Source organism: Ornithodoros turicata, chromosome 2, assembly GCF_037126465.1.
Source record: "Ornithodoros turicata isolate Travis chromosome 2, ASM3712646v1, whole genome shotgun sequence".
In the NCBI taxonomy this organism is placed as follows: Eukaryota; Metazoa; Arthropoda; class Arachnida; order Ixodida; family Argasidae; genus Ornithodoros; species Ornithodoros turicata.
The window spans coordinates 36,019,435-36,084,237 of NC_088202.1; the positions used below are offsets into that span (position 1 = coordinate 36,019,435).

Consider the following 64,803-nt stretch of genomic DNA (forward strand, 5'->3'; position numbering starts at 1 on the left):
CCGGTATTCTTGCATTGCTTTTCTCAGTGCGCTGTGGTACGCAAGAATCCTTAGGCAAATAGGCGCATCCCAAACTAACAAAATCATAACAGACATCAGACCAGCGTCCTCACGGTCCAGTACGTACATCAAGTGCACTACAGGAACTCACGGCAACAGATATAAAGACAAACACTTATATCTTATAACTTCGATTTATTGCAGAAAACGTCGGAGGGAGTTATAAAGTTTGAGATAGGATGTGCTCAGAAAGAAAACTAGGCACGTGCTATACTTGAGCATACAATGGAACCAAGAATTCGTTCTCCTCTTTCCTCTTAAGCCGTTCTGACCTCCTTTCTTTGCACAACGAACTTTTTGTCACTGAACTTTGTGTTGTGACGTCCGTCTTTGGGTCGCTCAGTGAATGCGGAATATTCTCGAACAAGGAGAAAAGAGGGGTCAAAACGCCGAAAATAATGGGCGGTTTACGCGGAATCGTCGCTTTCTTTGTTTTAGTATCTCTTCATCTTCTAGCCCTTGACAGCGTAGCTAAGTGTAGTCCATTGTTTGCGGTCTGAACTGGTGACTTGCAATGGCTACATGCCCGGAATGTTGTTTAACATTCCGTCCCACACAGTCGAAAGAAAGGAATATCAGGCCATTGCGCTGGCCCTGCAATGGAAGGTCTTAAAATGGGTGCCTGTACCTAAAACAAGTGGACTCGTCTCGAGAGGTCGACGACTCTTGGGTTAGACTGTCATAAAAACCGCTGCTGAACTTGTGTTCAACACTCTTGGAAGAGTTCTCTTCCATCAAAGAGTATCGCTGTTGTCCGGTTTGAGTGCCCAGTCGATTGACAGCGGTACGGTGTCACCAAAAGTTTAATGATAGAAACCACCAAAAAAGTAATATTCTTTCGTCACTAGCCAGCATCACCAAACATACACACAAAAACGGCCCGGGCATCTCGTCAAAGTCCTTCTGTAACAACATGTGTCGCATGACGCAGTGAAGACAAAAAGGGGATATGAAGCAGATGAAAAAAAAAACGCAGAGGGAAACAGTCCATAATGACACATTGTCCCGCGAAACGACAAAGAAACAAAAACGGGGTACACCTCTCACCGCCCGTGTCCCGGTCCACAGCGCATCGCACACGAATCGCATGACATGCTCAATAAAAGGGAAGGCACACACACACGCCAAAGGACGCCCTACTATCACCCAAATACGGGCGCAACGATTCCGCGGACGTCTTATCAGTAGTATATGATCAGCTCGACTTGCCCACAACACACACAGTGGCCTGGACGCCATTAATGAGCAATTAGAGGAATTTGGGACCCCCCACAGTAATTAGGATCATTCAGTGAGTCATTACACTAATTGGGGAGCATCTAAGACTAGTTCAGACCACTGTGTGAGTTGTGGGCTAGTTGAGCTGATAAAAAATAGGTAGAAAATAAAATAAAAAGATAGAGATCGAGTGGAGAGAAGAAGTTTAATTGAAGATCAACGACGCCATCTTGAAGAAAGTGGTCCGGAACGGCCGGTGACCATCGCCGGGCGACGGAGCACAGAGGCAGGTTGCAAAGCATCGCAGCTATGACCACAAGTTCCGGACATCCTGTGACGTCAGCTGTGACGCCATCATGACATGTCTGGGCAGGATAGGACAGCTCTGGACATGGAAGGAGAAAAAGACTCATAATACAGAGGCTGGGAAAGCAAGAGTAAATACGCAAACCATCAATAGCTAACAAGAAAATAGAACTAGTTACACAACAAATGATCCCACCACAACAGGAGCGCAGAACGATGCGACTGCTCTATCCGACAGCCAGGCAGAGAACTGACTCGTAATGGTTTTTTTTCTCCTGTATAAAGCCCCACAGCTGCACTCTCTAGCGGTTACTTTCTCAACTAATCTCACAACAAAATTATTAAGAATCACGCCAGCGCTACTCCCCCTCCCAAGACAGAAGAAGACAGAAAATGGCGGGGATGCCCGGACAACAGCAACCAGCACCAGACGTGCACTGGCACGAAAATCGCAAACAAAGCGGGAACGTTGGCGAAAGCATTAGTTACACAACAAATCCGCTCACCAATGCAGGAGCGCAGACCGATGCAACTGCTCTCCGCGACAGCTAGCGAGAAACTGACTGGGACGCCGCTCTGCGGCCGCTACGCATGCGCGCTCCTAGCGCCCTCTGGGGCGACCACCTCCGAGAGGCTAAGAGAGAAGAGCATTCCTGCGCCTCTGCTGGCCGTTCTCATTGGTCGCGACGTCATCCTATTGTTTGTCTCAGGGCTACACTGTTTTTTTTTTCACTAATGCTCCTTTGGACAAGGTCAAGGACGCGTGCGCTCTAGACAAGGTACCTATTATTTATTGAATCACTATCCCAAGATTATTTCCTTTATTCTTCTATAACGATTGAATAGGAAACTATTGCAGAAGAGCACCATGCATGAAAGCTGATCGTAGGAATTCCAAAGTCTTACTAAATGAGACTTGCAAAAGAACAAAATATCCTAACACGTAACTCCATCAATGGCTAATAAGAGGACTAGGCACTCAACAAATCAACACAGAGTACGGGTAACAAGGAGCGCAGAACGATGCGTCTACTCCGTCCGGCAGCCAGGCACGGAACTGAGTCGTAATGCTTTTTCTACTCTATAAAGTCATGCATCTATCCCTCTTGCGGTTGATTTCTGAACTAATTTAATCGCGAAATTATTAAGAATAGCACTATTCCCATTCAGGGCAGCACTATCGTCAAGACAACAATGTTCCTTGTCAAAAAAGAAAAAATACAAAGCGTCAACAAAGGAAAGCATGCATATCGGGGCATGTCAGAACACGTCAGGACAAATCGCACGACTGCTGGGCAACAGAGGAAAACAAAGAGACACTTGAACAGAGTGAAAAAGACACTCACTATCATTTTTCACGTTCACAGCATTCCCTCATTGTAAATCCGCTCATCACAAAATCCACCTGCATGGTCGAACACCACTCACCAGTGACGAACCACACATCCGCACCCCATCAGGGGCAGCCAGAACCCCAGCTAATTTAAGCTCTTCCACTGACGGCCAACGCAATTGCCAGGAGCAGAATTAGCGTGCCCACACCCGTCAGTGTCCAAGAGAGAAGTGAATCCTTGCGCCCCCTGCAGGCCGTTGTCATTGGTCGTGACGTCATCCTATTGTCTCAGGGCTACACTGTTTTTTCCAGTGACGCTCGCCATGGCATGACGTCATCATGCACCTGCGTGGCTCAAGGACGCGTGCGGGCTAGACAGGGGACCTGTTATTTATTGAATCACTATCCCTAGATTATTTCCTTTATTCTACTATAATGATTGCATAGGGAACTATTGCAGAAAAACACCATAGACAAGAGGAGATTGTAGTATTCTCAAAGTCTCACTGTACAGGAAAAAAAAAATGGTTCAGCAAGACATGTCCATCCCAGCCAAGAGCCATGCACCTAACTGAATAATGACGCTTTGTTCCTACTGAATAAAGTCACACACCTGTCCCCCTCACGGTTACTCTCTGAAGTAAATGCATCGCAAAATTATTAAGAATAGCTCTACTCCCATTCAAGGCAGCACTATCGTCATCGTCAAGAGTATTCCTTGTACGAAAAGAAAAAAAGAAAAAATTACATGTAGAAGGAAAGCATGTCAGAACAGGCCCAGGCATGTCAGCGCATGTTTGTCAGACAACAAGGGGGAAAAAGCGAAAAGAAACAAAGAAGAAAACCAGTATAAAACTATTTCTAAGCACACGCACTCCTCTTGTTCAAAAACAGTGCTCATCATAAATCCGTCCAGGGCAATACACACCATTTTTCTATTGCTACACTTTTTTCCAGTAACGGTCAATGCATTGCTACAGACTGCGTGACATCATCACATCCTGTCTGAAGAAGAAGACAGCGGCAAAGACTCCCATTATTTATTGAATCGCAAGATTATTTCCTTTGTCCTACTCTTAATGACATTCATTCTCTCATTAAAATTCAACAAAAAAGCACCCTGCATATTAACGATTTTCACCCCAAAGGCTCATCATGGTCATTAGAATTACAGTAAACTACCACTGCTCTTTTAAAATAATAAGTGAGACCACTCAACATCACCTCCAGGCTTATGTAATACATGACCTTTTCTATGCTCATACATTCGTTGTCTGATGCTACACCCGCGAGCAAAAAGGCGCGAAAGCCGGGTGGGCAAAGTTCCATTCGCGCATTGCGTGCAAAAAGGCGCGAAAGCCGGGAGAAAAGTTCCAGTCGCGCACGCCAAAGCACAAGACACAGAACGGCTTTACGGGAACATGATGGCATTCCCACCAATGATTTTCTACCTTGCATTGCAGTTTAGAAAAACTACTACAAAACTATAATTTTAGGAGCTCATTAAAATTCTACTTTCTATGGAAACTATAATTGCCCTATTACTTGGATCGCTATTAATGAAACGCTCCAATTTTTTCTCTCTTCCCATTTCAGCCTTGTCATGCAGTGAAGCAGACTCACATCCAAAATAATTAATTTACACTGAGGGTGCCGTGCTTCAGGAATTCCTATCCTGCGCTCAGATGCAAGCATTTCTTCACGGATGCCTTTAACAGCTGACTTCCTCAACATACCGATCTCCTAACAACATCTAACAAACAATCAGAGAAACCCTCTTCTCAGCTGTACCATGCGACTTTCTTCTGCGTAAAATCGGTGATTTGAGGAAGAGAGCAGCGAAAAATTGCGCGCACTTGTGCTTGACTTAAAAAACCTGAAGCATATGCTAATAAACTAAGAAAAAGACACTCATGTCTGGTATCTGATAGTACCACATACACAGACGCATTGCCCTTGCGTAAAGAAAGCACAGGACAGGGATACACAAGTTTCCTTAGGTGAGCAGGGAAAAGGCTTAAGATCAGATGTCACCACACATCGCCACGCGGCTAGCACAACATGGCACCAACGAGATACTAGCAGCGGGAAGAACTGCAACACTGCTAAACAAGTCCAGACATGCCATGATAACGTCACAAATCAGGAAAAAAGCACACGCATGCACGAACAGAGGACAACGCATTAAACACACGGAGCGCTCAGGAATAATCGTAGCGTTACCGCACATCGCTACGAAGCTCAACGTCTAACACAAGACGACAGCAACAAGATATTAGCGAAGGGTAAAAATTGCAACACCACTGAACAAGTCCAGACATGCGACATCGCATACAAAACACTGCTCATCGGGGAAAAGGTCTAAGCCTGCGGCGGATCATCATAGAGCATACACAACTTCATTTTTCTATTTCGCGTAAAGTAAACGCGGTCTGCTTGGAAAACGACGTACAAATTTTCTTAGGGATCGGAGAAATATAGAAATTCCTACTCCGTGCTCAGATACCAGCATTTCTGCTCAAAACCCTGCAAAATTAAGCACTTCTTACTTCGTCAAGATATCGAACACCCAACAAAAGCAAACAAACAACCCCACTTCCACTGATAGAACACTATTCAGCTTTTACGCAGGAGGCTTTTTTCTACATAAAAGTAGAGAGAATAAGAAAAGAGCAGCGCAAAAAATTACACGCACTTTTGCTCGCATAGCTATAAGAGAAAAAAATAAATAAATAAAATAACGACGCACACGCTAATAAACTGTGACAAAGACACCCATTTCTGCTATCAGATAATTATTGCATAATGCTAAATACTCTTTGCGTTGTCCCTGCGTGAAGAATGCACAGGACAGGGATACACAATTTATCTTGAGCGAGCAGGGAAAGTTACTTCTACTCGAACAGCTTAATACCATAAAGTCTGAATTTTTGCAAAGCAAATAAAGCTTGAACAGCGCTACGAACGTGACAGACACATACTAACAAACAAACGAACACTTCTATTCATTTCTATTGATAAAGGCGTAAACCACACTACAAGAACAAAGCACACTGCTTCAGGTAAGCGTATCAAATGCAACGCAACAGGACGGGCTCTCATAAAATAGCCTGCCCAAAACAAAGACTTCACCAGGTTCGCGAGGCAATTCCATTAAAAACGCTCTCGGTCTATCCTACAGATAGCAATGCAAGCGCTGCTGCCCTTATTTTTTTAAACCCCTATTCCACGCAATAGTACATAAATGTATCACTCGTGTCACATGAAAAGGCACACACAAAGAACTTACTTATCAAGTGGGATCCCTGGTCAGAAACGCACGCGCGCGTCCGCGCGCACACACAGACACACACTCACATTTTCACATTCACAAACACAGTCTATTCTGACAACCACATAAATCCATATTATTCCTCAGGTCAATAATTATCCTACCATCGTCAAAAGATGGCTCACTCTTGTATGCGATCGCAAAGCGATAGGTCCTCGTTCCGGATGTAATAGGATATCGCCACTCGACCGACGCGAACCAAAAAAAGAAAGAAAGGAATGCACGTTCGCTATACCTCCACGACGAAAACGGTGCCGTGCTTCTACGCATCTACGCAGCGATCGTCATACAGGAGTGAATTGTCTTCTTCGTTTTCCTTTTATTTTCTTGCACCCATATGTTTTGCAAGAATACTATAGAGACCCAACAGAGCAGAGCGCTCCCATCAACACACCCGAAGCCTTTTCTGAATACATTCTGCTGGCGCTGGAATAAAAATATTTATCGCCAGGGTACGACAATGTCAGCTCTGCTTCCGTTTAAGTGATAAAACAGTGCGCCCGAACCGCGCCCCACGCGAGCCGCACGCGGGCCCGTTCTCGCGACGCGACGCGCGCGATTTCCTGTGCGAGCGGAACGCGGGCCTCGCGGTTTGGACGCGCGCGATCCGTTTCCCCGAGCAGGCGCACTGTTTTATCACTTAAACGGAAGCAGAGCTGACATTGTCGTACCCTGGCGATAAATCTTTTTATTCCAGCGCCAGCAGAATGTATTCAGAAAAGGCTTCGGGTGTGTAAGGTCAGCCCAAGGTGTGTTGATGGGAGCGCACTGCTCTGTTGGGTCTCTATAGTATTCTTGCAAAATATATGGGTGCAAGAAAATAAAAGGAAAACGAAGAAGACAATTCACTCCTGTATGACGATCGCTGCGTAGAAGGACGGCACCGTTTTCTTCGTGGAGGTATAGCGAACGTGCATTCCTTTCTTTCTTTTTTTGGTTCGCGTCGGTCGAGTGGCGATATCCTATTACATCCGGAACGAGGACCTATCGCTTTGCGATCGCATACAAGAGTGAGCCATCTTTTGACGATCGTAGGATAATTACTGACCTGAGGAATAATATGGATTTATGTGGTTGTGAGTGTGAAAATGTGAGTGTGTGTCTGTGTGTGCGCGCGGACGCGCGCGCGCATTTCTGAACCAGGGATCCCACTTGACAAGTAAGTTCTTTGTGTGTGCCTTTTCATGTGACACGAGTGATACATTTATGTACTATTGCGTGGAATAGGGGTTTAAAAAATAAGGGCAGCAGCGCTTGCATTGCTATCTGTAGGATAGACCGAGAGCGTTTTTAATGGAATTGCCTCGCGAACCTGGTGAAGTCTTTGTTTTGGGCAGGCTATTTTATGAGGGCCGTCCTGTTGCGTTGCATTTGATACGCTTTCCTGAAGCAGTGTGCTTTGTTCTTGTAGTGTGGTTTACGCCTTTATCAATAGAAATGAATAGAAGTGTTTGTTTGTTAGTATGTGTCTGTCACGTTCGTAGCGCTGTTCAAGCTTTATTTGCTTTGCAAAAATTCAGACTTTATGGTATTAAGCTGCTGGAGTAGAAGTGACTTTCCCTGCTCGCTCAAGATAAATTGTGTATCCCTGTCCTGTGCTTTCTTCACGCAGGGACAATGAAAATGAGTATTTAGCATTATGCAATAATTATCTGATAGCAGAAATGGGTGTCTTTGTCACAGTTTATTAGCGTGTGCGTCGTTGTTTTATTTTTTTTTTTCTCTTATAGCTATGCGAGCAAAAGTGCGTGTAATTTTTCGCTGCTCTTTTCTTATTCTCTCTACTTTTATGTAGAAGAAAGCCTCCTGCGTAAAAGCTGAATAGTGTTCTATCAGTGCAAGTGGGGTTGTTTGTTTGATTTTGTTGGGTGTTCGATATCTTGACGAAGTAAGAAGTGCTTAATTTTGCAGGTTTTTGAGCAGAAATGCTGGCATCTGAGCACGGAGTAGGAATTTCTATATTTCTCCGATCCCTAAGAAAATTTGTACGTCGTTTTCCAAGCAGACCGCGTTTAGTTTGCGCGAAATAGAAAACTGAAGTTGTGTATGCTCTATGATGATCCGCCGCAGGCTTAAACCTTTTCCCCGATGAGCAGTGTTTTGTATGCGATGTCGCATGTCTGGACTTGTTCAGTAGTGTTGCAATTTTTACCCTTCGCTAATAGCTCGTTGCTGTCGTCTTGTGTTAGACGTTGAGCTTCGTAGCGATGTGCGGTAACGCTACGATTATTCCTGAGCGCTCCGTGTGTTTAATGCGTTGTCCTCTGTGTGTGCATGCGTGTGCTTTTTTCCTGATTTGTGACGTCATCATGGCATGTCTGGACTTGTTTAGCAGTGTTGCAGTTCTTCCCGCTGCTAGTATCTCGTTGGTGCCATGTTGTGCTAGCCGCGTGGCGATGTGTGGTGAACTGAGGTCTTAAGCCTTTTCCCTGCTCACCTAAGGAAATTTGTGTATCCCTGTCCTGTGCTTTCTTTACGCAAGGGCAATGCGTCTGTGTATGTGGCACTATCAGATACCAGACATGAGTGTCTTTTTCTTAGTTTATTAGCACATGCTTCAGGTTTTTTAAGTCAAGCACAAGTGCGCGCAACTTTTCGCTGTTCTCTTTCTCAAATCACCGATTTTACGCAGAAGAAAGTCGCATGGTACAGCTGAGAAGAGGGTTTCTCTGATTGTTTGTTAGATGTTGTTAGGAGATCGGTATGTTGAGGAAGTCAGCTGTTAAAGGTATCCGTGAAGAAATGCTTGCATCTGAGCGCAGGATAGGAATTCCTGAAGCACGGCACCCTCAGTGTAAATTAATTATTTTGGATGTGAGTCTGCTTCACTGCATGACAAGGCTGAAATGGGAAGAGAGAAAAAATTGGAGCGCTTCATTAATAGCGATCCAAGTAATAGGGCAATTATATAGTTTCCATAGAAAGTAGAATTTTAATGGGCTCCTAAAATTATAGTTTTGTAGTAGTTTTTCTAAACTGCAAGGTAGAAAATCATTAATATGGTGGAATGCCATCATGTTCCCGTAAAGGCGTTCTGTCTTGTCCTCCGTCGAGCGCGAATGGAACTTTGCCCACCCGGCTTTCGCGCCTTTTTGCTCGCAGGTGTAGCCTCAGACAACGAATGTGTGATCATAGAAAGGGTCATGTATTACATAAGCCTGGAGGTGATGTTGAGTGGTTTCACTTATTATTTTAAAGAGCAGTGGTAGTTTACTGTAATTCTAATGACCATGATGAGCCTTTGGGGTGAAAATCGTTAATATGCAGGGTGCTTTTTTGTTGAATGTTAATGAGAGAATGAATGTTATTAAGAGTAGGACAAAGGAAATAATCTTGCGATTCAATAAATAATAGGAGTCTTTGCCGCTGTCTTCTTCTACAGACAGGATGTGATGACGTCACGCAGTCTGTAGCAATACATTGACCGTTACTGGAAAAAAGTGTAGCAATAGAAAAATGGTGTGTATTGCCCTGGACGGATTTATGATGAGCACTGTTTTTGAATAAGAGGAGTGCGTGTGCTTAGAAATAGTTTGATGTTGGTTTTCTGCTTTGTTCAAGTGTTTCTCTTTGCTTTTTCCCCCTTGTTGTCTGCCAAGCATGCGTTGACATGCCCTGGCCTGTTCTGTCATGTTTTCCTTCTACATGTAGTTTTTTTTTTGTTTTTGACAAGGAACATTCTTGACGATAGTGCTGCCTTGAATGGGAGTAGTGCTATTCTTAATAATTTTGTGATTCATTTAGTTCAGAGAGTAACCGCAAGGGGGACAGGTGCATGGCATTATCCAGTCGAGGAACAAAGCGGCATTATTCAGTTAGCTGCCAGGCTCTCGGAAGGAATGGACATGTCTCGATTAGCTCGTTGTATGTAGGCATTGAAGGTGTTAGGATATTTTGTTCTTTTGAAAGTCTAATTTAGTAAGACTTTGGGAATGAAATGCTTAATTCCTACAATCTCATCTCATGTATGGTGCTCTTCTGCAATAGTTCCCTATGCAATCATTATAGTAGAATAAAGGAAATAATCTTGGGATAGTGATTCAATAAGTAACAGGTCCCCTGTCTAGAGCGTAAGCGTCCTTGAGCCACGCACCTGCATGATGACGTCATACCGCGATACTATTGTTTCAGGTTGACCTTGTCTAGAGGAGCATTAGTGAAAAAAAAACAGTGTAGCCCTGAGACAATAGGATGACGTCACGACCAATGAGAATGGCCTGCAGGGGGCGCAAGGATTCTCTTCTCTCTTGGACATTAGCGGGTGTACACACGGTAATTATGATCCTAGCAATTGCGTTGATCGTCAGTGGAAGAGCGTAGCTTAGGTGGGGTTCTGTCTGCCTCTGATGGGGTGCGGATGTGTGGTCCGTCACTGGTGAATGGTGTTCGACGATGCAGGTGGATTTTGTGACGAGCGGATTTACAATGAGGGAATGTAGTGTACGTGTCCGATGATAGTGAGTGTCTTTTCACTCTGTTCAAGTGTTTGTTTTCCTCTGTTGCCCAACAGTCGTGCGATTTGTCCTGACGTGTCCTGACATGCCCCGATATGCATGCTTTCCTTTGTTAACGCTTTGTATTTTCTCTTTTTTGACAAGGAACATTATTGTCTTGACGATGTCGATAGTGCTGCCCTGAATGGGAATTGTGCTATTCTTAATAATTTCGCGATTAAATTAGTTCAGAAATCAACCGCAAGAGGGACAGATACATGACTTTATAGAGGGGAAAAAGCATTACGACTCAGTCCCATGCCTGCCTGTCGGAGAGAGTAGACGCATCATTCTGCGCTCCTTGTTACCCGTACTCTGTGTTGATTTGTTGAGTGCCTAGTCCTCTTATTAGCCATTGATGGAGTTACGTGTTAGGATATTTTGTTCTTTTGCAAGTCTCATTTAGTAAGACTTTAGAATTCCTACGATCAGCTTTCATGCATGGTGCTCTTCTGCAATAGTTTCCTATTCAATCGTTATAGAAGAATAAAGGAAATAATCTTGGGATAGTGATTCAATAAATAATAGGTACCTTGTCTAGAGCGAACGCGTCCTTGAGCCACGCAGGTGCATGATGACGTGATACCGCGGTACTATTGTTTCAGGTGGACTTTGTCCAAAGGAGCATTAGTGGAAAAAAACAGGGTAGCCCTGAGACAATACGATGACGTCACGACCAATGAGAACGGCCTGCAGGGGGCGCAGGAATGCTCTTCTCTCTTAGCCTCTCGCAGGTGGCGGCAGGAGCGCGCGCGCATGCGTAGCACCCGTAGAGTGGCCCTTACGTCAGTCCAGCTCTGGCTCTCGTGGGGAGAAGACGTGCGGTCGTTCGCTCCGTCGTCACTTGATCCCTGGCTGTCGACGAGAGCGGACGCTCCGTCGCAGCGGGGAAAAAGGTGATAACCGGGAGCACAACTGCAATCTTCTTTCTCTTCCGCGCAAGCAAATAGAATGCGTACATCGTCAACTCATTGTTACTGTCGGAATCCAGCTGCTCCATTTCTGCTTACAGGTACAGACCATAACAAACACCTATACCAATGACTAGTAAAGCGAATGAGACACAACTCACACAAACAGTATACATGAAAGGAAAGACAAGCGTAAAGAACACGACAGTGACCGCGGTGCTGGCAGCAGTCCACTAGGTTGCACCTGCACTCGCTTGTTCGTTTTGGAGGCGCACTACGCTTGCACTGTTGCATCCGTCTCACGATGTGGTGCACTCTCTTGGCACCATATCGGCACACCCCTGAACTAGTGCCGGTAGTGCAGGCCAAATCGAAGATACCTAATGCATTCCGTACAGGTCCTGGCCTGATGTTAGTGCAAACGTCGTCATGCACGTGACCATCAAAATGGCTGCACCCGTTACCAGCGACCGTAACGTTGGTAAACCAAGCGGCTGCCGTTTCTGTGTGTCGTTTTATAGCGTCTTCCGATCTGTTCCATAATTATTGTCTAATATGATGGCAATTAAGCGGGTCTTCTTGCGCACATGACCTCGTAAGGCTGGCCATTTACAACGATGTGAAAATGACGTTGGTGCTAGGGCTCGCCCAGCCGATGTGACGCACTCAGAAATCACGGAAGTAAACTAGTATGTGGAGTAAGAAGGCACCGTGCAACTTACTCCAGGAAAATACGTTCATCTGATCATTTTATGCTGGCAACGAAATGTGGGCCAACGTGAAGACCGAACATAAACAAGGTCACGTGACATCAAGATGACGTTTCCCGTGACGTGGGGCCAGGACAAGATGGCAATTTTGCCACACGCGACTGCTTGACGTCGGCTACAAAATCGGAACCTTCCCAAGCAGCACACAATATTGGGCCAATGTTGGCTGGTCATTGGCGATACGGATCCAATATGGGGCCCGTTTCGCCAAGATTTCCCCCATATTGGCTGAAACTGGGCAGTATGGGCCCCATGTTGCCCGTGTACACCCCATATTGACTGAAAATACAGAAAATGGTACGTACCCGTGATGCACAAATGCCCAAGCAGCACGGCAAGATTGGACATTGAAGCGTGTGAAATGCCCAATTCGGTACGTCGTTACATCCAACAGCTTCCCGCAGATGATACACATTGTTCGAAACAGTCAACATACGTGGCAATCCCACTGTAACGTTCACTAGAACTCTACAACTCAACTTTCCACGTTATGGACCTGTGCGTCGATGCCACTTTGACCGGCTGCGGCGCAGAGGCGGTTTTGCCACCGGCGGCGGCGGCGTGAGCGGCGCAAATAAAGTTGTTTGTTGTATAAGAGCCACAGAGCTCGAGCGTTTTCTACACGTCTCCTTTTACCAATGTTTTGCATTCGTTCACAACGGTGAGAAGATGTTCATGTACCAACATACTCACTTATCGAAGGGCTTATCTCCATCCTTCTCTTTTGCGTTTGTCAGGCATTCCTCGCAGAAGAAATCAGAGCTAATCTTCAGCTTCTTGTCACCATCTTGAAAAACTAAGGTGCCAAAGTAACGCCACACCGCGCTCGTCTTGAGTTCTTATCAACAGAGAACACCGACACGCGCTTCAAAAACGAAGATCCAGTCTCTGATGCCATGACAGTTCAATACTCGCAAGGCAAAGACCGGCAGAAGTGCACGAAACCGCTTTGAGCTTCCCGTTCCGCAGCGGAACCGATCGGAACACGGAACGCGCGCGGGCTATCGGCGCGCCGGGGTGGCGCCAGTGGCGGCGTCAGCGCGCGGAGAAAAGGCGGCGGCGGCGCTCAGGTCTATTATGGACAGGTCCCCCAAACTCACCTCGGAAAAGCGTGCAAGGAAGAAGGCCGCCACTAGATACCCCACTGTTGCCGTTCCGGATCACTTCAGCGCGCTAAGTTTAGCGGCAAAATGTTTTTGTTGTTTCTGCGAATGAATCTAGTCTTTATATGTCCAAATAAAACGCGTATAACAACTTTCTCTGTCGTGTTTCACTTTTTGGTCCCTTTTTAAACGTGTTGAGCGATCGGAAGGATCTAGTGCACGGCTGCGTGCATCACATAGCGTACCTGTCGTACTAGGCGCCGCAGGCGCTGCAGTCGTCCATTCCTTCTTCGGTGACTTGGCCTGGCTTGGAGTGTGCTTCAACTGGATCTTTAGCGCGCTACAATCCACGCAAGCCAACGTCTGGTAACAATGGGGTATCTAAGGGCGGCCTCCTGCATTGCACGCATCGGGATAGGAACAAATACATGGGAAAATGGCGACATTGGGGGACCTGATTATGGAAGCCGCCGTCATCTTGTTTCGCGATGCCAATGCCAATCGGTCGAGCCGACTGAGAGCGAGCGGGTCGTTTGAGCGAAATCATAGAGCCCTACAACTAATGCGCTTGCGCGACAGTCGGATCGGACGTTTCATACGGGCTAAAATGTCGCTGGTTCCTGTAATGATAACGGAATAGCGGCAGGTCAAGTAAGAAACACAATGTTTGATAGGAAGGGATGGTTCTTCTGTAAAGTTAGCTGCTTTCAAGTTGCTGCAAGCAATGTGAGTTGCTCTGGTGTATGTCCGTCACCGTCACGAAAGTGTTTCGCTCCTTTGTACTCCCGAAGCGGGTTGGAAATTTTTGGTTCATAGAATATTGCGATCCAATTGAAGGCTTGTGAATGATCTTTGGCATTGGCATATACATATATATATATGTATATATTCTGCAGCTTTGCGCCAGATATATATATACAGGGTGTCCAAGAAAACGTGTCATTGAATTATAATAAAAAAACTACGCCACCTAGAATCATGCGGTCAACGGCATTTGTTCTTATTAGGTTTTTGCCACCTTGTAAAGTTAATGTCATGTACCCCAAGTTTAATTATGCAAATATTTGCGAACTGAACTCAGAAATTTGCCAAGGGAAGGTCACTTTTTTACCCCACCAATATGAAGAGCGTGCCGAATTCACTCAAATTCATGATAATTGACAGTGATATTCACGAGCTATCCCATCGGAAAAAATCGCCGAATATCGTGCTTTTCGGAGCACCGGACCATAGCGCGCGATGTCTTTCTGAGCGCAATCGCTGGCAGTCCGACGAAAGGAGGTTCCGAAGCCAGCCCACAGAGTGATAGTAGAAAAAGTAACAGTTCATAAAATTGGGAGAGGGAAAGCATTATCCCAGCGAAAGTCGGACGTGATAAGCCATGCCTGCGTTATCTCTTTCTGCGATGCCGAGGTGGGCTGGGTTTCCAACCTCCTTTCGTCGGACTGACACAGATTGCCCTGAAAAATTCATCGTGCGCTATTCTGTGCGACCTCCGTACAGCATGATGTTCGGCTATTTTTTCCGATGGGATAGCTCCTGAATATCCCTGTCAATTATCATTAATTTGAGTAAATTAGACACGCTCTTCACGTTGGTGGGGTAAAAAAGTGACCTTTACTAGGCAAATTTCCGACTTAAGCTCGCAAAAATTTACATAATTAAACTTACGTTACACGACATTCACGTGAGGAGGTGGCAAAAACCCAGTAAGAACAAATACCGTTGACCGCATGACTCTAGGTGGTGTAGTTTTTTAATTATAATTCAATGACACGTTTTCTGGGACACCCTGTATAATGCAGGGGAAAAAAGCCATTAAATAAACAAGTAGATGACACTAGACGTGTTTGTTATTCAAAATTATATATTAAGATGGCTTCTATGGCTGCACGCAGTGAAACAGATACTCACGGAACGATGCGACAGCACCAGAGGACACGTGTTTCGCCGTGTTTGCGGCTCGTCAGCTCTCGTCAGCTACCCAGAGCTGACGAGCCGCAAACACGGCGAAACACGTGTCCTCTGCTGCTGTCGCATCGTTCCATGAGTATCTATATATATATACTGGCAGTTCTGTGGGGCTGGTTGTGTCCTTCAGCAAGACGGGCGTAGCACCCGTTCTTTGTTTTGGGGGCGGTGCAGGTTTTTTTTCTTTCTTATTTTTTGTAATTGTATGCAACGTGGTCAATGAGATCTGCAGAAATGAAAAGGAAAAAGGAGAGACAACGAATATCAGTGGTGGATATTAATGCTTTATTATAACACTGACTCCTCGTTGGCGTTATCACAGAAACATTGGACCAATATTGGCAATCTTGGCAGCCCATATGGGTCCAATATTGTCCCTATGTTTGTCTTTGCCGCCATAGTTTTTTGCTGCAACCGTGATTCCACAACTTCTCAATAGATGACGTTGTGGCTGATAATGTTGTCAGGTGACATGTCCAAAAATGTCTAAAACGCGCCAAAACAATGTTACTCCGGAGAGGGCCTTCAGAACCGAAATTAAACTGCTTCAGTGCTTTCGATTGGAGCACTCAAGGTGAGCACGCTTGTACGATCGACAGAAAGGAGGGGTCGCGGTCCTGTCCGTGATGGCCGCTGTTGTCGCAGCTCTGCGCCAGTGGGCGTTCGGGACGTTGTCGTCTCGTCGATGACGGCATCATCTGAATCAAAGACGTCAATCACATTAGGTTCCTTTGGCAGCTCCGTGCTGGTGCATCCAGATAGGGAGTGTGCTCATGGCCGGTTTCTTGTCTGCGTGAGTTTTGTATGTCTTCCTGTTCGCAAAGTTAGCAGTGTCACAAATTTATTCAATAAAGCGATTGAAAAATCAGTACAAGCGCAGCAGTCTCGACAGCTTTGGAGTAGGTGACCTGTAAGAGCCTTGGAGCCTTCAAGCTAAGTATGCTAGCGCCGACGGATAGATAAGTTATCGTAGTACGCATACGCACGCAATGCTGACAATACAGCACTTGCATCGCCGAATGATTTGTGAAATGGTCCGAAGGGAGATCAGCTGCTGATCTTTCGTTTTCCACGATTCATCAAGAACCAAACGGGGAACAAAAGCTGACACTATATCGTTGTGGTTTCACGCTTCTATAACTATGTCGTATAAGCCTGCACAGCTCGTCTCATATGTTTTCCTTCTTTATGTGTTCCTGACTCAATACGTACGTAAACACTTTCCCTCGTTTAGATCAGGCACTGCATGAAAGCAGGGTATGTATATATTGAGGGATGGCAGAGACTTCTCTTGTAGTTGTCCACAAACTTTCGTGTGAGCATCATTATTTTCAGAATGTTAGTGTTCAATCTTTTGTTTCTACATTTTCTCACTTGCGTTCTGGGAGGAAAATTAGGTGAGTAGGTCTGTTGGCCTTATTGACAGTAGTGCCTGTTGTGTATAGCTATATATTACAATATTCTCTGTTGTGTGTAGCTGCAGAACTTCCACAAACGAGGGATGCGCATAAATATTTTTTGAGTACTTCAATAATAAATAAAGTATTTAAATACTCGCATTGAAAATTATTATTTACGTATTTAGTATTTAAATACCCCTTTCAACAAAGTATTTTGTATTTATGCAGGGTGTTTAACCTAAAGTGATAAAAAAATCTAACTGGCAACGTACTCGTCGGAGGATTGTGGGACTTTCGGCAATTACCTTCTGGGAACTTTTGCCACCATTGAGGAAGGCTTTCGAGAATTTTTAATTGCGGGAAATTTATTTTTTCAATTTAACTTTGAAAATTGCCAAGCGAACCTTACTTTTTTTTACAGAAATATGGAGTTCTCCACGGATAACCGCAGACCCAGCAAAACTTTGCACAGTATGGCGACAGAAATAGTCGGAAATTTTTTTTGGAAAAGTAACGCTTTAGCACCCCCTGCTAGATTTTCGCAAAAATGTGCGCGGGAAATGTGCAGAGGAAGTGTCCCCGCCTTCATTTGTTTTGCCTTCTTTGAGATAAGACGGTTGTTTCGTTTTCTTTGTGATAAGACTGTTGTCACCAGCACTGAGGTCGAAGAGGGGGAAAGAAAGGTAAAACAAGAGGCGGGAACGCTTCCTCATCTCCCCGCACCTTCCGTGCGCTCTTCTTTGCGACAATCAAGCAGGCGGGGGTAAAGCGGAATTTTTTCAAATTTTTCGGGACTATTTCTGTTGCGATACTGTGCATAGTTTTTGTTGGTTATCCGTGCAGCACTTCATATTTCTGTAAAAAAAAGTGAGGTTCACTTGAAAATTTTCAAAGTTAAATTGGAAAAATAAATTTTCCTCAACTAAAAATTGTGCAGTTGTCCAAAGCCTTCCTAAATGGCGGCAAACGTTTCCAGAAGGTATTTGCTGAAAGTCCCGCAACACCCTGGCGAGTACGTCGCCAATTAGAATTTTTTTATCACTTTTGGTAAAACACCCTGTATAAATACAAAATACTTTGTTGAAAGGGGTAAATACTCTGCATAAATAATTTTCAATGCGAGGATTTAAATACTTATTACGTGTGTATACAGTATTTCAATGCAGTAACTACTGCTACTGCGAAGACTATGTCATCTGGAATTACAGAAATAATGAAGGTCTTAACAACAAATCAGCAAGGAACAACATCATTTATTTGTTAGATTACCATGACGTATTCAAGTTCATATTTAAAGTTTTTCTAGGTCTGCATCTTCCAGGTATCTTTTACAGAAGTGCCGATAAAGAAAGACTTATATTACATTTAACGAAGATGTTTCGCACAACAATGTAGTCGGGTAGTCGGGACCCTGGTCCGCAACAGGAGTGGAAAACTCATCTGAAATGGTTTGTCGCATGTGCGTGTGCGAAAACACGCCATAACTGCGCGGCTGTCCAAACTCTGCGTTGCCCTGCTACCGATAGGTCAAATGCAGGGTGACTTTCAGATATGAGTCAGTATCTTACGTATTTAGGAGTATTTATAAAGTATTTACAAAATTAAAGTCCCAGCAATTGGTCTTTAAATATAATTATAAATACATTTTTCGAGTCTGTATTAAACAATATATACAAAATATGAATGCATGTATTAATATTTCAAATACTATTTTACGTACAACATATATTTAAGTACTGCCCATCCCTCACGTAAACGAATGATCCCGTTACATCATTCCATATTATTTCATATCTACCACAGACAGTCGACTCCGTTTCATCCAGATTTCACTTATCCGAATCGCGCGGTATCCGGAGAAGAAATGTGGGGCCTGGTTGCAGTCCATTTCAAATCCAGTCTCATTTCAGGTGTTAATATCACCAACAATAGGTTATAGGAGCTGAATGACGATGCCCCTTTTCTTTTGCATAATAAAACGTACAGCAGTACGCCAAGTACACAGCTAATAGTTTTGAGGATGATAGGTTAGTGAAAAGGAAACTCTTGAAGCCTGACCTAAATTCATAATCACATTCGTGCACGACTTCGCCACTGCACATAAAAATAAAAATAATATAAAGGGTAGGTGGTATCAGAGACGCCACCGCATTGATTTCCGTGAAACGCGCGTCTCCTTGATGCTGTGCGCACTCGTTCGCTCTGCTCGGACCTGCGACTGGCCCGCCCAAGTCGCACAAAAACGCCGTCCAGTGTACTGTGATATACGTCTCTCGATACAGCGCCTTATCTACCGAGTATCGCAGCCGCGCCTTCACTGTGATTTCCGTACGTAGCCGCTCATGAACGATGTCTTATGCAGGATGACCCCTTGACGGTCACAGTTATGACATTGTTGTCGTCCCACTGATGCGGCCGGGTCTGCACGATATTGTTATCGTTGATAGGAACGTATATAATCTGGCCAACGATTTCGTATTGGCCTGCGCGTCGCAATCGGCGTATCTGCATGTATAACAGCCTCGGGGACACCAGCCGCTCCTCGATTGGACTCAATTCGGGCAGATGGGTAGGGTATGACGGATACCTTTACCCATTACTCCTGCTCAGCGAGGGCACCCACTTGTGTCTGCACACGTCTAAGCACTTGCGGCTGACCATGAATCTAGCCGTGTCTCCTCCAGGTAACGCGCTCTCCAAGAATCGGGCCATAGGGGCGGTCACGGCCTTCAAGTCCTTCTGTATCCACAATCGATCGCACACGTCATACTTGTTGTAAGAGCCGTGATGAAGCAGAATACGTGAGGGTTCGTGCGGGAGCAGCGTTTTACAATGGTACAATCAGCTGGATCAGCTGCTGTCGAACAGCTGATGGTCAGATGTGCGAGAACCTCCAGCTTTTGCCTCAGTCGTCGTCATTTACTACACTTGTGGCCGAATTCATTTTCCAAGGTGGTGGTGGTGCTCCTGTTGAAAGGGCTCGCCTTGTCGGTCTCACAGAGGTGGGCAACGTCACGATTAACGGCCTGGGGGAATGTGCGTCCTGGGCCAGCTTCTAAGGGAACTGTGTCGACATATGTCTGAAAGCGTCTGAGGAAAACCCAGGAAAAACACCAAGCAGCACAGCCGGCACCGGGATTCGAACCCGGGTACCTTCCAGTCTCGACGTGACATTGTCCATGAACACAGTTGTAAAGCAGGCTGTGGCCAACTCCCATCGCCTACAGCACTCGGGCGCACGTTTAAAATGTTCCGGCTGCGTTTGCGCGCTCGGGCAGTTGGGCCCAACCTGGCAACCCAGAGTGGCCACTGGTGGGCTGGAGGCTCGTCTACCTCCATTGGGGTTATATGAGACTCGGCAGGCTCAAGTCTGCGCCGCGACAACCCGCTTGGTCAGCAGCACTCGTGTATGAGGCTCCTGCGATTGCCTCAATCTGGCGAGTTCCCTCCGTTTCCGGGACGGTTCAGTTGAGGTGGCTGGAGATGACTGATGTCCCTCGGACTCCTTTCTTTTCTTTTGCCCTCTTCTATTATCTATATCCATCGACTATTCAGGTTTTTCATGGTGTAGTGGGGAAATTAACGCATCTGTGACGATACTAGAGGGTCAACCCCACAACCTGCTGCAGTGGCAATCTCAACAAGTTCCAGGAGCATTCGGGCTAATAGGTTGAAGAAAATGAGTTATCATTATTTCTTTTCTTTCTTTGAAGATGAGATAGCAGTGAGTACAGGATTTTGTGTGATTATACATGGTTCAGAAACATTCGAATTGTTGTTGCAGTTATTTTCGTGTTCCCTAATTCTGTCATTACTGCTGTGACCTGTCTTGCCAATGTAGCTGCGCCCTCAAGCTAGAGGAATACTGTATACATAGGATTTCTCTCATTCAAGGAACTGTGTTTTACATGCGACGCAATTACACAAGCTGGACTACCTGCTGTTATGATTATTTTGTGCATTAGAGATTACCGCAACGGCCTTGTAGTTTCTCCAGGTCCCGTACGGACAAAATTGTGCGAGGTACAGCTTGCGGTATACTTGTCTGGAATCGACAGCTTCAGGTTTATCCGGTCTGAAATCTCCAGGCTTTGCACAATTGCTTGCATCGACGAACACGTACTGGGTAGCACACAGGTGCCGTACGTGTCTATTAGTCGGAAGAAACGTTTCTTACGCCACCCAGTGGTAATTCGGGCATGTTTACAAGGTGTGTCAACCTATTTGTGAGGCGACGTGCCGCATGTGCCGTAGTGTAGGGTTGCGGATAATTTTGACCTTCTGGAGTTCTAAACCACCCGGCGTGCAAAAATACACCATCGCACCTACGGGTTTTGTTCGTGTTCCTAGCACAATTTTTGCGCAACCGGGCCCATGACTCACTTTTCCGCCTTTGCCGTGATCATCTAGAAGTGAGCGTCAAGCGCCGCCTATAAGGAATTGTGTGAGCATCCTCTTTCTGCTGGTGCACTCCTTCACGATGATGTTAGTGTGTGGCGCTAATGGCTACCAGCCAGCCGGAGCAAATAGAGCGAATGCATGTATGCGTTTCTCGTTTAGTTGCTCGAACATGAGGCAAATGGAAATTCGAAATTCCCATGTACATAACATATTAAGAAGGCAAAGGCAGACACAAAGGTAATAGGGCAAAAGCGACCACTTCCTTATGTCTCCTTTCAAGACTAATTATTTATTATCCAGACATTTACATACTATCAGTGATAACATATTATGTCAACGATTGTAACAGATACAACGTTAACCTTCGCAATAATGGAAAGTAGTTTGTGATGCAAAGTGCTTGGTGTGCGGTGCTTACAATAAAGGCATAAACAGGGACGTCCCTGAAATATATCACCACCTGAGGAGATCTTCAGAATGAGACCCAGGCTAAAAAGAAAAAAAAGTGACGACATCCTGGTCGGCCTGATAGAGCAGCGAACATAAAAGTTAATGAAATTGGATCGCGTCCGAATTCAACTTCGTGTCTTCTCTATGTACCAGGCGCAAACGACGGATGGAAATCAACCAGCAACATCACTGGGAGGATAATAGGCGGCGTAGATGCGCTTCCTGGGCAGTTCCCTTGGCACGTAAGTCTCCTTGCAGCAGTGGCATGACCAGGGAACGGGGGACGGAGGGGGTGCTCACACCCCCGGAACCGTAAATTTGTTAGTGCATAAGGGATAGGGAAACCAGGGCGAAATAATCCTACCCCACGTATAAAGTCTCCATAGAACCCCTCCCGAAACAATTTTCTTTTCTTTTGTCCTTCTTCTTCTTTTCCTTTCTTTTTTTTTTTCTATGCCGCTGCCTTGCAAGAATATGTACGCGTATAGGTTGACCTGAAATATGTCGAGGCAACGTTGCGCGTTGATTTGACGTGTTTGTTATGATGCCTTCGACTGGTAGCTTCTGATCGCTTTAGAGTGCTCTGGAGCGACGTTTCATCTTCGACTGGTCGCAACTGAGCACTCTCACCGCATTCGACTCGTTCATTTGGAGCCCTTTCCTCTAACTCGGAGCGCTCTAGAGTGCTCTCACCAACGCCGTCGCATCGGTTCCGAAACCTGGTTGGGTTCTGGTCACGTGACTGCGCCGGCTTCCGCTGAGTAGCGTCTCTGTTGCGCCATACCGGATACCTGCCATGTTCCGCATTTTGCGTCGTAGTCGTTTTCAACCGCAAGTCACGTGAGTTAACATTCCATATCCCCTCCTCTGCTGGTACCTGCCGCGTTCGGCTTCTTCACGATTCCTCCGGCTCGGAGACGGAGTGAAATACGGTCTGACTCGCTCTAGCTCGGAGTATCGGGACGACCAGTCGAAGACAGCATAGGTCTCGTTGCTTCGAATGTTTTGGAACTGCATTTATCGCAAAAGTGTTAGCTACGTTATTTGTAAGGTATGGTGTTCTAGGTGAGGACAGCACCCCTCAAGATTAACTTTATGTGACGGGATCATTGCAAATCACAGTCGCGTACTCCATGTAAGACCGTTCTGTTCTCCCTGATGTTGAAGTACGCAGTGAAGGTGCAGAGTTAAATGTCCTGAACTGCATTCTTTTGATTTGTATTCTGAGTAGCTCGTTGAGTCTAGCTAGGTGTGACTTTAACAACGTGTGCTGCACTCACAAAAAAGTAATTTTAGTCACTTTGGGGGCTGAAGACGTCGCCACAAAAGTTAGTCCTTTTCTGGACTAAGTGCGTGGGACTAAATGAATGCCACAGAGTGAGGACTGCATTTCACGCTCAGTTCTAATTGTGCTAGGTACATAATTTATGTGCATGAATGAAAGGACTTCGAATTAAAACGCCAACCGTGATATGTCGAGGGACATAAAATCTGGAGACATGCATAGGGCACAATTTGCCAAGAACAAACACCTAACTATTCCGTATACTTTGTGTGGGTGGAAAATTGCTGAGTTAGCTACATTATATAGCCTTATTACATCAACTACACGAATAGCACATATTTAGACTAGCATTTAAGGAGACCATTTGCGAAGTTCAGTGACGAAATAGTCACTGAACTTCCCAAATGGTCTCCTGGGCACTCCTTACGGCAGTGCCTTCATCTATAGCGCGGCGCTTCTCGTGGCAAGCTGGTGTAGAACTCCTTGGCAGCGATCACCTCCCTGTCCTGATTAATATTCGTGGCGCGCAGCGCTCTCCACTTACACGTACTTACACGCTGCATCAAGAGCTCCACTGGAACGTCTATCGATCCACCCTTGAGTCGACCTTCAGATCCCAGCAGCTGGAGCATCCGACTTCTTCCTCCTTTGCTGAAGTCGTAACAGATGCGATGACTCGCTCCACAACGGTGCGCCGTGTCCCTATCGCCTTCTCAGCTAATAGAGAGTTTTAGTATCCCGGCCATAGGCTACCGGTGGGGCCGGTATTGACGTCATGCCTTCTCTACGCAAGCACGAGCGGAATACCGGCCTTCCGGTCCTACCGGCCGCCGGTCGGAGGGGCGAAATACCGCGCAGCCTACCGCCAGCGTACCGCTCGCTTCATCGGCGAGATCGACAGCAGCGCCGCCGCTCTCCTTCCCGTCTCCGTGTGTCGCTACCGGTGAAATGTCGCGGTAGAGTCGCGCTATACTAAACAGCCTGTTATACCGGAGCCGGGGACTGCGGTAAGCAAGTTCACCGGTAGCCGCGGTAGCCTACCGGGCACCGGTAGCGGTATACTAAATCTCTATTGATGCAAAGTATGAACGGTTGCGTGCTAATCGTCGTCGGGCTGAACGGAAAGCTCGTCGTTCTGCTCTGCCGTGTCACACCGCTGAAGCGCGAGGTATTCAGAAGGCCATACAGATACACCTGACCAACCTTGCAAGAAACCGTTGGCGGCGCTTTGCGAGCTCTTTGGCTCCGCGGACGCCAATTTCCCGAATATGGAGCATACTCAGGGCACTCTCCACACCTGTTGCTCAACGGCACCCTTTTCAAGCACTCGCGCTAGCAACCGCACGTTCGGAAATTGACGTTGCAAACGAATACTGTGCCCGTCTAACGACAGCTTCGATGTCACAGGGATCGTCAGCTCGTGCCATCCCGGTCGTCCTGGAATCGTCGCAGGAGCAACATCTGGATGTTCCGTTCTCCTTCATGAAGTTAGAGGCTGCCCTAAGGAAATCACCCCCTCACACCTCTCCGGGGCCAGGCTGTATTACATACAAAATCTACCCTTCCATGCCGACACGCCCTCCTCAGGCTCTACAATGATTGCCGGCGAGATGGTGTTTTCCCAACAGAATGGAAAAATGCAATGATAGTGCCGCTCCTGAAGCCAGGAAAGTCTCCGCGCGCCTTCCGCCCAATTGCCCTCACCAGCTGTGTCGGGAAGATTATGGAACAGATGAACAGTCATTTGCATATGGACCTCTGCAGCGCGCCGTGATCGCGTCGTCTGCGTCGTCTGCAACATGCCTTAGACCTTATTGTGGCGTATCTTGCTGACCGTGCGTTGTCTCTCTCTCGCCGGCTAAGACAGTAGCTATGACATTCACGCGCCGCTCCTTAACCACATACCCCCTACTGCTAGCTGGCTCTAGAACTACATCTCGCATTATCGGTACCTAGGCATAATCATTGATAAGGGACTGACATGGTCGCAGCAGATCAACTCTCTCTCTGCTAGTGCCCGCATCTACAGTAATGTGCTACAGCACCTCTGTGGATACACGTGGGGCCCGTCCTGTGCTGACCTCCATCGTGTGCATTGCTCCCTGTTGCTTGGCATTATGCGCTATAGCCTGCCTGTCCTCTCTGGGAACTCCAACACTCACGATCGGGAGCTGCTCAGTATTCAAGCCAGAAGCCTCCGCCCCTGTTTGGGAGTGCCAAAGACAACGGAAGCATTCTCTGTTTTGGCGGAGGCGCGGGAGCCATCGGTGCTTATTCTTCGCGATAGTGTCGTATTACACGCGCACACACGCTATCTTGGCCGCCATCCGGCCCATTACCTCTGCGACATTGTGCAACGTTATCCCGCATGTCCATTCGGTCAAGCTATTCTTCGTTTACGAGGCAAAATCCCTTCAGCCTCGGCCCGGAACTCCCGGGCGCCACTCATGTGAACACTTCACTACCCCACTGTACAAACGTCCATTCCGGGTCTTAGGAAAAAGAAGGCTGTGTGAACAGTTTGGCCTGCCAACTGACCTTTCACCACATCCACAGTCACCACCACTGATGCTTCAGTTTCTGTAGTTGGGTCGTCAGTTGCCTTTTGCATCCCAGAGGATGGAATTGAGCACCGCTTCAAGCTCCCTCTTATGTCATCTGCCGAGGCCGAGGCGTTCACACTAATGGTCGCTTCGAGACACGTCTCCTCGTTGGCGCCGAGGGCCTGGACTACCGTCGCCGACAGTAAAGTGGCTCTGGAGGCGCTGGCCTCTTACTCTGTTGCAGTCATCAGTGACACCTACACCTACACCACGATCATCGCCCTGCACTCCGAACTTGTATTGCTGGGACAAGGCGTGGTGTTCCAATGGATTCCGAGCCATGTCGGACTTTCTCTCGCTCGGCAAGCCCACGACACTGATCAACCAACTGTCCTTCCCCTTGCGCTCTCTATGTGCCAGCTGAAATCCTCCGCTTTATTGCCAACCAGACGCAGTTATTTCAGCAAGGAGCTATACGAACCAATGCCTTCCTTAAATCCATTGACGCACTAATGACATATGCTGTGCCTGGCCGCATCCCGCGCATCGAGGAATCGTTGCTTCATCGGTTGCAGCCGAATGTGGCACGAACTCCACTCCTCCTCTTTAAGATGAGCCAGCATCCATCACCTCTTTGCCCCACGTGTCAGGTAGAAGCTGACGTGCCATAGGTACTCCTTGCTTGCCAGCGGTACGAAGATCACCGGTCGAGTCTCCGGCGCCGCCTCGCTGATCTAGGCTACAGAGAGCTTACCCTCGCGGTCATACTTGGCCCTACTCAGCATGCTGAAGTCACGTCTGCGCTGACACGATTCCTTCGGGAACCTAAACTCCTGGGCACTCTCAGATACGACCTATATGACTGTCTGCACAACGATTAGTGAAGGAGCTGTTTTTTTCTGTATTTTTCCATAATTTTCTGTGTCTCTGCTGCTTTTATCTCCTTTTGTTTGTTTGTTAGCTTTTGGGAACAGCAAGCCTACATCATGGCTAACCTTTCCCTTCTCTTTTTTTTTTCTTTGCATTAAACATATCCCCCCCCCCCTCCTGGGCAGGGTGTGGAGCCGCAAAAAATACAGGTTCGGTTCTGGGTTCGGGTCCGGGCTCGCGTTGCTTGGATTCATTGGTTAGGTTCCGGTTCGGCCGCGCCAAACATCGACCGGTTCGCAAACCGGTTCGCAGCCTCGAACCGTTTCGTGAACCGGTTCAACTCTTCCGTTTCCCCTAAAGTGCTTTTATTAGGAAATGCGTGGCTAACAGCTTACTGCTGTTGTCTACATTGGCGTTTTTCGTGGCCAGGTACTCCATTTAGCGACAGAAAGTAGAAATGGATGAGCACTTGCAAATAGCGTCCACTCTGATGAAGCGGTGTAGTCCTGCTACTGTCTGTTCCCAAATCGCGTTTTTCACAGGCACAGTGCCAGCAAGATACACTTGAAGGAAGCCAAATAAAATAGACAGAATTTTACATACACTTGGCACTGAGCCGGCACATGCGGACGAGTACGGCACGGCAGATGGTGCTCGCCAGCCGGCACGCTGCATTCGTAGTGTGAATTGAGCTGAAACTGTACTGAAGTATGTCGAAAATAAGTCTGCTAGCCTTGCTGTGTCCGAGCTCACGGCAGTGTACCAGTGTATCTACAAGACAAAGGCAATATATCACAACACAATTGCACTACCAGTAAGCAGGACTACATTTATTTTTCAAACAACCACCATTCATACAGGTACCGTTCTGCGTATGCTCCTTCTCCACTTCTCATGTTTCTGGCTTGTTTAATTTTTACTGTTCACGTGTAAAGGGAAATGTTGGGCGTTTTCTTAATCACGTATTTGTGCTATAGAGCCACACAACTGTCCTACTCCATTCCTGCTTCATTCAGTGCAGATGGCAGGCCAATAACCTTTCACAAAACACAGCAGTTGCTAGCAGAGAACGGTCGCATCGTTTTCTTGGAAACCCAGCGTTTGACAAGCGTCAGCGTGGCGCCTCCTCACTGAAGAGCAGACACCGCAGCGTGTGCTTGGGCCGCTAGCCGCGGCGCTCACATGGACAACTGCGCTTCAATGTGTTAAAAAAAAAAGCTGATAGCACGCTCACTATTCGTCCTCGTTTGACTGCTATGATATGGAGACCAGTGTGTTCTCGTTCGGAAATTGGGAGGCACTTGAACTCTTATGCTTACTTCGTTTATGTCCGAATCGTTTCGTTGGGAACTGGTTACGGCTATTTTTTTTCCGGTTCTATTCCGGTTCTGGTTCGACAGTGTCATGAAAATTTCGGTTCGTGTTCGGTTAAAATAACGGTTCGGGTTCGGTTCCACACCCTCCTCCTGGGAAATAAAGTTCGGGATCAAGGAACTAAAATGTGGAGTAGAAGCTGCAAGTACTCCTCATTATCCCCATATCATCGTCATCATGTATCTCTCTCTCTCTACTCCTCATTTTGCTCCTTACAGTGCATGTTTTTCTTTTCTTTTTTGTATGATTTTCTTGTTGCCAGGCGGTGACATTGTGCGTTGCGATTTTCATGGACACCCACGTACACAAGCAGTGTTTTGCGGAAAACGTCCCTACAGTTTCCAAGGAATTCGCTCCGAGATCGAACGGTGTCGGCGCGCTGCGCAGGACGGAGAACTACCGTAGTGTGGACGCGTCGTCTGCTTTTACACGTTTATTCCGAGTTCAGTGCAGTAGGTGGAGCATTGGGAAACCGAACAGTATCGTACCATCGCGGCACAAGTGATCTACCGGTGAATTTGCATAAGAATTACGGAAAAGAACCACCTACTTCGAACATCGGCCCGCGTGTTATCCACACTAGAAAGGTGATAGTGTCGCTCCCTATAGGTCGATCTCGCAGCGAATAGCCTTCTGCCCAGCAATTGTGGAAAATAGGAAACGATGCAGAGGGCGTTTGTAACAAAGGAAAACCACCCGTGAAATTTGAACAGCCCGACCCTCTAGCTGATATTCAGCAGCAGAGCCTTTACTAAAGGGGGGGGGGGGGGGCGCTCCGGGCACCTTACCTAGAGGAGGCGTAGGACAGCATGTCCCGGGTGAAAGAGGGCGAAGAGAATTATAGATAACTGAAGAACAACATTTTTCCTGTTAAAACCGTGCAATGTCTAGCTATTAGGTAGTGCTGCGATAGAGCGGGGAGAGGGTTTGGTTGAATTATTGTACGTAGTTGCGGAATTGCCTCACCCATGACAACGTTAGAGTCAATCGACAGAAGGGCAAGGGCGCAGGCTAGCTGGTACATAGTTCAACGATGGGAACCGAGAGACAAGGGCAGAAAAGGATAGACAAAAAACACAGATTATCTGTATTGTCTTCTTCTGTGTTGCGTCTGTCCTACAATTACCTTTATTACGCGGTAAGGGTTGTAACGATGACTAAATTAGTATAGAGGCACATAAGGGAAATACGAAAGTAAATCTCGTATTACGTGTCAATCATCGATTGAAAAAAACTTCCGCTGTCGATAAGGCATAGCAAGCACGAAGTAAAGGAAGTGACGACTAATGAGGAATATATTTAGGAGTCTAGGGTTATATAGAGAGAAATCACTTTTCCTCGTGCCCCACTGCAATGGGCACACTTATCGCACGACTCACATTTGAATCGCCATATTCCGCTAGTAGTACTTGCCAGTCAATGTATTTGTTTCATTGTATCATTATACTGGAAATGGCTTCAAGTCGCCCGTGCTTTCCCATGACATTTCAGGTTCAGCTTGGTTAAGATGCAGTTCTGGTTCATGTTCAGTGGTTGTTTCCAGATTCAGTTTGCATTTCCTGGCTACGCTTGCGGAGGAAGTCTCATCGCTGTTGACGTCGTTCTCACAGCCGCTCACTGCGTCGTGGACTTGGATGAGTAAGACTTTTCTGAAATTAGTACCATTTTTTCTTGGCAGTATCGAAAAGCAATTGCTCATGGTACGAAAATCAGTGCTGAGCTTAGCCACATAGCAAGTGCCCTGCATCCTATGAATGCTACATTGGCGAACTTCGCCTCGGACTCGGCTCAGCACCTCCGGCGGAGATGTTGGCGTCTGGTGGTGTGATATACAGACCTGTAAAGTAATTAATTACAAGTAATTGAATTACTGTAATTAATTACTTTCTTAGTAATTCATTACTTCCGGAGTACATTAGGTTTTATGTAATTGTAACTGTAATTGAATTGCTTTTACAAGTAACGCGTAACGCATTTTGAATTACTTTCGGAATTACTTTGAACGCTATCTGGGAAGGCCCAATGTTTAAAGTTTGGGTCAGCTCCACACCGTTTCTTTTTTTCTTTTTCTTTTTCACAGTGATTACCCAAAGACTCGATTCAGATCGGTACATTTTTCGGTACAGATTTTTTACATTCGAATGTGGAAGGAGCAAAACTCTTGCACCATGGGAAAAGGAGTACGAATTGTGGGTATTGACCCGCACTTCAGGGTCGTTAGAGTGCTTGAAAGATCTTCCTTGTGTGCTCGAGGTGTTCATGATGTACAATGTTCGGCTGCACAGCAGTGCACCAGTGGAGCGTCTGTTTTCGGTTGCTGGTCTTGTTATGACAAGAAGACGTGGCAGCCTTAGAGACAAGAACTTTGAGAATACCTTACTCTTGAAAGCCAAAGGACGTTACAAGCTGCACTCATGATCTGCACTTTGTTCACATACCTGAAGAAAGAAAGCCTTTTGACTGTGATGTTCGGTATTTCTTTAACATGGCGAGAGACTTGTCCTTGTGTAAGACTTCTCTAACCTGTTTTTCTACCACAAGCACAACTACCACCATCTTTCAGAACATGTGCAATAAATGTGTACATCAAATCTTGCACGTTGCAGTCAACTTTGTGAATGTAATTCAGTCTAATGCAATTACTTTTTCAGTAATTGCAATCGTAATTGAAATACAATAGAAAATGAGTAATTGTAACTGTAATTTAATTACTTTTGTGAACAAGTAATTGTAATCGTAATTCAATTACTTTCGAAAAGTAATTTTTACAGGTCTGGTGATATATCACCGGCTACCACCATGTGTGTTGAAGCAATGAATGTGGTCGTCAGAGCGTCGAACCAGACCGGAACTGAAACCAAAACAGGAATTAACCGTAATTTTTAGCTGGAGCTGAACCGGAACTGAACCGTAATTACTAGCGCCATCTTGGAGCTGAACCGGAACCGAACCGATCTACAATATTCGGTTTCCGGTTCGGGATACCGGTTCGGCTCGGGTTGATGTGTGGTGGGGTATGATGTGGGGATGCAGGGGGTCTGCCTGCCTAGATTGGCGGCACGGGGAAGGGATGAAAGTGGGTCCTGTTGGTCGAAAAACAGAAATAAATGCATAAAAAACGTAACTAAGAGATCTTGTACCGTTTTTAGTGTATCACATTTGGTATTTTGTAGCATATTAGAACCTCAAGCCGGTTCCGAACCGATTTACAGCCTTTGAACCGGTTAATCAAACCGATATATGTGAACTCCGGAGCTGAACCGGAACTGAACCTTTATGGCCGAACCCGAAACAAACCGAAAAACGTTTCGGTTCGACGCTCTGGTGGTCGTAGAGAGCGCCTAAATTAAATTTATAAGATATTGAATTGTTTTCAGGAAACGAATAGTAGTAGGGGACGCCCTCTGTACTTGGAATGCAAAAGAGGAAGACACAGGCTCTCCCGTCGTAGGACGTGGTGGTTGTAACCACGACAGGCATGTGCGTGCAGCAGACAAATGTGAACAAGTCGGCGTACAATGTTACCGTAAAAGTAGACGTCGTATTTAATTTCATTATTTATACTTTTCTTATTTCATTACTTCATTATTTACTTTAAAATTTCAGATTTTCACAGAGAGAGAAAGACGTTATTGATTTCCGTGCTGATGCAAGGATGAGTAAAGCGACAGTACTCGTTGAACTGCTAAGAAAATTGCAGGGATAAGTTTAAATTGCGCGCGATGGTTTGCAGATATGGGTCAAATGTAAGAGCAGAACTGCAATGAGTTATCATGTAATGCTAGAGAGGATAACGCGCTGTGGAGCTTACATGAAGAAATAAGATTCTCTGACCCGCATTAGGGTAAAGCGGGGTTACTTGAGGACGGGGGCAAGTTGAGGACAGTTTCGGTTTTTCGCGTCGCATTTTCTTGGGAATGATTGTTTTGCGTCTGTGACACCAGGGTGATGACAGCCATTGTGTGGGCTTTGGAAGCACGTGTCGAATTTCTGCACGTGGCACTTCATAAAGAGGTCAGGCGCTGTTTGTCAGCTGTCGTCGAGGTAAGAGGGGTCTTTTTTGTCTCATTTCTAACTTTCGCCAACCTTGACTTCTAATTTACTCAGTTCTCTTCCCGCACTAGTAAAATATGACCTTACCGTCATGATGCTGTGGCACTGCCCTGTGTTTTCATGTGCATTACTCGGGTGTGAGCATTGTGGTCGATGCAAGCAAAAGACTAAATTGAAGCCCGGCACTGCGGGGCAAGTTGAGGACAGTCGCTGTTTTCATACACTCTTCACTGTCCATCGTTAGGTGTCACGGAGAATTTGCTGTTGCCTTCTGTGCATGTTCTTGACTTAATAGATGTTGCCTCTGATCTTTTCAGATGCCTCGACTGTACAAACGGGTACGTGAACGCACTTACGGTAATGATGAACTCGCCAGTGCAGTAGCGGCCATAAAGAACGGGATGTCCTACCGAGAGGCGGCTAGTGTCTTCTCCATTAAGAAGGCAACCCTTGAGATATGTTAAACGTTCAAAAGAGACGCCTCTTGTAAAAATTGTGGATCAGGGAAGACCTCCTGTCTTTTCACGAGAGCAAGAAACCCACCTCGTCTCAAGGCTGCTCCAACTGGCCGAAAGAGGATTTCCCCTGACATCAAAAGATGTTCGCACTGCAGCGTTCAAGCTTGCTGTGTCTCTTAACCTGAATCATCCATTTCAAGAGCCGGCTGCTGGACGAGACTGGCTTCGAGGATTCCTCAAACGGCACAAGGATCTCTCAATTCGTCAGGCTGAGGGATTGTCACGGGTTAGGGCGGCTGGTTTGACAAGGGAAAGAGCGAACGGCTTTTACGACCTCCTGGAAAAGGCTTTGGAAGAGATGAACTTACAAGGTTACCCCCAACTTATCTACAACATGGATGAGACAGGGTGTCCAATGAACAACCGTCCGCCGAAGGTGGTCACAAAAAAAGGTGAGAAGACAGTGGTCGCAAGAACACTGAATGAGAAGGGCGAAAACGTGACTGTCATTGTGGCGTGCAATGCGGCGGGAATGTACATTCCTCCCATGGTTGTGTTTAAGGGGAAACGTCTATTGTCGGAGTTCAACGCAGGCATGCCAAATGGGTCGGTGGTCGTCATGTCGGACTCGGGATACAGCAACGAAGAGATTTTTTTGCAGTGGCTGAAGCACTTCCAGGCTCACCGACCTCAAGGCCGAACTCTCTTGATCTTGGATGGCCACGTGAGTCACACTAAGGACATAGACGCCCTGAACTACTGCACAGAAAACGACATCGTCATGTTATGCCTCCCATGTCACACAACGCATGCCCTGCAGCCACTGGACACGTGCTTTTTCAAGCCATTTAAGCACACCTACCACCAGCTTCTGAACCAGTGGGTGCTTTAATCCAAACGATGTCTTCACAAAATCGAAGTTTGGTCACATTTTGGGACAGGTATGGGCGTCTGTAGCGACCCCTGCTAATGCTTCGAGCGGCTTTGAGGCCACAGGAATTTTTCCCTTCAACCGATTGCGTGTGCCGGATCACAAATTTGCTCCTGCGCAGCTGGATGAACCCTCCACTAGCTCCGCGCTGCAAGGCACGCCACGTCCAGAAGACAGCCAGAGCAGAGAGCGTGCAGGGGATGCGTCGTCGTCGTCTGCGACTTCTGCACCTGCTGAGCCAACGACCCCACCAGGTCCTGCGACATCTGTGAGGCAGGTAATCCCATCACCAGCGAAAATTTCCAGGCAGGCACGTCGGAGCCGAATGCAGGGTAGCTTTGTGGTCACATGCCCTGAAAATGTAAGCGAAGCCACCCGACGGAGGGGCAACAGAAAACGGGATGAAAAAAATGATGTCTCAAAGCGTGGGAGAGGTAACGTAAGCGGAGGAACACTGAAGAATAGAAGAAAGGCTACGCCAAGCAGCGGCGTAGGAGAGAAGGACGGCCAAAATGACTGTGGATTTTGTGGGAAAAGTTTCTACGCTGCATGCTCCTCGAAGCAGACCAAATGGATACAATGCCAAATCTGCAAGGTGTGGTACCACGAGGTGTGCGTAGGAACCTTTACTTCGGCTTCTGTCACGTGCGGGAGGTGCGCGTAATTTTCTTGATTTCATATGCGTCCTCAACTTTCCCACAGGCACATTTTTGATGTCCTCAACTTACCCATAGGGTGGGGTAAGTCGCTACAAATAAGTAGGCTTACATATTTGGTTCGTAAGAAATAAATAAATCTTCTACCAGCACAAAAATTTGTGGATCATTTCTCAAGGGATTGAGGATTCCAATAACGAATTATGGTATAATTTAAGCGATTACTCTTTCTGATATTAAAGAAATAGTTGAACTGTCCTAAACATCGACCACCTTACCCTATAGGGGATATGTTTTTTTCGTGCCGTTGCTCGTGGCAGGCAAGTGAGTGACGCGCAAATCACACTTTTCTTTTCTTTTTTTGCCGTCGAAATATATTTCGAGAGCCATTGATTTTTACGCATTCGCATGAGACCTGTGGGGACGACGACTGGCCGAACTGGATTTACTGCAACGCTAGACAACGGCCACCAATATGGGAAGTCCGAGAACGACCATGCAGGAATTTTTCCCAGCACCCCGCGCACCCCTTATTGCCCTCCCAAAAATCTCGCAACACCTCTAAAATACGGTCGAGAAAGGCGAAAAACACCACAAAAGCAGTAGATATAGGCATCAACCCGCCCCCCTCCCCCAAGATGAAAATCCTGGGAATATCCTTATGTTCATGTCGGCAATCCGACGCCACGATGAAGCAAGACGTCGCTCTCCCACCTAGGCAGTCTCGTGCTCAAGATGTTATGTAGAGCGCACATAGCGTGCTACGTAGCATTCCAATGGTCGCAGCTGGAGGGACGGAGTCACGCTGAATAAACGCTTGTTTGCACACTGTTCTCGTGGCATCATCTATCGTCTGATCTGAGTTTTCGGCGCAGACCACAGAAATTCCTGAGGCGCTGCAGCAATAATGCTATCGCATTAAGAAAGGGAGTTAGAGCCCAGCCCTCCAGGAAAAAAACAAAAACAAAAAAACAATCGAACAAGGCCAACCCAGAAACAGATACATTCTTACCGAAGTCACCTATATCGAAGTCGAAGCTCTATACAGCAGTACAATGATGAAAGATGAAAGTCACTGAAAAGGTTAGCCAGCTGTAGGGATCGAACCCACATCTTCTGGATTGCCGGTCCAGGGCTCTTGCCGGTCCAGGGATGTGGGTTCGATCCCTACAGCTGGCTAACCTTTTCAGTGACTTTCATCTTTCATCGTTGATTTCTTAGGCAATTTGAGGCTTTGTTTGTATCTGTCCCCTCTATGTTGTTCCAGCCTCAGAACATCAGTTTATCTCTTGTTCAGCAGTACAATGACCGTCCATTCGAACAACTTTGTTTGAAGCAAGGTTTGCAAACAACAAGTTTTGCAGCAGCCGGCCCCTTGGGTTGTGGAGGCCAACATCACCATAATTCCCTTTCTGATACCTCACCTCAAAAGAGAAACAGGCATTGATATCGCTTCGGCTCAACTGTCCTTTTTGACGGTTTAGCACAAACGTGCCTTTCGTAACATTCCCTATGGACCGGCCAATGGCCGTCCCTTCTGGCTAACTTTTCCTGTCAAAATAAATAGGACCCCCGTCCGCTATGGACCGCTTTCTTAGATTTGTCCATTTGTGTTCTGGATCGTTGGCTGTGAACTCCAGTGTTTTCAGGGGCCCTATTCTAGTCAAAGTAATCGACCTCGATTATTTTCTGTCTTGCCTGTCATTGGTCGTTACGTGAAGAAGGTGTGTAGAACAGAAATGCCCTACACTCTTAAAAATGAAATTCACCGCATAGCACACTCCTATCCAACCATCATCTCAAATGATATCGTTATCTGCCCTGATTTGTTGAAAACGGGAGGCGTACGCCTTTTTTGTGACAATTATGAACAGCATAAGTGTCACAAAAAAGGCGTACGCCTCCCGTTTTCAACAAATCAAGGCAGATAACATCATTTGAGATGACGGTTGGCTAGGAGTGTGCTATGAAGTGAAGTTCATTTTTAAGAGTGTATGTTACGCGCCCTCAGCAGATAGTCGAGCTCTTGATCCTGCAATCTTCGAGATAAATTAGATAAAGCATGAAGAGTGCATGATGAAGTGCTCGAATATTAGTTGAGGGCGCGTGGCATTCACCTCAGTTCCTCACACCTTCTTCACGTAACGTCCAATGACAGGCGCGACACAAAGTAATCGAGGTCGATTACTTTGACGAGAGTAGGGCCCCAGGTCTGATGTGTAACTTACCTACATCTGCCATTCTTTTTTCTTTTATGCAGGTACGGTATGAAAGACACTAAAGTCATTGGCGGAATGGTCAATCCTTCCAGCGTCACTCAAGTCAGACATGTACTACGCCTTTCATTTTACTCATCAGACGCAAACAAAATCCTCTGAGCGGGAGTCTCCCGTGTTTCGAACTGAGACTCTTCTGCTATGCCGCGCAAGACACTTTCTGTTCGAAATATCTACTGCTCCCGTCCTGAGTATTTTACTTCCATCTGCCTTCAGTTGACCGCTGGACTTTCAATTTTGCGATTTTGAATTTTATTCATGAATCCTATTTTCTTGTCACCGTACTGCAAATCTGACGGCGCTCGAACATGTTCCTCGAGCCAGAATTCAACTATTTGTCAGAGCAGCAGTGTAGGCCACACATGCTTGTATACGGAAAAACATCCGGCTACACGACGGCAAATGGCGCTGCGGAATACGGTTCGGAACGCCCTGAAACGTCGTGAAATACACCGTTTTCCAGCAGGCGTCGCAGCGCTTTAGCAGTCAGCACAAGCCAGAAAGTGTGAGGAAAGCAATACCACGGAGGAAGCGCACGGCACGTGTGCTTTCCTTCTCTCTGGCTTGGGCGGTAAACAGTTTTCAACGGGCTCCCACGGCTAGACGGCGCTGCGCTTTCACTACGCCGACGTCCACGGGAAAACAGAGTGCCGTTTTCAATTCTGACGACCAATCGGAACACGTCTGGGGCGTCCGACCAATGGAAAGTCCAGGATTCCTCCGTGCGCAGTGATACACATTTTGATACAAATTCTGCGAGAGCTGTGGGGGCCACAGGGGTGCCCTCCAATGCATTGCTCCATAGACGAAAGTGTGCTGGACGAAGGCAGTGCATTCTTGTCCTGGTCACACGTCAGAGCAACCGTGAACGTACACGCGGTCTTAAAGATTGCCGCACCCGTGATCGGTGGCCAAACCGCTTGTTTGGCGGGCTGCGGACGCTTCTGGCAGCCAATAAAAAGTGCTCGGGTACCTGACGTAACCACATGCGAGAAGCGGCGTGGGGGAGGCTGCTGCCGCCGAGCGCATTCTTGTAAACAAATTTTCTCCGGGAATTGGCACTCCCCAAAGGAAGTATTTTGTGTTACAGGTTTTGAAGGTAGCATGTTCATATCAAGCGGTAAGAAAATATATGTTCCAAGTGCTTTCCATGCTCCTGTTTAACCATTAAAGGTACTGTAAAGAAGCAGGCACGCAATTTTATACTGCTCGCTGATTTGACAGCCTGGGTGCTCAGTATACAAATGGCACAAATTTCATTCAGATCCACCTCGTAGTTTTCTATGGAAGCTTTAAGAAGATTATTCAGATTTAGTATTACCGGCAACCGGCAAGACCCGACACGAACTCTGCAGTTCCTGCCATGTAGGGCGGCGAACATAAACATGCCAATAACAATGGGAGCGTACAGCGACATCTGTGGAGCGCTACCATCACCGCGCCGGCTTGCCGGACGTGGTGCATTTTGGCGTAGGTGATTCTCATGATGATTCTGCTGACAGTTTGTTACTCATTTCCACGATGTACCAAAGTTCTTGCATTTTCAGAGAATATGTGTCAGTAACTATCTCGTTTGAACAAATTTTTCAAAGAAAGTTCATGAAGACGGCTACTTATCCCATGACTTAGCCGATAGAGGGTTGGGGACATGTAACACTGTTGCTCGACGTATAGGCGATTGCTTCCCACCAGACGTCGCTCCGCGTCTTTTCACCGCAATTTTAGTCGTAATTAAAAATATTTAGAGTTTTCTGTCGTACATGAAATTTGCAATGTGGGTTTCTTTCGGAATGAGCTTTCGAATGCCGCTACCAATATTAACAGCTTGCTTGCTGCTTTATTGTACACACACGCACATAAATGGGATGATGACGTGGTGGGCTTTATAGTACCTTTAAACCACTGAACCCCGATTTCCTTACCTATAGGATCTGCCTTCCCCATTCTCCCTGTATTGTCGTTTTTCCTAGTTATACTTTGCAACCTGTCTTGCGTTTCCATATTCTATTATATTGTTGTTCGTTCTTCCATTTGCTTTTTCGTACACCCTTTCTTTTTGTCCGTTACAGAATTTCGGTAAAAGTTTGTCCAGTCAGGTTATTGGTCGTCGAGAAGTTACATGGGCTTTCGGACAGGGCTACCCGGTACACCTGGTCACGTAACCAACCTGCAAAAACGGCATCTGTGCAGCTTTCATAGCTTTTCTTTTATCAAAAAATCTGTAACGGATAAAAGTGAACACCCTGTATATTCCAATGGGTGGCCATTTGTCTTTCTTTTTTTCACCACATTAAGGCTTCGGTCCCACTCCTCTTGTGAAAAATGCCATGTTTGCCAAGAGATTGCGCCGCTCCTATTTGTCTGACGTTGGAAGTATGGATGTCGTAGGAAAGCATTTTTTCTATACAAATGTGCTACAGCGCCCTTTTGTTTATACATCGCTCAGCTGTTCTACTATAAAGCGAGGAGCATGACCATATTCTCATTTTTTGCTCATCTTTGCCAAGGTTTTACGCGAAGAAAAAAGAAAATAGCGCTATGTAGTTTTTTGCAGCGTTGTGTCCTGGGATACACAAAGTGTGCCACAGCCCCATATTATTGATATTTGATGTAGGTAATTTATAAACACACCTAAGAAAACCTGAAAAATTGGATTTTTCAACTTGTCATTTCGGATTGTTCTAGTGCTTGTTTGAAAGCAAAATCCGCACTTAAGAGAGACAATTACGCACAGAACCAATCCTGAAAGTTTCACAGTAATCGGGGTGTATCAAGGGAAGCAGAATGCCTAAAAGCTACCCACTCACCGCCCAGCGAAACCGAAACCGATGGGCTGTGGCAAGCGAGATTTACCGCGTAAGTTGGTAACCATGGTTTGTAAGTCCCAGCCTTCCCCGAGAGATGTCGCAGGCAAATACCGAAAGAAGACGTTTTCTGCTACAGCTGTTTCTGCACTTTTCGTTGTCTTTTTTTTTTTTCATTTTCTGTCATGAACTTTCTGTGAATTATGCCGTTCATTTTCTTCATTCTTTTTTTTTAGTGTAGTGTATTGGTTTCATTGAATTGAACTCAGGAACTTGCCGTCAGTCACTGTAACCGACCGTCTGCGAACTTTTTTCCTTTTCAACCGTATTTACCTTCCTCGTGTTTATTATTATTATTATTTTATTTTTTAGAGAAAATGCGAATGGTAGATACAAAAGAACGTAAAATCGCGAACTGAAAGTTCCTAAGCTCAATCCACATAGCAAACAGCCTAGCATAGCAGCACAGCATAGCTTTGTGCCTTTCGCTCTCCACAAAATCTGCCGTGCACTTTTGGTTTCGATAAAGAAAAGTTGGATTAGCTTGTCAATATTATCAGCATATTTACTGGAATTAAGATGAATTAAATACGTAACGGAAGATTACGGCAAAGGTTCACAATAAGAAGACTGCCTACCACATACATTTTTCCGGCTTATATTTTGGAGTGGTAATCAGGGCGTGTTGCTCGCCCATCTCAGAATCACAATATAATTGTTCTTATTCCTATTCCTATGTGTTTATTCCTATCTTGTGTTTGTATCTTGTTCGTAAAATGTCTCTATTCGATGTCCGCACCCTCTAAGTTAATCCGCGCATAGTTTGTCTAGATGCAACAACCCGATAATGTTCCTGGGTCTAGCCACTTAGATGGTTGTCATAATAAATTTCAGGGAGATAACATTTCATTATTAAAGATGAATGGCGAAGTTGCAAAATTTACGTTTACCTGAGAAGGCGCTTGCTTCATTTCTATTTTACTGGTCAGTCAAATCGGTTTCTAATACGAAAAGCAAATAGGAGTGTCCTCTTTAGCATAACCGGGTTGTGCCAAGAAAAAATAATCAATTTTGTACAAGAATCAGTAATCAGTTTCGTACAGACTAGGACTCGAACTATAGGCTAAATGTTCGTTTATTTCCATCTCATTCTCATACACATTAGCAAAGCATGCTAAGGACAGTGTAAATTCCACCGGTGGTTGAACCCCGGAAAACACAATCTGCAGTTTCCTTCAGGTCCCTGGTTGACCTTGTGTATTGCAGAACGCGACAAGATGTGTCTTTTTGCCCCTGTGTATTCTTTGTGAATGTAACGTAGAGTAGTCATACTCAGGTTGGGGATCGTGGGCAGAGCCGTAGCGACGGCTGTGCGAGAGGGGTAGCCGCCCCGGGCGCCCTCGTGGGCGCCGAACGGCAGGACCTGGCATGTTGGTTGGACAGGATAAAGCGGGAACGGAGGAAATTTGAATTTACGATCTCGGCAGTGCAAATAAGCGTTTTTATTTCATTGTTTACAGGGCTTCTGTCAGCAGTTGGAGAAGGGGGGGGCGCTTCAGATTTACCCTGCCCTGGCCGCAAACTTGCCTCGCTACGGCTTTGATCGTGGGGAATTCCTGTTTGTGTCGTATGCAGGGTGATTGCCCTGCGGATCGTCTAAGAAACCTTTGGGTACTGTAACCCTAAAAGAAGGCATGCATACCCATACCAGGAGAGAAAACAGCTCAGATTAGGTAACGTTCGTTGTGGAAGTCGTTTCCGTTGATATAGGGAAACCAATTGTGCATGGTTGCTACGAGTAAAAAATGATTGGATTCTTCAGCATCAGCACACGTATGCAAAAGCCGAGCTAAGAATATAGTACTCATTTGTAACATCATTCCTTTATTATATTATGCAGGGTGTTTCACCAAAGGTGATAAAAAATTCTAACTGGCTACGTACTTGCCGGAGGATTGTCAGACTTGCGGCAATTACCTTCTGGAAAATTTTGCCACCATTGAGGAATACTTTGGACAATTTTTAATAGCGGAAAATTTATTTTTTCAATTGAACTGTGAAAATTGCCAAGCGAACCTCACTTTTTTACAGAAATATGAAGTCCCCCAGGGGATAACCACAGGCAAAAAAAGAAAAAAAAGAAATTAGTACAAATTCAGCTTTAGCCCCGCCTGCTTGATTCTCACAAAGAAAAGCCCACGGTATTTGAGGGGAGAGGGGGAAGTGTTCCCGCCTTTCGTTTTACCTAGAGTTTTACCTTCCTTTGCGCCGCGTTGACCTTGATGCTGGTGACAACCGTCTTATCACAAAGAAAACAACCGTCTTTATCACAAAGGCCAAAACAAATGAAGGCGGGGACACTTTCTCGTCTAGACTGAGATTTCGCGTACGTTTCTCTGCGAAAATCAAGCAAGCCGGGCTACAGCGTAATTTTTACTATTTTTTTTCGACTATTTCTGTTGCGATACTGGCGCATAGTCTTTGTTGGGTCTGCGATTATCCGTGGAGGACATGATATTTCTGTAAAAAAAAAAGTAAGGTTCGCTTGGCAATTTTCAAAGTTCAATTGAAAAAAAAAAAAAATTTCCCGCAATTAAAAATTGTCCAAAGCCTTCTGTATTCTGGTCTTTCGCATTGCATGATCTCGAAAAGCTTCCGTAAAACGTTCCTTCCATCTCCAACGTCCTTGACTCTTGCGAGTGAACATGTACGCGTTCTTACATATGTGGCTTCCCAGCTAATAATTCTTCTTATGAAGCCACAAAAACGTGGTAGTTAGTTAGTTAAATAACTTAGTAAAATAAAAATAAAAACATGGTATTTCTGTAACCATGTCAACTGTTTTACATGGCACATCGTATCACCAAAAATGCAACAATGCAATTCACCTACCTGAAGTTGTACAAGTTGATGCATAACGTTCCCATCAAGACAAGAAGAAAAGAAAAAAGGGTGCCGCCGAAAATGTGTGATCAATGACATTTAGACACGACGGAGCTACGGCAGACGAGGACAATACGGAACGACCGGACAATACGAACGACCGAGGAAAAACAACGAGAATGCGCACGCGTTGACATTTCTTCGGTTGTTGTACATCATGTCTCATTGTAAGAGAGAATTACAGGGGGACGCTACAAAGCTGTTGTTCAGAGCTTGGCTCTTGAGTGTCTCTTTACTTGTATTTCTGACATTCTTGCAAGGTTTCCACAGAGTAACATATTGGCTTTGGATCGAAACAACTGTTGTGGAGAGAACTAAAAATCGTAGCATCCTGTTTTTGCCCCTAGTAAGCAATGCGTGCACTCTAAGAAAAAAAGGAGTACTTGTACTCCTTTTGGGGAGTAATTGCATTGCCACAAAAAATAGTCCCTTTCGGGAGTAAATGCACGGGAGTAAATGAATGTCACAGAGTGAAGACCGCATTTCACGCGCTGTTATAAGAGTCCCAGGTACATAATTGGTGCGCATGCATGAAGATACTTTGAAGCAAACCGTCAACCGTGATATATCGAGTGATATAAAATCTTGCGCCATACTAGGGCACAATTTGCGAAGAAAGATGTGCTAACAGTTTCTTACTCTGTGTGGCTGGAAAATTGCTACGTTGTGTGAGTTATACAGCCTTATGTCGTTCAAATTGACCAAGGGCACATATTTACGTAGACTTTTGCATTCAGGAGACCATTCGCGAAGTTTAGTGACAATTTGCAGTCCTGGGGAGTAAACGTCGAGACTAAATGTTGGGTTAGGGGACTAAAATGGGGAGTAATTGCAGACTAGGGGAGTAGAAGCTGCAATTACTCCCCGTTTTACTCCTTTTTTTCTTTCAGTGTGCGTGTACAATGAACGCATGCGGCATTTCGTACAACAGCTGTTTCGTTGTAATCTTTTCGCTACGCGATGGACAAGCAGCCCTGTTCTCAAATGGCATATAGAACTGTATTCGTTATTATTATAATACTTATCACAATGAAACTGCAATTATCATAATAGGCTCGAATCATAACAATTGCGCCCTTCGCTGCGCATGACGAATCAACTTCGGGATCCCAGTGCCACTGACAACTTCTATGACAGCGAAGCCTGTTAGGAGCGGAAAGCAGGCTGTTACAAACCAATTGTCAGTGCTAGGCGTGAATACTATTGCCCAGAGAGAAAAGAATATAAGCCAATCCCCTTCCCCAGAGCACGCGCATCTTTGTCTCGTCCCTTTTTCTTTCCAACTAGTTTCTTTGTTTTCTACATGTGGGGGAACTGAAGGAAGAACCGGAGCATGGAAGGAGGGGGCACCACGGTAAATGTTTATTATGTAGGCAAGGGGAAGGAGTGCTGTCGCATCCATTTTGCTACGAGGAATTTTTCTCGCACGATAACTATCTTGCAATGCAAATGCAATTTCTTCAATTGAACTCTGAAGTCTATAGACGGATCCTCCGTTTACTCGCAAGTACAACGATCGCCTCACAGCAAACTGTGGGCAGTCATCGCCGCGTAATGCGATGGAGACGACTGAAATAAACTAGTGAAATTGATGACATTTTGTGGCGAAAGATCACACGTATCGTCATCTCACAAAGCGATAACACGAAACGCAGCCAAATAGAAAAAAAAAAAGTTATCTTCACCTTTGATGGCACTTTGTCACGGCCGCTACTATGCGGATTACGGACAGGTTACATAGCGTATAATCGCCGACTTCCCTATTTTACTTCGGTTATGCCATTCCTTTCTTATCATTTTGTGTGCGCACTGTGAGTTGAACTTCTAGTTTCAACAGAAGTGGTAATTTCATAATTCATTTCAAGAAATCCTGTTTCTGTAAGCTGTATTGAGATAAAACTGCCACGATCGGCACGTGAACAGACTCTTCACAGCTGACTGCAATTATTTAGTATTTGCCTCCATTTTTTATGACGGTTGTTTGACCATTTTGCATTTGAGATATATATTTTTATATATCTCAAATATATTATATTTTGCAGAGTCTTCGTCACACGCACGCTACGCGCGCGGCAGCTACCCCCGCGCTACTCAAAACACGGAAGCACGAAAATCAACTCGCCGTCTTGCACGACAGTTTTACGAGACAATCGTACAATGGCATAAAGGGGAGACCCAAGGTCAAAGGGTCCAGTCGACAGCTGTCCCACGCGTAACTGTTTCTCCCTAACGGGGTCATCCACGGAAACCGGGACGGTGGCGCCCCGCCGTAGGAAGCCCGTAAATAAATTCAAGATGGCTACCGTGAAACCGTAGCCTTAACTGCAAATTCCACCCGAAAGCAAGTCATTGAAACTATAGATGTTCCCAACAGTTTTAATTTCTTAGTGGAGGGTGGGAGGATTTATTGGCAGAAAAAAAAGGAAAAGGAAAGATAAAAGGGGAAAGGTCAGCCATGCAGCACGCCGGCTTGCTACTCCCTAAAAAATAAAGAAAATATGAAAATGAAAAAAATGAAAAAGAAACCCGGCTCACAGGGAGTCCAGGAGGCCCGTATCACGCAGAAAGCGCAGTACCGCCTTTATGACACGGCACTGGCTAACTCGCTGCAGGGGGCCAAGGAGTGTGGCGAGGGAAACGTCCGTCCGTCCGTCAGTCCGTGCAGCCAAGCTCTGAGAGGTGTTGCCATAGTACAGCCCGATGATGATGGTGACGCTAACAGTGGAGGAGCTGATGGGAGATATCGCCTTCTACGGCGCAGCAGGGGCAAGTGGGAGGTGGGACGCGGCCCATCTTGAACAGGAGTGAACGGGTGAGGGCAACGTTCAGCCGAAGACGATGTAGAAGGGCCTCTTCTTCGCGGGCGCAGCTGTAGCCGATGACAAACTCCAGTGAGGGGTCGATGGACTGCAGGAATGCATGAGGTCGGATTGCGTCACAAGAAACTGGCGGGTGCCGTCGCCGCAGAGACGCAGTGTTAGCAGGCGACACGCAGACAGCGGGAGCGGCGGTACACGCTTAAAAATGAAATTCACCACATAGCACGCTCCTAGCCAACCATCATCCCGAATGACAACGTTCTCGCAGCTGATTTGTTGAAAATGGGAGGAGGAGCCTATTTTGTGCAATTATGCACGGCACAAAATAGGCTCCTCCTCCCGTTTTCAACAAATCAGCTGCGAAAACGTTGTCATTCGGGATGGTGGTGGGCTAGGAGCGTGTGGTGAAGTTAATTTTTAAGAGTGTAGGGGCACCGGCGTGGCCACATCAAGCGCGGCGCGTCTCGCAGCCGCGTCAGTACAGGTGTTAGTGAAGGCTTAGAAATTGGCAGCGTTGTGTTGTCAATCTTCGGCTTGAATGCTCCAACGTGACTACTGCTCACTGTAAAGTTAAAAACATGTCTTCCTCACGACTTCAAATATTGGACGGCATGTATAACTGGGCACGTTTCACGAGATGTTCGAAAGACAACACTACAAGCTAATGATACAGGTCTGCGTGTTAGATGTATATTGTAATACATCGAAAGCCTTTCTTGCTTTTTGTATTCGTAGGTTGCCGCGATAGTATATCATGAGAAGTACACGGATGAAGATTTATACAATGATGTAGCCTTGGTGAAATTACGAAGACCTTTCAACATAAAAGGCAGCGGGGGTACAATAGAAACTATCGCGCTGCCGTCCAGACACACAGAACTACAAGATCTCGTCTTGGTGACTGGATGGGGAATGGTGTCATCAAGTAAGCGAATCAACTCGTGATCTTGAATTATGTGTTTGGGAATTGTGTATATTGTAATACTTTACCGTCCAGCAACCACAAAGAAAGTCTCAATTAAGTAATTGGGGCATGACGTGAATTAACACACCCGTCTTGCTATGCATCGAGATCGATGTATCAGTATCGTGGAAGCAGTGTGGGGAAGACAAATATTGCTTCCAGCACCATCCCTGAGAGATTTCCGGTGCGCATTATAGAACCCCAGCTGGTCGAAATTACCCGCAGTCCCAGTGGCGCAGCGTGGGTTCCCAGCGGCCGGGGCGAAACCAGTATTGTTTTGCGCCCCCAAACAAGACACAAAACAGGAATGCATCAGAACCCCCCCCCCCCCCATCCAGTAGGAAGCGCTTCATGGACTTTGCGCTTCGGTTGGTTCAGTTTGAGAATATGCGCTGCTGTCTCAACGCACACAGGATGCAATTTTACACCGGCGTGCTATATCGAACCTCGCTTCAATCGCCGCCGTCTTTGAGGCGGCCAGAAGATCGTTCCAGGAGCGTACAGTGTTGAAAAAATTGATTTTTTTAAAAGTGATAAGCAGTTTCGTTGTTTTTATTTCGAGCTTTTTTATTCTCTGTCGATAATATGCGCCCCAAAATGCCTTGCGCACGGGGCGACCGCCCCTACGGCCCCCCTCACGCTACGCCACTGCGCAGTCCTACCCTGTGTGACGTGCAGCACGGAACCACAGAAATATTGGCTCTCTCACCTTAGGTACCCATAGTCGCCGCGCCGGGCACTGAAGGGCAGATTTAGGGCAAGAGTAAAACACCCAAGACCGTGCGAAGTGTTTGGAGAAGTGTATGCAGATGCGTTGGCTGTAATCCTGTTTCGGATATACGTAATAGCCTCGTGAGCCAGACATGCAACCAGGCAGTCGGCAGATGGCAAAGCGGTAGAGTTGTCGTTGCGGCAGGAAGCGCCAATCGAAGAAATCATTATGACTTGCATGCAAAGCTGCGTGGTCTGTCCAAGATCAATACTGCATGCATAACGTTCTTCCTTTGTTACAGTGGAAGACAGGGCTCACGCCCTGCAAGTAGTGGACCTTCCTGTGCTAGATTACGACTTATGTCCAGACAGACGAACATTCTGTGCCGGCGAAGTAGGATTCACAACATGCAAAGTATGTTGCTCAAACCACATGCTTATGCTATATGTGTAACGAATGCTTATCCTTTGGGTGTTTCAGTCCTGAGGGATGGCAGCTGTGTTCTGCCCGGTATATCAGTATATTTGACTTCCTTTTCGAACATCTGAGTTGGTTGTCTTTTGTGTGGCTCAGACGTGCCAATTCAGGCTTTTTGAGCGCAGTGCCGTGCTGCGATATTAGTTAGATGTGATAATGTGAAAACGCCTTAAATTCAGATTGGTAGCCAGGTCGCAATTTACGATACAACGAAATTATGCCGAATTTCATGACGCGATAATTCGGTGACTAATAAACCGATCGCAACCAATCGGCTAGATCCAGATAGCTTACAGGTGTAAGATACTCGCTAACAAGGTCACTGCGGCGGCTGACGCAATCTCTGGGAGCGGCGGGTACGTGCGAGAGAGAACGAAATATAGGGGTATGCGTACCTTGCGGGCAGTGTATCTCGCGAACGCGTGAAGCTAGGACGCCGACCGAGATGTCGTTGGAAAGCGCTTGAGAGGTTCTACCTGGACGTTAAGCGATATCGGCTTCAACAACAATAACCAAAATTTGATAAATTTGCAAATTTGAACTATGAACATTTTGCCAGATTGTCGGCATATACCAAACTAAAATATGATCACAATCAAAGGAAACGGCAATCAGAAGAAAGGGCTCGAGAGAAACCCAAAAAGTCCCCAAAGTCCAGCAGCGCGCGATCGAGAGAGGTACGGGAGCGCCAAAGAAGATTAGCGACGGAGGAAAATTCGACTGCCGGCGCGAGCCCTTACCCTCTAAAAATAAATTACTAATGAATGGAATGAACAAATCAATAGATACTTGTATTCCTTTCACTAAAATCCCGCAAAGGAGCAAAGGAATCGGAGGTCGTGACGTTTTCATGTAAAAAACTACGGCTTGAACACGACTGAGCCCGCCCCAATTTTTTTACTGAAGCCCTTGGTATCCATTGCAACGACTGGAGTTGAAGTCTCGCCAACTGGGAAGAGAGTCGAAAGCAGTCTTGGGAATAGTTACTCAAAAATGTAACTAAGTTGCAGTTACTCTTCGGGAATAGTAACTAGTTAAGTTACTGTTCGAGTAACTCAGTTACTTCACAGTTACTTTCCAAATCACCAAGAGAGAGACTCAGGTTGAACGAAAATTACTTATATACTGTACATTACTTGCACACATCACAAGCTAGATTATGAACGAGAATAGTCACAGAAAACATGGAAGAAAAGACATGATGATGTTGATGTTGACGAAAACATAAAAAGAAAAGACATGCTGCTTACCTCTTGCTCAAATACATTGCAAATTCCAAATCATAGTGGAAAAAAAAAAAAGAGTAGGGATGTGCCAACCGAATCCGCGAATCCACGAATCCTCGAATCCTAGGCAGGGATTCGAGATTCGCGAATCCGAATCCCAGTGCCCAAAACGGCGAATCGAATCTTTCGAATCTACCAACCACGTCTGTTTGTTTCTTTTCCAAATTGGCGCCTCCGGAGCCCGCTGAAAGCCTCATCGGCCAACAGGTGTTTTCTTGTTTGTTTGTTCGCAGAGCTCTGGACTGAAAGAGTTCAGGCAGGAACTGTTACATTACAAGTTTACAAGTAATCTGGGTTTGCTTTTGATTGTTGCTTAGTTTTATGGAAATAATTCAGACTCGAGAATTTATGAATTTCTTGTTTCGATGAACAACATGTTAAATAAATTACGTTTAAGAAGAATACTATATGAGTATGTTTTCTCCTGAAACTGAATCATTGTTTAATTTGTTTTTCATTAAACAAACGCATCATGTTCTGATTCAAAACACTTTTCACTAGAAGTGTTTTTTTCCTGACTTTTTAAACTCTTTTTAAAGAAAGAATTCGAAAGATTCGAGATTCGTAAGATTCGTGGATTCGTAGAACCTTCCTTGGATTCGGATTGGGACTCGGATTCGATAAATTTGGGATTCGTCCCATCTCTAAAAAAGAGAAACAGACGTGTCTACGCGCTTCATGAATGAACGTGCAGCGATAGCCCCTTAACTTTGACTGCATGACGAACGTAGTTTAAGAATGAAAGTCAATTACCTGAAGGTGTTTCGTCAAATTCGACGTGGATGTCTTGCTTGCACAGTAAGTCCCATTACATACCCTGCATCGAACTTTCAGGTTGCTACCATCACTACAAACCAGATCAAATGTTTCCCCGATACATAGGCAAAGGAAGCTTCTCCGGTTCTTCCTGTTATTCAGCCATTTTGAAACTAAGTCTTACTCACTAACTTTACTTCAGTCACGAACCCGATGTCAGAGCCGAAACCTCTAATTTAATCCCGTTACGAGACTTCCTCATTGATGCGGCTTCTGAGAATAGCCTCAAATTGAGGTTCGTCTATGACTCCAGGGCACCACGCGCCAAGCGTTTTGTTTGTTTCTGTGATCGGTGCATGGGTGCCCCCTCCCTCTCCTCCCTGCACGGTGTCGCCGTTATCTTGCTTCTTTTTATTCGCTTTTGTGAACCACTCACTTGGACAGTGACTGGTTTTACAGAACGGTATGATTCCTGAATGTAGTAAACGCGGTACAAACTGCGACGCCCTCAAGCAAAAAAAATGTGTTGTCCTGTGTGTTGCGTGTCATGTCATGTGTTGCGTGTGGTCATCTGTTGTTTTACCAATTTTTTTCACGGCTCTAACTGTGATTCCACGTTTATTTAAAGGAGTAGCGATGCTTTTCCCCATGTTATGTCAGGGGGGGGGGATTTATTGGCAGAAAAAAATCAGAAAAAAGAAAGGGGAAAGGTCAGCCACGCCGGCTTGCTATTCCCTAAAAAAAGAAAAAAGAAAAATATAAACAAGAGAAAAGGAAAGAACAAAAAGATAAATAAATAAATGAAAACAAGGAAAATTGAAAAATACACTCGTCACTGTTATGTCGGATAAGTGCAAGAGACGGTGCAGTTCAAGTTTCGCAGCAAAGTATAGGGGACAATACAGACTGCACACGCAAAGAAAATCGGCACGGAAAAATACCGAAACTTATCCGACTGTGACATATCCCAGTAGGGGTCTCCGAAAGCGAGGTGGCCGCAGGAGAGGTCACGTGCTAACGAGAACCAATAGGAATACCGAGGCTTTCTCCCCACTGATGTCAGAGCTCGACACCGCAGTTTATCCGAGGGCTTGAACCTCACCAAGCAGGACACGTAAAAGAATTATTCTAATTTCATTAGTACCTTGGGGCGAAGTACAATACATGCGTCACGCGATGAACCATAATGAGCAAAGTGCCATATAACCGCGTTAAGTGCGTTTCGATACTTGCATGCCGTGTTCGTGCAGGTATGATTATGTCGTATATTTTTGCGCCGTTTCAGGGCGACTCTGGAAGCGCAGTCGTCCAGTATGAAGACGGGCAAGCAGTTGTTGTTGGGATCGTCTCTTCTGGCAGCCAAATCTGTGGAGACACTCCTAGTAGATTCATGAAGGTTACGTTCTACCTTGACTGGATTCTACGTCAGACGAAAAGTCTGAGACAAGGACAGTTTTCGAAAGCCAGCACCGAAGCCGTCTGGGCGGCGATCGATAAAGCGATTTGAGTGTGAAAGAAACCGTAAATAAAACGCTTCCGATTATGTAATACGTTTACCTTGAAATAGGACGATTCGCAGCTATGAGGCGGGCAACTTAACGGGGCAATCAAGTGACATTCACCGTGGCTCCAAACCCTCCTTTATTCATCAGGCTAGTCTATCAGAGGCCACCATGCACAATATTTTCGTTGTGCGGTGCATCGTCACTGCGCAATCACATTCACAAAAACGCCGAGAGAAAGCAGCCGTCAGCGCCGTCGCATCTCCTCGGGTGGCGTCAGCCGACCTGCGACCAGTCGTTAGCTCTCATTGGCCACTGAAGATCCTTGGGCTGCTTCTACTAGTGATGTGTCGTGAACAGTTCGGAATGAACGAATCCCGGGCACAAACTGAATGAACTCATTCACTATTGTCGATCGTACTCGTTCAGCAGTTCACTTAGACGTCCCCGTTTTGTCAGGTTTCGCTGCGTTCGCTTCACAGTTTCTCGTTTCTCCACTCTCCTCCGAGGTGGGAGTAAGTCGCCATCTTCCCATGCATTTCTCCCTATTCAGCGCGTCAAACGGCGGCGGCAGCCATCAGACGTCCCACAGTTATTGGCACAGAAATTTCTCTCCCCATACTTGCCAAAAAGTATAAAGTGTCTGGGCACACTGTGCCTAAAGTTGGATGATTGTTGGGATCCAAGTGGATTACAGATTCAATCCAAGCCATCCAACTGGCAACTTGTCCAAGCCAAGCCTAAATGCTCATAATGTCAACAATAAGCAGTGCCTGCAGAGGCGAAGATAATGCGAAATCGTCGGTTTGTGAACTGAGGAAACGTGTTTTGAAGTTCTTGATCTACAATATGCTGCACAGTTTTGTGAAATTGGTGATTTGTGGCTTCCGGGCCTCAAGCCTTGTTTACGTCGTAGCACTTGTTGGAGTAGTGTTGTCGGTGCTGTGGTCTTTACATTTGCGTGCCATTTAGCACTTCTATCATGAATAACGACCTGCGTTCGTTTTTGTGAATTCGTTTCAAGTTTAGCGAAGTGAAGTACGCAGCATATGGATCATCGTGCTAGGTGCATCATGCAATTGAACTTGAATTGAATTGCGCATGTTGACGGCAGAGAGTCGAACCGAAACGTTTAACGGTCCGGTTCGGGTTTAGGTTCGGCGATAAGGGTTCGGTTCCGGTTCAGCTCCAGAAAGCAATTATAATGGTTCAAACCGGTTCTTTCCAAACGGTTCGGTGTCTGAACCGGTTCAGGGACGACGGGTGCGAATGAAGCACAACAGGCAGGTTAAAACAAGCTTCCGTATGTGTGTTACGGTGCTTGAAGTGAGCAGGAAAGCGTCAGTAGTCGTTCAGGATTTTGAAAGAGTTTGTGCGATATGAACAAGATTAGTAGCGGTTACAAGAGGAGCATAGCCATGAATTACTCGTTTGGGTTGAGTTTCCCCTCACGTATAGCTCAGGTCGCGGAGGTTAACTCACCCACTGGATTGTTCGTAGAATCTCACCAGGAATAACAGTCAACCAAACCTCCTACCTTGGCCTAAGTCATTTAAGTAATTGAAATTATTCGCTACCAGTCAGAATCGCGATTACACGTTAATCAGATAACGACGCTTCATGGTATGTAATTGGATTGGAATGGTGCGATCGTGAGCTCCGGGACATTACGTGTACTAAAGGGCACGTTATTGTGTCAGCATTGACCGCCGCCGTGCTCGGCGTTAGAGTGAAGTGTCTGTGGAACAAAGACAAAGCAAGTGCAAACAGACACTTCGGCTCATTTTAGACCCACTGGCGATTTTTAGATACTGTGTCAGTATGGTCGTTTTTCTTGTTTTATGTTAAATCCACAAAGAAAGGCAACTTGGCATGTTCTTTTCATTCTGACCAGCGTGAGTGTGGCCGGTGCTTTACTTTCTAGTACCCTATAGGCACGCCCGGACTAACTTAATAAACAAAATGACAGTAACTTCACCTCCTGACCAACCAGCATCCCGAATGACACCGTTTTTTCAACACGCCCCTGCTTTCAACAAGCCAGGAGAGAACGACGCCACACAAGATGATAGTTGGTGAGGAGGTGAACTTACCGGCATTCCGTTTCATTAAGTTTACAGTGTGGCTAGCGTATAAGGGGCTTATGTAAGTTCACACGCGCACACGTTGGGAATTATGCTGCAGCGTTGCACACACGAATGCGTGCTAGAGCTGAGCTCAGGTAGTTTGCTTTCGCAATGCACTACGTACTGTTGGGGACACGGTTGTCTAAAATCTCCAGCCCGTGGCCGAGCAGTCCCCTATCGGCGATGTCGCGCACGAAGGAACTATACCACAGGTGGGAGTAAGTCGCCATCTTCCCATGCATTTCTCCCTATTCAGCGCGTCAAACGGCGGCGGCAGACATCAGACGTCCCACAGTTATTAGCACAGAAATATATCTCCCCATACTTGGCGCAAAGTATAAAGCGTCTGGGCACACTGTGCCTAAAGTTGGATGCTTGTTTGGATCGAAGTGGATTACAGACTCAATCCAAGCCATCCAACTGGCAACTTGTCCAAGCCAAGCCTAAATGCTCCTAATGTCAACAAGAAGCACTGCGAAGGCGAAGATAATGCGAAATCGTCGGTTTTTGAACTGAGGAAACGTATTTTTCGAAGTTCTTGATCTACAATATGCTGCACAGTTTTGTGAAATTTGTGATTTGTGGCTTCCAGGCTTCAAGCCTTGTTTACGTCGTCGCGTTCGTTGGAGTAGTGTTGTCGGTGCTGTGGCCTTTATATTTGCGTGCCATTTACCACTTCTACCATGAACGATGACCTGCGTTCGTTTTTGTGAATTCGTTTCAAGTTTAGCGAAGTGAAGTACGCAGCATATGGATCATCGTGCTAGCTGCATCATGCAATTGAACTATTAAGAGATGCATCAAGTTGTTTGCATCGAATGAACTGCGCATGTTGACGGTACTTGGCACAGAGCTCTGTAGGTCGATGTGCGATATCACAATCTGCCGTGATTCAGGCAGAATAGCTATACGAATGCACGAAGTAGAGGGAAACGTGTAGGTGAATGAGAGAGCAACACACAACTTTGTTGCAACAAAGAAAATCCGTTTATTAATGCGAGTCACGATTTCATTAGAGAACAGTACAGTAAAATTAAGCTGTCTCACGGGGTAGTCGACAGGCATGTAGCTGCTGCTGCCAAGGAGCATGTAAAAACGTAGTTGTGGATGGGATGCTGTTCTACAGCGCTACGTCTGAGCAAACTATACTTGCGTCTGTCTTTTTTTTTAAGTATGCTCCCTATAAAAGGGAAGAAAAATGTGGAGGTACAGTCTTTCAATTTCCCATCTGTAAATCAGGATGACATCTGGTGCTGCTGAGTGTTATAAGTTTCATAATTTTATTCTTTTCTCTGTGCAACTGGGCCTCAGGTAAAGGAAGTCAAATATACAGTTGAACGGTCACAAATGCTTAATGTTGTGATGTCAAACATGCCTTGCATAGTTTATTTTTGCTCTAAAATAATTTTACATCATACATATACATTCATATTGCCACTAATTAGTAGATGTGATACATGATTGGAGTTCAGACAGAGATCATGTTCAACCAAAATTGGGGCTCAACTGATTCGGGGTAATAATCAGTAGTAGATGAGCTTAACTTGAAAAAATCAGACCGTAAATATAATGTTGTAGGTACACAGGCTGTTCGACAGAGGTACACCTCTATATTAAAATAATGGATGGTGATCATGAGTGGTCTACTTTATTGTACCGAATACAATTAACACACAATTTATGAATGGTCAATATTCCTGCAAAATATAATTAATTGAGATTCATAAAGCGAGCCTTATAATTTTGCAATAAATAAGGAAATGGGTTTTGTTTGAGAGGGCACTCTTAATAAAATAAAGGAATTTGTGAATTTCATCAATCAAGAGATGATTCTATTTTGTTTCAGTGAAAATACAGTTGCATTGACTTTCTCTGTAACAAGCTGTGACTGTATTACACAGGAGCATTCACTGCGCCACGCTGCACTGTCAGTGTCGGTACTCCCCATATAAAAGAGATGATCGACTGAGCAGCAACGATGTAGAACATGTTGTAGCACATAGCTGCTTGATGTAGACAGTCGTAGTGCCCGTGTACTTTGCTGGAGATTCTTCCTTGGTTTTGGTATATTGCACAAAAATTTAAGCCATAGTTCTGTGGTTCGTACATGAATTTTAGTCATGTAACATGTGCTAGATGAATATGCCTCACACAAACTATCTGGCCACCCTTTTTTTTTTGGCTTATCTGGCTTTTAAAAATTACATTGATGCAGCAGTCATGTACTTTTAATTAGTGCTTTACTTTTTAAAGGATTTGAAAACCCTTGCTCAAGCAAAAAGTACGCTGCAAGCAGACTTTCAACTAAATGGCCCAAGTGAAGCTGTTCCTGTGTCATGGGTTCATGGCAAATGCTTGAAGAGGTTTGCATCTGAGACACACTTTGCTGTTGGTATACTCTTGCATGACCTGCACACAAGCACGATAAAATTGAGAAAATTCACAGAGAAGGACAGAGGCACACTGACACTAAAAGGAATGAAACAGTGTAAGCTCCATCACGTGAACATGTGTACTTTGTTGACCTAGTGCCGGAACGCTAGGGCGTGCACCAGGCTTCAGTACAGCTCGACTGTGTCCACCATAAAAGGAGCATTGCTGAAAATGAGTGGAGCACATGAGGTCGTGTTTGCAGTCAGTGTAGGATTTCGCATTCACTTCCTCAAGTCGCTGAACCCATTCCGAATATCGTTCGTATGTTATTGTGGGAGCCTGTGAGGGCGACAAATTTTCATTAACAATGTTACAGAAACAACAGAAGTAGTGCCCTCTTTATCTTTATGTAGCACACGCATAATACACCTTCAAATGTGTCGGAAAAACCTATAGGATCTCCATCTGCAGGCGCATGCATCCCCAGAGCCTTCCCGAGTGGAGCTGTTAATCGGATGGTGCAGCATCTGCTTGCCATATTCCCAGAGTGAAAATATCTGAGTGCTTGTATTATCTTGAGGAAAATACAAGGTGCTTCTATATGTGTGTGTACTTGTATCTGAAATGCAATTATTTTCTTAGTAACTTGCACTGCTCCTTTGGGGACCTTTTCTCAGATGGTTGAACAAAGACATGGCAGATGGGATCAAACAAATATAAGTAACTGGGATAAGGTGGGTGCTAAGCGGCATGCTACCTTGCGGCATGTTCCCTAGTCAATGCTGTGTTAGTAAAATATTTCTGATGTTGAAATTTATTGGTTTGGGTGAATGTTACAAATATAAAGCTATGTTTGTACATATTGGCAGTCTGATGTACAAAGCTGTACGGCCAGGGAAAGACGAACTTAATTCACTCAAAAATAATTTCATACATATCAAAGTAGGAAAAGCAGGCTACTTACTTTAGGAAAGATGCTCCTCATCCACCCTCTCTGTACTGCTTGCAGTTCTCTTTTGTGCATTTATTGGGCAACAACAATAACAACAACTTTATTTTAAGATTATGAATGGGGAGTTCCATCGCCAGAGGCCAACGGGGAGTTTCATGTTTTTGTTGCTGACTTCCGAAACAGAGCGTCGAAGTTCTCGGATTTCGGCTCCATTTAAAGGCATCGGTAACCACGATATCTTTGAAATCGCCAATAAACTCATTAATTAAAGACACGTTCACGCGTTTTATGGCTTGACAGGTTTGGCAACCACGGCATAGAAATCGAAATCTAAGTAGGCTCGAGTTAGAAAGCTCAGAGGTGGAGGCTAGTCTAAAAGAATACATCGGAACAATAAAACACACAAGATATGACCCCACTCTAGATTTAATCGCTTTTTATCACTTCTCACACGTCTTTGTTTAGTACACACACTGACAAAACGACAAACATGAACCAAAACCACTGTTCAGGTTTCCTCCGCCAAAACTAGCGGGCTCCGCCAGTTCTGGCCTGGCAACACGGGGACGCCTAATGGCGGCTTCCTTAGTTTGACGGCAGTTTTCGATGAGCTCCGGTGACCTGCTATACCATTACAGTCTCCGAGGTAAGGCCACGCAGCGCCGCCTGTCGGGAGCGAGTACCATCGCATTCTCAGCGTCGTCTGCTACGGAGAGCAGTTCAGCGCAGCCTCCCCTCGGGGAGGGTATTGGTGTAGTTCCTTCGTGCGCGACATCGCCGACAGGGGATCGCTCCGCCACGGGCTGGAGATTTTAAACAACCGTGTCCCCAACAGTACAAGAGAACAGAAGAAGAAAAAGGAAGAGGAGAATATTTGAAAGACCGAAGGTCGCACAGCCGACGACATATACGTCGGTTGGTCCGCGTATTCGCATTTATCAGGATGCCTGCGATAACGGTAGAGATGATCTCGAAGACATAGCGCTGTCAAAGAAAAACTGATACAGATAAAATGGTTAAAAAGCAAGCGAGCTGGTGGCTAAGATCCATGACGAAAACCCGAGACTGGGAAAAAGACCTCCTCATCCTTGACCTTCGAGCCTTTTGCACTGTCCCTCCTCCCCCACCTGATGTGTTAAAAGTGTGCGGTTGCCCATTAAACTTTAGCTGTGTTTGAGACTTTGTGTTGTGCCGTCTGTTTTTCGTCTTTTTCCCAGTCTCGTGTTTTCGTCATGGATGAAAGAAAAACTGACAGGTTTGTGTTACAAACGGACTGATCCTGAAGTGCAGTGCCTGTTTCTGACGCAAACGTCACAGGAGAGTGTCAGTTTCCCATTGACGGTTCTATGTACCAGCGGTCATTTCTGCTGCTAGGGTGGACACCCTGTGTATAGCTGACTCTGATTAGTATATTATTGTAATATGTCACTTATTGACTGCTACCCAAAACTGTCCCTCATTTCCTGTTGATATCTAATTCTTATATATATTTATGTGTATGTCATTAGACGTAAGTAGTCCTAGCAGCTTTAAGTTACTATCTGTTGCTATTTCGTGACTCGAGAAGATCCAAATCATTGCTGGGAGGGCACGACTTTTTCGGCAAGCAAGAGGATGTCTACGAACCTAATAAATGAAGAAAAAATACGAAAAATAGTTTTTGTGTTCATGCACAACATCCAAAGTTTCGCACTTAATTCCGTGTGAACCGTTATTTGAACCGGAAACCGGTATTTTTTACTGGTTTAGTTCCGGTTCAGCTCCAAGATGGTGTCGACTCTTTCGGTTCAGTTCAGTTCCGGTTCGGCCAAAAATAACGGTTAATAACGGTTTTCGGTTCGGGTTCGGGTTCGGTTCGACTCTCTTGGCACATAGCTCTGTAGGTCGATGTGCGATATCACAGTCTGCCGTGATTCAGGTAGAATAGCTACTCGACTGCATGAAGTAGAGGGAAACGTGTAGGTTAATGAGAGAGCAACACACAACTTTGTTGCAACAAAGAAAATCTGTTTATTAAGAGGGGATACGACCTCTGGCGGCCCCATGTATTCTCTATGGGCGAAACAATGCGATCTTTTGCAGCTAATACAGAACCGATTTGGACCAAAATGGCCTTGTTCGATAGATTTTCGAATTTCAAACAATTCGCATTGGAGACATTTGCATTTTTTTGCAGAAGTTTTTAAAAACCTTACGAAAGCTGCAAAATATTTATAAGTTCGGTCTCTCGCTTTTGGAAGTTCGTAGGTCGTTTACTGTAGCACATATGTGAAATATAATCAGTAGCATTTACGCGGAATTCTTTCTGGAATATTTACGTGTCCATGTCATGTCTGTACATGCCTTCAGTTGTTCACAATATTGAAAAAACTTAAGGTATGTACGGCTCCGTGAACTGCCCCGTCTTGCCATCGTACAGTAGCGCCACATTGCCGGTCACAAGAGAACTTCATATCGTTCCGCGGAATGCAGTCACTGTTCTGGCTCCCTATCCCAGAAGGGGTTTCCCCGCCAGCGGAAGTGCCAAATTGAGGTCGTGAAACCTGTCTGGAGAGATCCACGTTGGGTAGGTCGTTGCAAAATAATGGGAAGGCCTTGAGAATAGGGAGAATAGGCGGCATCGACCAGGAAAACTTTGCTACAGAGCCTGCCAATGACAATATCCGTCTCGCATCGCATGCACGTAAAATGAACGGTAGGGTTGGGGGAGGTGAGGCACAGTGAGACCGAGTGGTGTTATCATTAGCTCTCCCGATGTGTTGAAATTGAAAGACAGTTTTCTTTCTTTCTATTTTTTTAATGAGGTAATATCAAACAGTCGAAGACTGGATTATGGAAAGGCCGAAAAATAAGGCCAAGAGGATGTCTGCGAAATAAATAATTTAAGAATAAAACGTTGAAAAAGAATCCACGTAGAAATTCACTTTTTAAAATAACTTTTTCAAAAGAAGCTCTTTCTCTATCCACAGCTGTAAGATCAACCGCAGTACACGAGGGATTGTGCCAAAAAGTGGCATGCGCTGGACAAGGTCATACAAAGTTATTTTAAATGCATAAAAAGCATTTAGCGCATTAATTCCCAATACCTGTCCTGAGCACAGCGTTGTGGAACTACATTATGTAGCAGATGTAACTTTTCGAATATATATTTTTCATTTCTTGGTGGCTTCTGGCTTTCGATAGTTCGGTCTTCCGAGCTCTCGGCTTATTTAGTTTTTAGCCTACAGAGTGAAGTATGTAGTCTCACACACAAACATGTCGTTAGATTAATGTCTTAGATCAATATCTCATAAGTGCTCGTAACTGTCCCAGGCTCGGGCGGGTCCATGAAAAAAATGTTCCCAAAAAAATGTCCCCGCAAGATATGTCCCCTGAAAAAATGTTCCCTGAAGAAATATGCCCTGGAAAAAAATGTTCCCTGAAGAAACGTGCCCCGGAAAAAATGTCACCTGCACAGTAATTTTTTTACACCCCTATGAGTGTAAGTGTTAGATAACTCACACCCTTATTCCCTTACAAAAACCACGGTTGACTTTCTTTTATCATCCTATGTACTTAATATGTCGTCTATTGCCTTCCTATTGACACCTACTGTTTATTGACAGTTATCAATAGACATTCTAAAGACGATGTGTTAACTTTTTATTTATATTCTGGCTATTGCCTGTTGTGCATTGACTGTCTGTAGACAACATATTGACTTTTGTCAATCTGTTGCCTACATACTGTAAACGTATTTTTATTCGCGATGTATTAATTTCGCTAATTTCGCGACCGCTAAAACATCGCGAACAATTTTATTCGCGAACGCAGTTTGAAGATCCCATGAAAGGCAGCAGCCCTACAATCGCGAAATTAAATACTCGCAAATAACTTCGAAAATGACTGAGCGCGTGATTCGCGAAAATTAATACATTGCGAATAAAAACATGTTTAGAGTTTACATGATAGTACATGGCATTGGCACCACACTTTGATCACAAACAGCCAATGCTCAGAGTAAGGGTCAACGCGTGACGACGAAAGCACAGAACGATCGCAATTGGGAAGAACCAATATTACGGCTCACACCAGACTGATGTTCCTCATCATGTCGACCACATGGCACAGCAAAGACTCTGGCAACAGCACTAGTACTGCAAAAGTTGTATTTTACGCGAGTCAGTGAAAGCCGCAAAATCAACCTCAACCGAGCATAATCGTGCATACCAATAAACACTGTATTTTAAAAAGACAGGCAAAATATTTTCCACAAGTAAAAACACTCCTGTCACAATTATTCTGAACCAAAAAGGAACTAGAACATAGGGAGCATGCAATTCTTCGGAACATAAAAAAAATCCAGAGAATGAGACTAAGACGCTAGGGGAACTCACAGGAAATCAGTAGGCTTACACGACATTTAATGTTGACGAGTCCCATGTATCGACGTGGCAAATTAAAAACGTGAGAAAAAAAGACACGGCTAGAAGTACATTTACAGCAAGGACGGCCACTCACAGGAAACCAGTAGGCTTACACGACATTTAATGTTGAGGAGTCCCATGTATCGACATGTTAAATTAAAAGCGTGAGAAAAAAAGACACGCCTAGAAGTACATTTACAGCAAGGACGGCCACTCACAGGAAACCAGTAGGCTTACACGACATTTAATGTTGACGAGTCCCATGTATCGAAATGTTAAATTAAAAGCGTGAGAAAAAAAGACACGGCTAGAAGTACATTTACAGCAAGGACGGCCACTCACAGGAAACCAGTAGGCTTACACGACATTTAAAGGGACCGAAAAGTGAATATAAACCTATCTGAACTTTATGTTCAGCGAAAAGCTTGAACCTTCAAAAGTTCAAATATCAAAGAACTGTAGAGGAGGTGGTGTCCCTCTACATGAGTCCTGACCGGCGATGATGGAATGTCCCAGCGGGCAGATGGTCGTGGCCTCACGCTGGGACGGTGCCGGTAGAACTGCCGTGCCAGAGCCGTAGCGCGTGGCAGCAGAGGCACGTCTTCGTCATCACACACGGGCCGCCACATCACTCCCCCCCCTCAGACGCGGAGCGGTGTAGAGCTGGCGGTTGAGATTCCGCGTCGATACAGGAAGAGGAGGAAGACGGGCGACACGCAGTACAGGGACGGCTGGTCTTGCGTCTTGTGATGAGTGGGCAGAAGTGGCGGGCTGAACGGTGCGGACAAGAGCTGGCCGGGAGGGTTCCACGGGCGGGCCAAAGCGGAGAGCATGCATGTAGGCCGAAGTGATAAGAGAGTGGGGCGACAGAACCGCGACCGGTTCGTGAGCGTTGAGCTCGTAGTGTTGTCACCACGGAGAGTGCCGGGGAGTACCATCGTGAAGCACGTGGAGACCGGGAGTAAACTCACTGTGGCCTCCGTGCGTGACCCCGGTGGAACGTTGGTCCTGGTGCCCCTTGACCGCAATTGGATGGACTGGACTGCCACTATGTTGCACAAAAGCCAGGTGGGAAGGCGAGGCGGGCAGGGTTCCTTGACCGCTGGCGTAGCAGATGCGGGTGGCGCGGTCGACAGCGGCGTACCGCGACCGGTACAGGAGCGTGATGCTCGGGAAGGTGCCGCTGGTGGTAGCCCGAGGAGTGCCATCGTGAAGCGTGTGGCGACGTGACGCAGAGTGCGAGACCATGGCGACGTGATCTGGGTAGATGGGTAAGGTGGGTAGGACCATGGTGTGGCGCGGTCGGGCGTTGCAATGAGTGGAGCCACGGTGAATTGACGTCGTCGCCTAGCGGTTCCTCGGTAGAACGTTGCACCGTACCTTCGGAGGTGGGCTTGCAGTAATTTGGGATGGTGCTTGGCCGAATTACGCCGAACATGGTGTTCATAGTTCGGGTCACCAAATGTAGAGGAGGTGGTGTCCCTCTACATGAGTCCTGACCGGCGATGATGGAATGTCCCAGCGGGCAGATGGTCGTGGCCTCACGCTAGGACGGTGCCGGTAGAACTGCCGTGCCAGAGCCGTAGCGCGTGGCAGCAGAGGCACGTCTTCGTCATCACACACGGGCCGCCACAGAACTCCGCTGAAATCGCTGTAGTTTTTCTGTAATCGAATTTTCCATAATTGCATGTCCACGGACCTAGTAGGAAACCGAGCAGTCTGTCAACAATTGCATGAACCCGCGCCATCTGTCGAGGACGCATGTAATACGCGCACTTCCGGGCGCTTATCCGGCGAAAATGAAAATGGCAGTGGGCATTTGTGACCACTTTCGACGTCGAGAATGTCGAGCCTCTTGGACATGAGTGCGCTGGAATTCCGCATTCGAGAACTGTCGCTCACACAGAACTGTTGTTCGTGCGTTAGCGTGCTGGAAAGTGTGTTCTTCGCAGCAGGAGATTCCTCGTCCAGAGATTAATCGGAGTCACATTCGTCCTCAGCAGTAGCTCACCGTGCCGTGAACATGAACTGCTTTGTGAAATTTCCGTGCATCAGGGAGAAGCACTTGTGCAAGCCGAAACAAGCGCTGTTTTTTCGTCGTGCAGGTGTTCATGTGTGCAATGCAAACCGACGGATACTACGGATGGATACTACGGTTTTTGCTGCCGAGGGGTAGAGAATGCGTGTGAAAAGCAGACAGACGATTGCATCAGAACTAACGAATATTTCGAAATACTGTGCCTTGACAGCGAAGTACTGCAAGTGTCTTTTACATACATCCGAGAAACCGAAGAGCATGGCAACATACACGGCAGCGCCGTGTGGTCTTTACGCGCTACTTGAACGGAAAACCCTTATTTCTTCAAGAACAGCATATTATAATTACTAGTTTGTTCCTGGAGGGTTAAGTAACCTGTGGGCATAGATGTATTTGTAGGTTATACTCATGTCTCAATTGAGTCTCATGTGAGGAGTAAGTAAGATAATTTTCATCAGTGTCATTCACTTGAACTGTGTTCATAACCTTTTAGTATACTTAGTGACCACGTTTCCACATGTCAACTAATAATTGAACCAAGATTGGGATCTAACACTTAATTAACTCTGTTTTGCTAAACGGAGTAGTACTTGTAACTGATTCATTATCGCGTCACCAACTGACATTTGTAAAGAAGGACTTGAGGGCTGACTTCAAGTATTATTAACCCTTGACCTGGTTTCAAAGTTAACCATGCACCATTGGTGTGCATAGTACTCCAAAATGGCTAAATAATTTATTGCATAAGTTCTCTGTTACTGTAATTGAGATGTACTTTTGTAAAGTACTTTTGACAGCCCGGCGAATTGAAACTGGCTTCAGTGTACACTACAAATGCATCGTAACATTTAATTGAAATATAATATAAGAGCAGAAGCAACATATTGTCACAACTCAAACTATATCTTTCTTTTTTATTGTCCAGGGATATAGGAAACAAAGTAGGACTTCCTGCCATCTGATGTTTTGACGTACTTGATAGAGTTGTGAAACCTGCAACAAAATAAACGAGACGTATAAACAGTTTTGTCTTTCCCTTTTGAATTTAACAAGCTAGTTATATTTTACCATTTGTTCACTTTTGTATTCTCTGTTGGTGAAAAGATTACAGGAACAATAATGCTGCAGATCGAACAATGACCTGTCATCTTGATGAAGATCAGAACATTTCTTCAGGCATCTAAGTGAGACAAAAGAAATATACAATGAAGGTTGTACAAAAACAGCAAATCTCCGTCGATTAAAACTTTATATATGTAGATGTTACCACATCGTGTAGTTTCCATCCAAAAGTAGGACTAAGCAAGGTTGTTTGGTAGGCTGTTGGCATGTCGATGTGCTATACCGTTACAGCACTCAATATAGATGAGGGGCAAGCACAGTAGACAGCGCTCTCAAACTCAAGTGAAGATTTATTCAACAGAACAAGAAACCGAAAGCATGAGTATAGAGAAAGGCAGTACCCATGCAGTGTATGGTGAACCACATTAATCTCTGAGAAGGTAGGATCGGAAGAGCAATAAAGAGAAATGACAGTTGCGTCCGAGATAGGGGAACTCTGCAAATTTAGGACCAATATGATGTGGTAACCTTGCATGGCTCACTGCAGCTCTGACACACATTGAACAATTCCAGTAGTGGGACATCAAAGACAACGAACGTTTGCTGTTTCACTGGGCATTCAAGTGTAGAGGATGCATCTCTAGAAAATTAATTAGCGTCCCTTAGTCATAAAGTCACAACTACATCTCAACAGGAAGTATTCTTGTACCCTTCAAACAAGCTAGTAGTTCTCATCAGTTTCTTCTCCCCTTGTTGACGTCATACGAATGTTCTGCTCCTGTCCAAAGACTAAAAAAAATGTCACAAAGTCTGGAACACGTAACAAATCTAGTGCTTCCATTTGTGGACTTTGCATACCTGTTTTCAGCTATTTCTGTCATGTCAGTGCCTGGATCACACACACACACGAAACAGTTTTGCGCCACTTCAACACTGGAAGGCCCCTAAAATTAAATTTGTTGATGTTGACAATGTTGAGTACGGGACAAGTAGGATAACATAAGTTAAATGGAATACGTCGTCGCTATATTATAATTTATACATGTGTGACGCCTGTACATACCTAAGACGTTGTGTTGAACTCGTCACCTCGGTGAAGCAAAATCACTGGTTACTGAACGGCAGTTTCCTTCGGACGTCTTCGCAATTCGCCTTCTACGGCATCTTCTTAGTCATCGGCAGCAAAATGAGCTCAGCAGACACGACACGACTGCTACATCTAATAGCCGACTGTTTCGAACCACATTCGTTTTCGCGCACTCTCCTCTTGAATCTTGTGGTAGAAAACGCCCGCCGCCGATGGTGAACGAACATGATTTTTGCATCCCCTAACACCAAAACTACACCAGGCATGTTCAGGCCTCTCGAATAATTCACACAACAACCACGA

At 45.6% G+C, this 64,803-nt stretch overlaps 1 protein-coding gene across 1 annotated transcript; it reads left to right on the plus strand.

Moving 5' to 3' along the window:
* The first annotated feature begins 16,783 nt into the window (after window positions 1-16,783).
* LOC135385290 (trypsin-1-like) lies at window positions 16,784-50,502 on the plus strand. Its single transcript, XM_064614514.1, has 7 exons — window positions 16,784-16,893; window positions 21,901-21,989; window positions 29,363-29,457; window positions 36,178-36,247; window positions 45,495-45,684; window positions 46,737-46,849; window positions 50,240-50,502. The coding sequence occupies exons 1-7, from the start codon at window positions 16,833-16,835 to the stop codon at window positions 50,459-50,461; spliced, it is 840 nt and encodes a 279-aa protein (XP_064470584.1). The 5' UTR covers window positions 16,784-16,832; the 3' UTR covers window positions 50,462-50,502.
* The last annotated feature ends 14,301 nt before the right edge of the window (window positions 50,503-64,803 follow it).

Bases quoted from the DNA above. Each gene is read 5' to 3' on its own strand.
- LOC135385290 (XM_064614514.1), top strand. From the start codon at position 16,833: ATGTTAGTGTTCAATCTTTTGTTTCTACATTTTCTCACTTGCGTTCTG. The intron at 36,248-45,494 runs GTACTACGCCTT...TTGTATTCGTAG, and splicing joins GCGTCACTCAAGTCAGACAT to GTTGCCGCGATAGTATATCA. The intron at 46,850-50,239 runs GTATGTTGCTCA...GCGCCGTTTCAG, and splicing joins TAGGATTCACAACATGCAAA to GGCGACTCTGGAAGCGCAGT.